The following is a 72,089-nucleotide window of genomic DNA, read 5'->3' on the forward strand; positions in this document are numbered from 1 at the left end:
GATCCCGCTTTTTCTATCTCATCTATCTTTGTTACTGATAAGGATTATGAATTCTCTATCGATCCTGAGTTAATTACTTTGGTTGTGATGGGGATCGTTGCAGAAATTAAAAAAATTCTATGCGTCACCAAGATCAATCTATGGAGTTTACTAGCAACGAGAGGGGAGTGCATCTTCATACCTTTGAAGATCGCGATGCAGAAGCGTTGCAAGAACGCGGTCAGTGGAGTCGTACACGAAGTGATTCAGATCGCGGCCGAATCCGATCTAAGCACCAAACAACGATGCCTCCGCGTTCAACACACGTGCAGCGCGGTGACGTCTCCCGCGCCATGATCCAGCAAGGAGAGAGGAAGAGGTTGGGGAAGACTCCGTCCAGTAGCAGCACGACGGCGTGTGGTGGTGGAGGAGCGTGGCACTCCAGCAGGGCTTCGCCAAGCACTGTGATGGACGAGGAGGGAGAGGGGTAGGGCTGTGCCAAGAGAGAGGGAGACTCGTGTCTCTGGGAGCCCCAAAACCCCCACTATATATATAGGGGGAGGGGAGGGGCTGCGCCCTAGGATTCCCCCCCACGTGTGGCGGCCAGCCCTAGATGCATCTAGGGGGGTGGCCAGAGGGGGAGAGAGGGGGCGCACCCTAGGTGGGCCTTAGGCCCATCTGAGCCTAGGGTTTCCCCCTTCTCCCCTTCCCTGCGTCTCGGGCCTCTTGTGGGAGGCGCACCAGCCCACCTAGGGGCTGATCCCTTCTCACACTTGGCCCATGCAGAGAGCGGTCAAACACAGTGATCGGTCCCGGTCAATGGGTAGAAAAGCCCGCCCTATAATCTGAAGTAGTCTTCGACTAGGTATATAAAATGGATAAAAAGAAAGAAGGGGAGGAGAGGAGATAGATGCATTTCACTAGGCGTATATGATATTGGAAAGAATGGAATCGAGTAAGCTTAGGCCAACCGATAAGTCATCTTTGTGTAACTTCCCATATGCCTACTTCTAAGCTAAAGTAAGGAAATAGGGTGAGATAAGCAAGAATGAGCCGAACGAAGCCTCCGGGGCTGGTGGCCCCTCCCGGTGGACCCCCGAACCCTTCCGGTGGTCCCGGTACGTTACCGATAACGCCCAGAACACTTCCGGTGTCCAAAACGGGACTTCCCATATATGAATCTTTACCTCCGGACCATTCCGGAACTCTTTCTGACGTCCGGATCTCATCCGGGACTCCGAACAACATTCGGTAACCACGTACATCTATTCCCTATAACCCTAGCGTCATCGAACCTTAAGTGTGTAGACCCTACGGGTTCGGGAACTATGCAGACATGACCGAGACATCTCTCCGGCCAATAACCAACAGCGGGATCTGGATACCCATGTTGGCTCCCACATGTTCCACCATGATCTCATCGGATGAACCACGATGTCAAGGATTCAATCAATCCCGTATACGATTCCCTTTGTCTACCGGTATAGCACTTGCCCGAGATTCGATCGTCGGTATACCGATACCTTGTTCAATCTCGTTACGGCAAGTCTCTTTACTCGTTCCATAACACATCATCCCGTGACCAACCCCTTAGTCAGATTGAGCTCATTACGATGATGTCTTACCGAGTGGGCCCAGAGATACCTCTCCATCATACGGAGTGACAAATCCCAGTCTCGATTCGTGCCAACCCAACAGATACTTTTGGGGATACCCGTAGTGTACCTTTATAGCCACCCAGTTACGTTGTGACGTTTGGCACACCCAAAGTACTCCTAAGGTATCCGGGAGTTGCACAATCTCATGGTCTAAGTAAAAAGATACTTGACATTAGAAAAGCTTTAGCAGACGAACTACATGATCTTGTGCTATGCTTAGGATTGGGTCTTGTCCATCACATCATTCTCCTAATGATGTGATCCCGTTATCAATGACATCCAATGTCCATGGTTAGGAAACCGTAACCATCTATTGATCAACGAGCTAGTCAACTAGAGGCTCACTAGGGACATGTTGTGGTCTATGTATTCACACATGTATTACGATTTCCGGATAACACAATTATAGCATGAACAATAGACAATTATCATGAACAAGGGAATATAATAATAACTATTTTATTATTGCCTCTAGGGCATATTTCCAACAGTCTCCCACTTGCACTAGAGTCAATAACCTAGTTACATTGTGATGAATCGAACACCCATAGAGTTCTGGTGTTGATCATGTTTTGCACGTGGAAGAGTTTTAGTCAACGGATCTGCGACATTCAGGTCCGCATGCACTTTACAAATCTCTATGTCTCCATCTTGAACATTTTCACGAATGGAGTTGAAGCGACGCTTGATATGCCTGGTCTTCTTGTGAAACCTGGGCTCCTTGGCAAGGGCAATAGCTGCAGTGTTGTCACAGAAGAGACTCATCGGGCCCGACGCATTGGGAATAACTCCTAGGTCGGTAATGAACTCCTTCATCCAGATTGCTTCATGTGCTGCCTCCGAGGCTTCTATGTACTCCACTTCACATGTAGATCCCGCCACGACGCTTTGCTTGCAACTGCACCAGCTGACTGCCCCACCATTCAAAATATACACGTATCCGGTTTGTGACTTGGAGTCATCCAGATCTGTGTCGAAGCTAGCATCGACGTAACCCTTTACGACGAGCTCTTCGTCACCTCCATAAACGAGAAACATACCCTTAGTCCTTTTCAGGTACTTCAGGATATTCTTGACTACTGTCCAGTGTTCCATGCCGGGATTACTTTGGTACCTTCCTACCAAACTTATGGCAAGGTTTACATCAGGTCTGGTACACAACATGGCATACATAATAGACCCTATGGCCGAGGCATAGGGGATGACACTCATCTTTTCTCTATCTTCTGCCGTGGTCGGGCATCGAGCCGCGCTCAATCTCACACCTTGCAATACAGGCAAGAATCCCTTCTTCGACTGATCCATATTGAACTTCTTCAATATCTTGTCAAGGTATGTGCTTTGTGAAAGACCAGTGAGGCGTCTCGATCTATCTCTATAGATCTTGATGCCTGATATATAAGCAGCTTCTCCAAGGTCCTTCATTGAAAAACACTTATTCAAGTAGGCCTTTATGCTTTCCAAGAGTTCTATATCATTTCCCATCAATAGTATGTCATCCACATACAATATGAGAAATGCTACAGAGCTCCCACTCACTTTCTTGTAAACACAGGCTTCTCCATAAATCCGCGTAAACCCAAATGCTTTGATCATCTCATCAAAACGAATGTTCCAACTACGAGATGCTTGCACCAGCCCATAGATCGAGCATTGGAGCTTGCATACCTTGTCAGCATTCTTAGGATCGACAAAACCTTCCGGCTGCATCATATACAATTCTTCCTTAAGGAAACCATTAAGGAATGCCGTTTTGACGCCCATTTGCCATATCTCATAATCATAGAATGCGGCAATTGCTAACATGATTCGGACAGACTTCAGCTTCGCTACGGGTGTGCAAGTCTCGTCGTAGTCAACCCCTTGAACTTGTCGATAACCCTTAGCGACAAGCCGAGCTTTATAGATGGTTACATTACCATCCGCGTCTGTCTTCTTCTTAAAGATCCATTTATTTTCTATGGCTCGCCGATCATCGGGCAAGTCAGTCAAAGTCCATACTTCGTTTTCATACATGGATCCTATCTCTGATTTCATGGCTTCAAGCCATTTGTCGGAATCCGGGCCCGCCATCGCTTCTTCATAGTTCGAAGGTTCACCATTGTCTAACAACATGATTTCCAGGACAGGGTTGCCGTACCACTCTGGTGTGGAACGTGTCCTTGTGGACCTACGAAGTTCAGTAGTAACTTGATCCGAAGTTCCTTGATCATCATCATTAACTTCCTCTCTAGTCGGTGCAGGCACCACAGAAACATTTTCTTGAGCTGCGCTACTTTCCGGTTCAAGAGGTAGTACTTCATCAAGTTCCACTTTCCTCCCACTTACTTCTTTTGAGAGAAACTCTTTCTCCAGAAAGGATCCATTCTTGGCAACAAAGATCTTGCCTTCGGATCTGAGGTAGAAGGTATACCCAATTGTTTCCTTAGGGTATCCTATGAAGACGCATTTCTCCGACTTGGGTTCGAGCTTTTCAGGTTGAAGTTTCTTGACATAAGCATCGCATCCCCAAAATTTCAGAAACAATAGCTTAGGTTTCTTCCCAAACCATAATTCATACGGTGTCGTCTCAACGGATTTCGACGGAGCCCTATTTAAAGTGAATGCGGCAGTCTCTAAAGCATAACCCCAAAATGATAGCGGTAGGTCGGTAAGAGACATCATGGATCGCACCATATCCAATAAAGTGCGATTTCGACGTTCGGACACACCATTACGCTGAGGTGTTCCAGGCGGCGTGAGTTGTGAAACGATTCCGCATTTCCTTAAGTTCGTGCCAAATTCATGACTCAAATATTCTCCCCCACGATCTGATCGTAAGAACTTTATTTTCCTGTGACGTTGATTCTCAACCTCACTCTGAAATTCCTTGAACTTTTCAAAGGTCTCAGACTTGTGTTTCATTAAGTAGACATACCCATATCTACTTAAGTCATCAGTGAGGGTGAGAACATAGCGATAACCACCGCGAGCCTCAACGCTCATTGGACCGCACACATCAGTATGTATGATTTCCAATAAGTTGGTTGCTTGCTCCATTGTTCCAGAGAACGGAGTCTTGGTCATTTTGCCCATGAGGCATGGTTCGCACGTGTCAAATGATTCATAATCAAGAGACTCCAAAAGTCCACCTGCATGGAGTTTCTTCATGCGTTTGACACCAATGTGACCAAGGCGGCAGTGCCACAAGTATGTGGGACTATCATTATCAACCTTACATCTTTTGGCATTCACACTGTGAATATGTGTAACATCATGTTCGAGATTCAATAAGAATAAACCATTGACCAGCGGGGCATGACCATAAAACATATCTCTCATATAAATAGAACAACCATTATTCTCAGATTTAAATGAGTAGCCATCTCGCATTAAACGAGATCCAGATACAATGTTCATGCTCAAAGCTGGCACTAAATAACAATTATTGAGGTTTAAAACTAACCCCGTAGGTAAATGTAGAGGTAGCGTGCCGACGGCGATCACATCGACCTTGGAACCATTCCCGACGCGCATCGTCACCTCGTCCTTTGCCAGTCTCCGCTTATTCCGCAGCTCCTGTTTTGAGTTACAAATATGAGCAACCGCACCGGTATCAAATACCCAGGAGCTACTACGAGCGCTGCTTAGGTACACATCATTAACATGTGTATCACATATACCTTTGGTATTGCCGGCCTTCTTATCCGCTAAGTACTTGGGGCAGTTACGCTTCCAGTGACTGTTTCCCTTGCAATAAAAGCACTCAGTCTCAGGCTTGGGTCCATGCTTTGGCTTCTTCCCGGCAACTGGCTTACCGGGCGCGGCAACTCCCTTGCCGTCCTTCTTGAAGTTCTTCTTACCCTTGCCTTTCTTGAACTTAGTAGTTTTATTCACCATCAACACTTGATGTTCTTTTTTGATCTCCACCTCCGCTGATTTCAGCATTGAATATACCTCAGGAATGGTCTTTTCCATCCCCTGCATATTGAAGTTCATCACAAATCTCTTGTAGCTAGGTGGGAGCGACTGAAGGATTCTGTCAACGACCGCGTCATCCGGGAGATTGACTCGCAGCTGAGACAAGCGGTTGTGCAACCCAGACATTTTGAGTATGTGCTCGCTGACAGAACTGTTCTCCTCCATCTTACAACTGTAGAACTTGTCGGAGACTTCATATCTCTCGACTCGGGCATGAGCTTGGAAAACCATTTTCAGCTCTTGGAATATCTCATATGCTCTGTGTTGCTCAAAACGCTTTTGGAGCCCCGGTTCTAAGCTGTAAAGCTTGCCGCACTGAACCAGGGAGTAATCATCACTACGCGGCTGCCAGGCGTTCATAACGTCTTGAGTTGCTGGGAAAACAGGTGCGTCACCTAGCGGTGCTTCAAGGACATATGCTTTCTTGGCAGCTATGAGGATGATCCTCAGATTACGGACCCAGTCCGTGTAGTTGCTACCATCGTCTTTCAGCTTGGTTTTCTCTAGGAATGCGTTGAAGTTGAGGGCAACATTAGCGTGGGCCATTTGATCTACAAGACATATTGCAAAGTTTTAGACTATGTTCATGATAATTAAGTTCATCTAATCAAATTATTTAATGAACTCCCACTCAGATTGACATCCGTCTAGTCATCTAAGTGACACATGATCCGAGTCAACTAGGCCGTGTCCGATCATCACGTGAGGCGGACTAGTCATCTCGGTGAACATCTTCATGTTGATCGTATCTTCTATACGACTCATGTTCGACCTTTCGGTCTTCCGTGTTCCGAGGCCATGTCTGTACATGCTAGGCTCGTCAAGTCAACCTAAGTGTATTGCGTGTGTAAATCTGGCTTACACCCGTTGTATTCGAACGTTAGAATCTATCACACCCGATCATCACGTGGTGCTTCAAAACAACGAACCTTCGCAACGGTGCACAGTTAGGGGGAACACTTTCTTGAAATTATTGCGAGGGATCGTCTTATTTAAGCTACCGTTGTTCTAAGCAAATAAGATGTAAAACATGATAAACATCACATGCAATCAAATAGTGACATGATATGGCCAATATCATTTTGCTCCTTTTGATCTCCATCTTCGGGGCGCCATGATCATCATCGTCACCGGCATGACACCATGATCTCCATCATCGTGTCTTCATGAAGTTGTCTCGCCAACTATTACTTCTACTACTATGGCTAACGGTTAGCAATGAAGTAAAGTAATTACATGACGTTTATGTTGACACGCAGGTCATAAATAAATTAAGACAACTCCTATGGCTCCTGCCGGTTGTCATACTCATCAACATGCAAGTCATGATTCCTATTACAAGAACATGATCAATCTCATACATCACATATATCATTCATCACATCCTTTTGGCCATATCACATCACACGGCATATGCTGCAAAAACAAGTTAGACGTCCTCTAATTGTTGTTGCAAATGTTTACGTGGCTGCTATAGGTTTCTTAGCAAGAACGTTTCTTACCTACGCCAAAACCATAACGTGATATGCCAATTTCTATTTACCCTTCATAAGGACCCTTTTCCTCGAATCCGATCCGACTAAAGTGGGAGAGACGGACACCCGCTAGCCACCTTACGCAACTAGTGCATGTCAGTCGGTGGAACCTGTCTCACGTAAGCGTACGTGTAAGGTCGGTCCGGGCCGCTTCATCCCACGATGCCGCCGAATCAAGATAAGACTAGTAACGGCAAGTAAATTGACAAAATCGACGCCCACAACAACTTGTGTTCTACTCGTGCATAGAAACTACGCATAGACCTAGCTCATGATGCCACTATTGGGGATCGTTGCAGAAATTAAAATACGCATCACCAAGATCAATCTATGGAGTTTACTAGCAATGAGAGGGGAGTGCATCTTCATACCTTTGAAGATCGCGATGCGGAAGCGTTGCAAGAACGCAGTTGGTGGAGTCGTACACGAAGCGATTCAGATCGCGGCCGAATCCGATCTAAGCACCGAACAACGGTGCCTCCGCGTTCAACACACGTGCAGCCCGGTGATGTCTCCCGCGCCTTGATCCAGCAAGGAGAGAGGGAGAGGTTGGGGAAGACTCTGTCCAGCAGCAGCACGATGGCGTGGTGGTGGTGGTGGAGGAGCGTGGCACTCCAGTAGGGCTTCGCCAAGCACTGCGAGAGATGAGGAGGGAGAGGGGTAGGGTTGCGCCAAGAGAGAGGGAGACTTGTGTCTCTGGCAGCCCCAAAACCCCCACTATATATAGGGGGAGGGGAGGGGCTGCGCCCCCATCTAGGGTTCCCCCCCAGGGGTGGCGGCCAGCCCTAGATGTATCTAGGGGGCGGCCAGAGGGGGGGCGCACCCTAGGTGGGCCTTAGGCCCATCTGAGCCTAGGGTTTCCCCCTTCTCCCCTTCCCTGCGCCTTGGGCCTCTTGTGGGAGGCGCACCAGCCCACCTAGGGGCTGGTCCCTTCCCACACTTGGCCCATGCAGGCCTCCGGGGCTGGTGGCACCTCCGGGTGGACCCCCGAACCCTTCCGGTGGTCCCGGTACGTTACCGATAACGCCCAGAACACTTCCGGTGTCCAAAATGGGACTTCCCATATATAAATCTTTACCTCCGGACCATTCCGGAACTCCTCGTGACGTCGGGATCTCATCCGGGACTCCGAACAATATTCGGTAACCACGTACATCTATTCCCTATAACCCTAGCATCATCGAACCTTAAGTGTGTAGACCCTACGGGTACGGGAACTATGCAGACATGACCAAGACATCTCTCCGGCCAATAACCAACAGCGGGATCTGGATACCCATGTTGGCTCCCACATGTTCCACGATGATCTCATCGGATGAACCACGATGTCAAGGATTCAATCAATCCCGTATACGATTCCCTTTGTCTACCGGTATAGCACTTGCCCGACATTCGATCGTCAGTATACCGATACCTTGTTCAATCTCGTTACGGCAAGTCTCTTTACTCGTTCCGTAACACATCATCCCGTGACCAACCCCTTAGTCACATTGAGCTCATTACGACGATGTCTTACCGAGTGGGCCCAGAGATACCTCTCCGTCATATGGAGTGACAAATCCCAGTCTCGATTCGTGCCAACCCAACAGATACTTTCGGGGATACCAGTAGTGTACCTTTATAGCCACCCAGTTACGTTGTGACGTTTGGCACACCCAAAGTACTCCTACGGTATCCGGGAGTTGCACAATCTCATGGTATAAGTAAAAAGATACTTGACATTAGAAAAGCTTTAGCAGACGAACTACACGATCTTGTGCTATGCTTAGGATTGGGTCTTGTCCATCACATCATTCTCCTAATGATGTGATCCCGTTATCAATGACATCCAATGTCCATGGTTAGGAAACCGTAACCATCTATTGATCAATGAGCTAGTCAACTAGAGGCTCACTAGGGACATGTTGTGGTCTATGTATTCACACATGTATTACGATTTCCGGATAACACAATTATAGCATGAACAATAGACAATTATCATGAACAAGGAAATATAATAATAACCATTTTATTATTGCCTCTAGGGCATATTTCCAATAGGTTGAATCTGATCCTTTCTATGGATATGAATCTGAAACAGTTGTGGCACATCTTACTAAATTGAATGATATAGCCACCCTATTTGCTCATGAGGAAAAAATTCGCTATTACTATATTCTTAAATTGCTTCCTTTCTCGTTAAAGGGTGATGCTAACTTATGGTTTAATTCTCTTACTCCTGGTTGTGTGCGTAGTCCCCAGGATATGATTTACTACTTCTCTGCAAAATATTGGCCCGCTCATAAGAAACAAGCTGCTTTAATGGAAATATTTAATTTTGTGCAAATTGAAGAAGAGAGTCTCCCACAAGCTTGGGGGAGGCTTCTCCAATTACTTAATGCTTTGCCTCATCCTCCTCTCAAGAAAAATGAAATACTTGTTATCTTTTATAATGGAGTAACCGATGCTTCCAGAGACCACCTGGATAGTTGTGCTGGTTGTGTTTTCAAGGAAAGAACTGTTGAGCAAGCTGAATTGCTATTGAATAATATATTGAGTAATGATAATGATTGGACACTTTCTGAACCAACTCCCAAGACAACTCCGAAGAATAGGGGTATTCTATTTCTCAGTCCTGAAGATATGCAAGAGGCAAATAATTCTATGAAATAAAAAGGTTTTAATGCTGAAGATGTTAAGAATTTACCGCCTATTGAGAAAATACATGGTCTTGATAACCCGACACAGGTAGTAGAGGTAAACTCTCTCCATATATTTGATGAAGGTGATATTCCTCATAATAAGTCAGCTAGTCAATGCTTTGATGAGTTTGATAATTTTATTGTTAAACAAGAAAATTTCAATGCTTATGTTAGTAGACAATTGAAATGTAATGCTTACATGCTTGACCACTTGGGTGATTATATGAGTAGAACTGTTAATGATCTTAAGCTTATTAGGAAACATGCTTCCATGGTTACAACTCAAGTAGAACAAGTACTTAAGGCACAAGATGATTTGCTTAATGAGTTTAATAGTAAGAATAACGATAATGTTGTTAGGGTTATGACTAGAGGTGGTAAAATGACCCAGAAACCTATGTATCCTGAAGGTCATCCTAAGAGAGTTGAGCAAGATTCCCAGAGAACTAATACTGATGCACCTAGTCCTAGTACTAAAAAGAAAAAGAAAACTGATAGGACTTTGCATGCTAGTGAACTTGTTATAGACACACCTGAGAATCCCAATGATGTTTCTATTTTTGATGCTGAGACACAATCTGGTGATGAACATGAACCTAGTGATAATGTTAATAATGATGCTCATGTTGATGCTCAACCTAGTAATGATAATGATGTAGAGATTGAACCTGTTGTTGATCTTGATAACCCACAATCAAAGAATCAACGTTCTGATAAGAGAGACTTTGTTGCTAGGAAACATGGTAAAGAAAGAGAACCATGGGTTCAGAAACCCATGCCCTTTCCTCCTAAGCCATCCAAGAAAAAGGATGATGAGGATTTTGAGCGCTTTGCTGAAATGATTAGACCTATCTTTTTGCGTATGCGTTTGACTGATATGCTTAAAATGCCTCCTTATGCTATGAAAGATATTGTTACTAATAAAAGAAAGATACCGGAAGCTGAAATTTCCATCATGCTTGCTAATTATACTTTTGAGGGTGGAATACCAAAGAAACTTGGGGATCCAGGAGTACCAACTATACCATGCTCCATTAAAAGAAACTATGTTAAAACTACTTTATGTGATCTTGGAGCCGGTGTTAGTGTTATGCCTTTCTCTTTATACCGTAGACTTGAATTGAATAAGTTGACACCTACTGAAATCTCTTTGCAAATGGATGATAAATCAACTGCTATACCCATCGGTATTTGTGAGGATGTGCCTGTTGTGGTTGCAAATGTTACTATCTTAACGAACTTTGTTATTCTTGATATTCCGAGGACGACAGTATGTCGATCATCCTTGGTAGACCCTTTTCGAATACTGCAGGGGCTGTTATTGATTGCAACAAAGGCAATGTCACTTTTCATGTCAATGGTAATGAGCATACGGTACACTTTTCGAAGAAACAACCTCAAGTTCATAGTATCAATTCTATTGGAGAAAATTCAACTATTACTATTGGAGGTTTTGAATTCCCTCTTCCTACTGTCAAAAAGAAATATGATATTCTTATTGTTGGGGAAATGCATATCCCCGTTGAGGTAACATAGTGTTATTCGAGAATTCTCCGGTTTCATGTCATTCGGAAGAAGTTCGTTAATAAGACTTGATCAACCTTATTAATAGGTTCCTTTTGATGAGCATGAGAGGGATAAATTTAGAAGGCACAACTCTCTATACCCACCTTTTACTTTCTGTTATTTAGATTAAATAAGGCAAAAATAGTATTTTATCTCTGTTTTCTGAATTATCCTTGTAATAAAAATGTCCCGAAAATAAAAGTTCTCCAAATGCCGTAAAAATTTAGTATGATTTTTTATAGAATATTTGAGAATTTCTGGCACTTAGAACACTCCAGGGGGGCCTCACCAGCTGGCCACAAGGGTGGAGGGCGTGCCCCTGTCCTTGTGGGCCCCATGTGACCCCCTCCACTTATTCCGGCACCCATCCTCTCCATCTTCCTTTAGAAAAAATCACTCCATAGCTCAAACTTGTGTTCTTGCTCATCTTGCTGCCATTTTTGATCTCCTTGCTCAAAGCTCCATTCATAAAACTGCTTTGGGGGATTGTTTTTCGGTATGTGACTCCTCCAATGGTCCAATTAGTTTTTGTTCTAGTGCTTTATTCATTGCAATTTTTTGCTGTTGTGGTGACCTTGTTCTTGAGCTTGCATGTCAAATTTATATGGTCCAAAGTAGTTTTGATGCATGATATAGCCTCTAGGCACTTGTAGGAGTAGTTGCTATCAATCTTGTTGACTTTGGTTCACTTTTATTTCGAGTCACTAAAAATTTCAGAAATTTTCAGAGAAAGAAAAATGCATCAAGGTGGTTCTTCGAGGAAGCAAGCACCGAGGCGTGTGATACGCGAACCGGACCTTGAACCACCAAGGGAAGCTCAAGTGAAGCCGTATGAATGGCCATCGGATGAATTTATGGTTCATGCAGGTTTCAAGGATGAATTCTACGCGTACGTACAAAATGCCGGTCTTGAAGATTTCTTGTCGGACAAGTGCCTACAATATTATTATCTCGCCGATTCCTTTGTGCGGAGGTTTGAGTTTTCATCTAAGCGTAATACTCATACTATGATGAATCTTATACCATAGACCTAGAAGACTTTTGTGATGCATGCAAAATTCCACAATGGGGCCTTCTTAGTGAGCCTCATAAATCTAAATATAATGATTTCCTTGCTAGCATCACCGTTGGAGAAACAAGAAATATCACACAAGCCTCCATGGGGAGCATTCATTTTCCTGCCATACATTATTCTGCTTTCTTCATAGGCAGATGCATTAATGGTAAGCATGATGACAGCCACCTTTGTGCATTGGATCTTAGTGTCCTCAGGTGTGCAGTGCTGGGTGATCAGCGATATATTTTAGGGGCTATTATTGCTAGGAGGTTACATCATAATGCTAAAGATGGAGATTTATTTGGCGGGATTTATGCAACTCGTTTAGCTAATTATTTGGGGGTACCTATAAGAGGGTATGATATGGAGTTGCCACCTGCTTTTCTAGATTATGAGGCTATGGTACGCTACCAGTTTCTTAAGAGGAACGAACAGTTCCTCTAGTACCGACTAATCTTTGATAGACGGCACGCCGTCCATGTTGCTCTTCTTGCTCCTGCTTTTCTTAACTTTCAGGCAAATGGGTGATATTTTATAACTAGAGAGGAGGCAAACGAGTATGAGCGAACAGCTGAGGCAGCTCGCCTCCAGGAAGCAGCTCGCCAAGCAGTAGCTGCTGCATCTCAGTACAACCCCGACTACAACTTTGGATATCCACCAGGCCAGCCATGGGCTTAGACCAACATAGGCCAAAATCCTAAGCTTGAGGGAGTACGTATTTCTCACTGACATTACATTCATGTTCACACACTCATTCTAGTTTTTGGTGTTCATACTTTTTCATTGTATTTTCCATGTTAGTTTATTTATTTTCCCCGCTTTCTTCTTGTGTGTTCGAAAAACCTTCAGAAAAAAAAAAGTTGTAGTTAGTTTACTTTCTATGCGTGCTTAATTGTAATATTAAAAGAAAACCCAAAAAGATTTCTCGTTCTTCTTTTGCTTGTTGGGAGCTTTCCCTTGTAAATAGTTTTTCTCGTTCTTGTTTTACTTTCCTTAGAAAAACAAAAACTCCAAAAATATTTCAGTGGATTTCTTTGAAATTCTTTTCTTTCTTTGGAGGTCGAGAGGGGAAGACCACGATGAAAACGTTGAGTGGCTCTCATATGCATTATTGTTGATCTAGCAAAGAGCCCATATTGCATTGTCTTCTCCTCTGAATAAATGTTTGCAGATTCCATCTTAGTCCAGTGCACGTGCAGTATTATTATTATCCACACCGTTCAGTCGTGCAAGTGAAAGGCAATAATGACGATATATGATGAAATGATTGAGATGCGGAAAAGCTGGTATGAACTCGACCTGTCTTGTTTTTGTAAATATGATTAGTTCATCATTCCTGATTCAGCCTATTATGAATGAAACATGTTTGCAATCACAATTAGAGATTATAGTTACTCATGCCATGCTTAATTAGCTAGGAGTTTATAGTGGTTTACCTTGTGTGCCAACATGGAAATTAAAATGGTTGTGGTGTAGTATGATAGGATGGTATCCTCCTTTGAATGATTCGAGTGGCTTGACTTGGCACATGTTCATGCATGTAGTTGAAACAAAATCAACATAGCCTCCACGATATTTATGTTCATGGTGATTTATATCCTACTCATGCTTGCACTCCATGTTGGTTAATCTCAATGCATATTTATGACTGTTGTCGCTCTTTAGTTGGTCGCTTCCCAGTCTTCTTCCAGCCTTCACTTGTACTAAGCGGGAATACTGCTTGTGCATCCACTTCCATAAACCCAAAGTTGTTCCATATGAGTCCACCATACCTTCCTATATGTGGTATTTACCTGCTGTTTCAAGTAAATTTGCAAGTGCCAAACTCTAAACCTTCAAATGAAATTCTGTTTTGTATGCCCGAATCGCTCATGTACCAACTAGGGTTGTCCATATCTTCCATGCTAGGTGGGTTATTCTCACGATGAGTGGACTCCGCTCATCATTCATGAGAAAATGGCTGGTAACCGGGATGCCCAGTCCCATGCTCAAATCAAATCAAAATAATTGCAAACAAAACTCCCCCAGGATTGTTGTTAGTTGGACGGTACCTGTTGTTTCGGACCAGCCATGGAGTGTGCTTGTTGGTGGTGGGGGAGTATAAACTTTACCATTCTGTTTGGGAACCGCCTATAATGTATGTAGCATGGAAGATACCGAGATCTCTTGGTTGTTATGTTGACAATGAAAACATACCGCTCAAAATATTATTTATCTCTGTTTTCAAAACTCGAGCTCTGGCATCTATGCAAATCCCTGCTTCCCTCCGTGAAGGGCCTATCTATTTACTTTTATTGCCGAGTCATCATCCTCTTATAAAAAGCACCAGTTAGAGAGCACCGTTGTCATTTTTATGCATTGTTATTAATTTATATTGAGTATGACTGTGACTGGATCTCTTTTACCATGAATTACAATGTCTAGTCAGTCCTTGATTTTCAGGGGTGCTCTGCATTTATGTTTTGCGGTTTCAGAAAGGGCTAGCGAGATACCATCTTGTTATATCATATCATGATTGTTTTGAGAAAGTGTTGTCATCCGAGATTTATTATTATTGCTCGCTAGTTGATTATGCCATTGATATGAGTAAATGTGAGACCTAAATATTATTGTGAATATGGTTAGTTCATAATCTTTGCTCAAAACTTGAATGCTGACTTTACATATTTGCAACAACAAGATCAAACAGAGTTTGTAAAAGTTTTTCTTTATCATTTTCAGTTTGTCAACTGAATTGCTTGAGGACAAGCAATGGGTTAAGCTTGGGGGAGTTGATACGTCTCCATCGTATCCACTTTTCCTAACTCTTTTGCCCTTGTTTTGAACCCTAACTTGCATGATTTGAATGGAACTAACCCGGACTGACGCAGTTTTCAGCAGAATTACCATGGTGTTATTTTTGTGCAGAATAAATAGTTCTCGGAATGACCTAAAACTTCACAGAGATAAGTTTTGGAATTAATAAAAAATATTGGCAAAAGAATCAAGTGAAGGGGGCCCACACCCTGGCCACAAGGGTGGGGGCGCGCCCTCTGACCTTGTGGGCCCCCTGGACCTCCACCGACCTCAACTCCAACTCCATATACACGTGCGGGGAGAAAAAAATCAGAGAGAAGGATTCATCGTGTTTTACGATATGGAGCCGCCGCCAAGCCCTGTTCTTCCTCGGGAGGGCAGATTTGGAGTCCGTTCGGGGCTCCGGAGAGGGGAATCTGTCGCCATCGTCATCATCGACCATCCTCCATCACCAATTTCATGATGCTCACCGCCGTGCGTGAGTAATCCCATCGTAGGCTTGCTGGACGGTGATGCATTGGATGAGATTTACCATGTAATCGAGTTAGTTTTGTAGGGTTTGATCCCTAGTATCCACTATGTTCTAAGATTGATGTTGCTATGACTTTGCTATGCTTAATGCTTGTCACTAGGGCTCGAGTGCCATGATTTCAGATCTGAATAAATATATTTGTGTTCCAGATCATAGCTGCAAGTTGTATGCGCCTGTTATCGTTCTGAACCTGAGACCCCAAGGTGACACTGATTGGGATATCTATGGGGATGACTTTAATTTAAGGAGTTCATGTATTCACTGTGTGTTAATCATTTTTCGGTTCTCTGTTGAAAGTAGTGCCTTAATTATCCTTAGTTTCCATTTTAGGACCCTGCTGACAGCCTGTCACGGAAGGGTAGGACAAAAGATGTCATACAAGTTCATACCGCAAGCCTGCATGACTATATGGAAAGTACATTCCTGCATATGACTGATGAATTGAAGTTATTGTGTATTGCTCTAGCTTGTGATAGTTACATATTGAATCTCATCTGAATATCCATCGCTACTCCATGCCTACATTTTACTGCCATTGTCTCTGCTAAAGTTGCTACTGTTCTACTCGGTACAAACTTGTTACTACTGTCATTGTTATCGTTATTTTATTACTATTGGTATCACTTCTGTCATATTACCGTGCTATCAATAAATTGCTGCAAGAAAGTGATTTCTCAGATCTGTCTAAATTGGCAACTCAACTGCTAAGGCTTACAAATATTCCTTGGCTCACCTTTTATCGAGTTAATAAATTTAGGTGAAATACTACCATCAAAGATTGTTATGATTCTGTATACTTTTGGGTTATCACCCCATTCTCCCTTCGCCAACCGCTTCGGCGAAAAGAAGGGATGATGATCCCGTTGTGTCGATCTGTTGCCCAGTTGGTGGGCCGGGGATACCACTATCCTTCTAACCATCAGGACTTAACCCTGGTGGGCTGAGGATACCACTATCCTCCTAACCATCCAACAACACACCAACAGATTGGTTCGCTTATATAAAAAAAAGCTTACGTACGTAAATCGTGATCATTTCTTTTTGTGAAATGTATGCAGCATCATTTGGAAGGCTAACTAACTATCACGCTAAAAATATCCAAGCCAAGCACTGAAGGAGAAGGGACGCCGAATCGCGGGCGGCAAAATGCGGCAAATTTGACAATTTTGACCTCGGGACGAAATCATTTCACAGAATGAACTGGGTGCGAAACTATTTCACTCCCCTGACCTTTTTGTGTAGCGCCCGCCACGCCGGCGGCACACCCTACTGTGCAACGCCTAGCGCGGCGGCGTTGCACTCCTGTCCACCGTGGTAGCCCCTGGGCCCGCACCCAGCAGTGCAGCGCCTCCGAGCTAGGTGCCACACATGTAAAGTGCAGCGCCTAGCTGCTAGGCGCCACACATGTAATGTGCAGCGCCTAGCGGCTAGGCGCTGCACTGTGACTTATCCAGCCACTTGGCTGGGCCCCCTCCCCCAACCCCCCCCCCCCCACACCACACACTCTCTCACTCTCTCCCCGAGCTTTGCCCCCTCTCCCACTCTCTCCCCCTCTCAAATCCTCTCCCAAATCTTGCAAATTTGAAGAATTTGTCCGTGGATTTCGAAGTCAAACCCTCCCTCAAGGTAATATTCTCCGATCCCCTTGTTTTGATCCAAGTAAAGTTCTCCCATTGCTCATTTGTTGCTAGTTTGGGGAAACCCTAGTTTTGTTTGGATCTAGAGATTTGCATGGAGATGTGAGATGTTTGTTTGCTAATTTCTATGATTAGGCTTTGTTAGTATGCTAGGGTTATTCTTATGGGTGTTCTTATGTTGGTGCTAGGGTTAGGTTTAGGGCTAGGGTTATGGTTATGGTTATGGTTAGGGTTAGTGTTATGGTTAGGGCTAGGGTTGTTGTTTGATATATATTAGGGTTTGTATTCCGTGTTAATCCTTGGATTAGTACTCATGGAAGCAATGTTACCTTGTGTTCTTTGAATGCTTATAGGGATGGGAAGAACATGTGTGTTTGTTCATCATGGGGACAAAGACGCCTTTTTGAAAGGCAATATAGAACCGGACCCGAATGAGCTTGACATGGTGTTTGATAGTAGTCCTAGCTATGCGGAGCTCTTGCAACAAGTTAGAAAAGATTTGAATTGGATGGACCCTAGTGATATCATTGAGTTGGAGGGAAGGCATAATGTTGATTTTGGAATGCACATCCGTTGGAAGACAATGCGTGTCAACTCGGAGCAACGTTGGGTTGCATACAAGGAGACGGTGGCCGAATCACTAGACAAGGCTCTTGAGTTATTTGCAACGAAGAAGGTTGATTCAAGTTTGCATTTGGACTTGAACCGGAACCCCTCTCCTTTGGTTGCTAGTAGCCCCCCACCCTTGAAGCGAGATGAAATTGTTGAACCTCTTTTGCTGCACATGTCTGTAGCTATCCAGAGAGCCACAGAAGGTATGGCAAGTTACAGAGATGTGTGGCGCCTGGCCTGGAGGCGCCGCACTCTACAGTGCAGCGCCTTGCCGCTAGGCGTTGCACTGTATAGTGTGGCGCCTCCGAGCTAGGCGCTGCACAAACACTTAGCGAAATTTTTGCCCCAAACTGGAGGCCTACCTTCTGTTGCTCTCTGGATAGCTACAGACTTGTGCAGCGCCTAGCTAGGAGGCGCCACACTCTACAGTGCAGCGCCTGGGAGCTCGGCGTTGCACTGTAGAGTGTGGCGCCTCCAGGCTAGGCGCTGCACATGTCTGTAGCTATCCGGAGAGCCACAGAAGGTATGGAAGTTACAGAGATGTGTGGCGCCTAGCCTGGAGGCGCCACACTCTATAGTGCAGCGCCTTGCCGCTAGGCGTTGCACTGTATAGTGTGGCGCCTTCGAGCTAGGCGCTGCACAAACACTTAGCGAAATTTTTGCCCCAAACTGGAGGCCTACCTTCTGTTGCTCTCTGGATAGCTACAGACTTGTGCAGCGCCTAGCACGGAGGCGCCACACTATATAGTGCAACGCCTAGCGGCAAGGCGCTGCACTGTAGAGGCGCCACACATACACTTAGTGTTTTTTTGTCATTCATACTGGGTCATTTTCTGCCACAGTTCAACATTTCGTATAATAAACATTAAGGTTCAAAAAGGGTTCACCACAGACATCATTTCTTAGAAAGGATCATCACAATAAGTTCAAGTTTAACATAGAGCTACCACCACTCCAAGTTCAACGACATAACAAATTCCACATTACTAATAGCTACGACCACTCCAAGTTCAACGACATCACAAATTCCACATTACTAATAGCTACGACCACTCCAATTTCAACGACATAACAAATTCCACTCTAAGTTCAACATTATAAATAAAGGACGATGACTAGTGCTTTCCGCGCTTGCTGGCTCCTCCCCCCTCTTGACGCTTATCTTCTTCACCTTCCTAGGAAGAGGAACCCGCTCCGGCTCCGGCTCCGGTTCCTCCACGTCATCTACATAGTCATCCAAAGCCGCCATCCGCGAGGTGCCGACCGTCCTTTTGCCTCTTTGGCCTCTTTGGGTGAAGTCTTCAGGTGTGTAATTGTTGATTCCCTTCCTAGGCTTCAACTCGTATGCAGACCGAGCCTGGTACGTCCCCACGGTCATATCATCAGCAGCCTATGCATCAACAAAAGATATGAAAAGACCGTGTGTGAGGATATAGTTAGCAATGCATCAACAAATGGATATATATCGTCATGACATACCTCTTGGGTGACCACACCCACATCCTCATCCTCGAAAGGTTCACCATGGCCCTGCCCCGAAGCGGGATCTGATGGTGTCGCCGACCTAGACCGTTCTGGTGATACATACTCGGGGTCACGACAACCGAAAAGGTTTGATAGCCGCCTTAACTTTTGGCCCTGGCGCTGCAACATGTACAAGTGAATGAGACATGGAACGTAGCAAGAAATGTTAAGTGCTAGTTTGAAGGAGATGTGAACCTTAATGAATGCTCGAAGTGCACCTTCCCCATCGCTTTTGCCAGCCGGGGTTGTTTCTAGAATAGTCTCGGTCTCATCAGCTGCTTTCTTGATCTGGGCACGCTATGAACAGAAACGGTATCAAAGTGTTAGGCAAGCGAAGATGTGAATAATGCGAATGGAAAAGCAAAAAGGGCTAACCACAAAGTTCATCATTGGAGCTGAAGGGATCACTGAGTTGCCTTTCCTGACTAATGCGTTGTACTGGTGCTGGGCTACCTCATCAAAAACGGTGGGTTCTTCCAGAATCTCCTCAGCATACGCCGGCTTGCATACCTCCATGCGGGTACTTGCAAGAAACCATGTGAGATAGTTGTTGAACGCTATCGGGCAGTGCTCATGAAGCTGGGCCCGTTTTCCAGCCCTTGCTTGCTCCACACTAAGAGCGAACTGCACGACATACTTGCTGTGATGCTTGGCCCAATCCTTGATCTTCCGCTGCTTTTTCCTATCCAACCTGCAAGTTAGAAACAGGATATTAGCATCATCGAAACCGTCGAGAAGCTGCTAAGTGCTCAAGGTTAATTATATCTTACGCGTGTAGCAACTTGTCAGTGTCCTCCCACTCCGGCCGGTGTGGCTGGAACAAACCAAACTAGCGGAACACCCGATGTGGCAGGTGAAGCTCAACCGCCCAGTTGCATATCAGTGGGCACCGCATATGCCAGAGATCCCTATCCCTAGTGCACATCAGATTCAGCCTGAACTCCATAGGGTTACCAAAACTCTCTCCTTTTCCATACGGCTCCCATTCCACCTGCAAAATGGGATTGAATGCAAAATTGATATCGAGTTACGATACAAGCATGATAATCACTTGTGCAATGTCATTTCACCTGCTCAGGCGTGATCGCGTCCAGCTCGCTCTTGTACAACTTGTACATTACCGAGGGATCATCTGTCGTCTCATTTAACACATCCCACTTGTAAGCCCAAGTGGGGAGCTGTAGTGGGTCGTCTTTGTCGTCCCAATCCTCGTACTTCACGGTCTTCGGTCGTCCAAGCGGCAAACGCTCCCAGCTCCATATGGAAAGTGCGAGCAGACAACCACCAATACCTCTAGTGTGCCTACAACAGGCTTCGTCCAACTGCACATAAAAGAGAACATGGTCAAATTTGCCGCAAGAGCGCATTGATAATGTATCAATGAAGTGAAAAGGAAACAACTTCATACCTGTCGATACAAGTAAGCCAGTGTCGCCGAACCCCAACTCCATTTGCTATCAAAGACGGTCAACGCCTTTAGCCACATCCATGGAGCATTCTTGCCTGTGCCATCAGCAAACATAGTCCTGGATATCACGTACCACATGTAGACACGAGCATATGTCTTCACCATGTCCTCATTAGCATCCTCAGGGCAAGTACTGAAGTTCGATGATATCCACGTGAAAGTAGCGCCCGCTGCGACTCTTTCCTTCTTCTTATCTTCTGCTTCTGGTTCCCGAGGCTCCGGAGGAACCATATCGATAAGGGCATGCATCTGCGCGCGCCACCCATCAGAATCGGTGTTCATACATAAAGGATTTCCATCGATAGGAAGACCGGTGATCATAGCAATATCCTGCAGCGTCACGGTCATCTCCCCGGTCCGAAGATGGAAAGTGTGTCTCGGGCCTCCAATGATCAATAAGCACGGTGAGTGCTGCAGCATTGTTGGGTGGCGTCGACCGGCGGACCAACTGAATGAAAGGGAGAAGTCCTGCCTCCCTTACATACGGTGTGTACCGCTCATCATAGCGCATCCATCCAAGGGTGACCCCGTGAGCCCGAAGCTTCAGAGGTGCAAGCTCCTACAAACAAACAAATCATAACATTACATATAGGGCATTTGTGTTTGAAAAAAATACGAATTCATAACACCGGCCACTTTCAGTATTACCTGCTGCTCCACCGACATAGCGTACGACCGGTGTTGTTTGTCCCAATGATCATCGAGAAGCCAAACCATCCTAACAATTTCAACAAAGCATTCTTGTCAACACGATTATCTTTTCAATTCAAAAAACTAAAGTAGGCCTACTACATGCAAGATTCAAAGCATATGTATCCAAAGCATTTTTTCTCAATACGAGTATAATTTCAGTACAAATAAACTAAACTAGGCCTACTTCATACAAATAACTTTTTCATAGAAATAACATGTCAATCTATGTATCCAACCATATCTTTTCAATAAAATAAAATAAACTAGGGTTCCACAAATCAAACAAACAAGGGTTGTAATACATGCAAAATTCTAATACATGCAAGATTCAAATCTAATCAAATCAAACAAGGATTCCCCAAATCTTCGAAATACCATATTTTGTATGGATAGAAAGAAGGGGATCGGAGGAGAGTACCTTCTAGGATGGATTGGTGAAGAAATGCACGGACCAAATCGTCGGATCTGAAGGATTTGGGAGAGGGGATTGAGAAGGGGAGAGGAGGAAGCCGCCGCCGCTGTTCTGTAACTCCTGGAACGAATGGGTGGGGTGGGGGGGGGGAGGGGGAGCAGGCGGCTTGCATCTAAGTCACAGTGCAGCGCCTAAGGACTAGGCGCTGCACATTAAATGTGTGGCGCCTACCTCGTAGGCGCTACACTGCTGGGTCCGGGGCCCAGGGCTGCCACGGTGGACTGGAGTGCAACGCCCTCGAGCTAGGCGCTGCACCGTTGGGTGTGGCGCCGGCGTGGCGGGCGCTGCACAAAAAGTCAGGGGAGTGAAACAGTTTCATGGGCAGTTCATTCTGTGAATTGATTTCGTTTCGAGGTTAAAATTGTCAAATTTGCCGCAAAATGCCATGCACCATTCGTGCAAGATGACAGGCCGCAGACGAAGGGCAGTAGCACAGCGGACGCACGGCAGAAATTGAGATCCAGCTGAAATCACTCTCACTCACCCTCCGGTGCCTCCACGCGAACTCCGCTCGCTTCCACTCACCCGCCACCCGTCGCCGTCCCCCCTCCATATATACCAGCAGGGAGCACTCCGCCTCTATCACTAGTCAGCTGCCTCCGGAGTTCACCTCACCCACCCACCTCACCTCTCCTCTCCTGCCCAACTCCCATCTCATGGCCCTCGTCCGGCAGCGCCGCCAGCTACCCCACCTCACCCTCCCGCTCGACCACTTCGCCCTGCGCGCCCCGCCGCCGCCGCCGCCCCCCGCCGTCGCGCCGTGCGAGGGCCTCGCCCGCCTCTCCGACTACGAGAGGATCTCCCAGCTCGGCCAGGGCAACGGCGGCACCGTCTTCAAGGCGCGCCACCGCCGCACCGCGCAGCAGGTCGCGCTCAAGCTCTTCGCGGCCGGGGACGGGGACCCCTCCGCGGCCCGCGAAGCCGAGATACTCATGCTGGCCTCGGGCGCGCCGCACGTCGTGCGCCTCCACGCCGTCATCCCGTCGCCCGCGGCGGAGCAGCCGGCCGCGCTGGCGCTGGAGCTCGTGTCGGGGGGCTCCCTCGCGGGCCTCCTCCGCGCGCTCGGCCGGCCCATGGGGGAGCGCCCCATCGCCGCCGTGGCGCGGCAGGCGCTGCTGGGGCTCGCGGCCCTGCACGCGCTCCGCGTCGTGCACCGCGACCTCAAGCCGGCCAACCTGCTCGTCGGCGCGGGCGGCGAGGTGAAGATCGCCGACTTCGGCGCCGGCAAGGTCCTGCGGCGGCGGCTGGACCCCTGCGCGTCCTACGTCGGCACGGCCGCCTACATGTCCCCGGAGCGGTTCGACCCGGAGGCCTACTCCGGCGACTACGACCCGTACGCGGCGGACGTGTGGAGCCTCGGGATGGCGATCCTGGAGCTGTACCTGGGCCACTTCCCGCTCCTCCCCGCGGGGCAGCGCCCGGACTGGGCCGCGCTCATGTGCGCCATCTGCTTCGGCGAGGCGCCCGAGGCCCCCGCCGCGGCGTCGGACGAGTTCCGGGACTTCGTGGCCCGCTGCCTGGAGAAGAAGGCCGGGCGGCGCGCGTCCGTGGCGGAGCTGCTCCAGCACCCGTTCATCGCGGAGCGCGACGCCGAGGAGGCGCAGCGCTGCCTCGCCGCGCTGGTGGCGGAGGCGGCGGAGCTGGGCGACCAGTAGCGTAGCCAAACTGCCCGCCGGTTAATTAGTAGGACAGTTTTAGGAGTCCATCGAAGCTGATGTGTACATAATCTGCGCCACGGGGAGGAATAAACCTGTCCCATGTGGCGTTTTCCTTTTCGACTTTTTGCCGTATCCAAGGATTCCTTCGTTTTTTCACGTGAATTGCAAGAGACAGTTTTGAGAATTGATGGTACATTCTTCATCAGAATCAGAAGCATAACATACGGTGTTTGTGGAATGTTCTGATCGATCTGTCATGTTTAAGGAAATTTCTCGAGCTATAATAAACCCGTAAAAGGCTCAGTTCCTATCGGGAACAGCACACACAAGAAACATTCATCGCACAAGAGGAAATCGATATGGGAAACGTTTAAAATCAACCGACTGATTTTGGCTGCCTTAAACCGCTTCGTGACGCGTCCAATTCCGATCGACTCGATCGTGCGGTGCTCATCTCTCGCGGAACTCCCGTCAGCCACTAACCACCAAACCTTATCTCCACTTCCGCGAACGTGAGCCACCCATTCTTCTCCTTCTCTTCAAAACATGATCGACTTTCTTCATCTCTAACCTCTCGTTCTTCTCGTGAAGCTCTGCTACCAAGCTGCTAAAAAATATACGATGCAATGCCGGCGGCCATGTTGAGACACAATACATCGGCGTTGTGATGAAACAGTGGCGACGCTGCAGGGATGCTCCGGCGCTGCGACGCAGCACCCGTCGATGGTTGTCGGAGCTGCGATGCTGCGGCGTTGCGACGCGGCGCTTGTTGTCGGCCGCTGACGGTACAATGCATCCCTCGCCGGTGTTGAGCTGTTGCTATGCGACCCGTGGTTGTTGTCGGTGCTGTGATGCAGCGTTCGACGGTGCTACGACGCGACGGTCGTCGGCTGCCGGTGCTGCAACGCAGCCCTCCCCGGAGCTGCCGGTGCTGTCGGCGGCCCAACGACACTCCACCGCAGCAGCAACGACTCCCCGGTGATGTTGCATTGCAGCTCCAGCGCGGCACCGGACGACCAAGCAATGCTCCATCGCAGCAGCGGCGACCTACGGCGATGTTTCATTGCAGCTCCACCGCGGCACCGGGCGACCAAACAGTGCTCCATCGCAGCACCTGTGACCACCGGCGATGTTTCATTGCAGCTCCACCACGGCAGCGGCTGCGCTGCAAGCGGCCACCGGCAACGTCACTCGCCGGATCTATGATGACTTCTGCTGTTTTTGTTTGTCTTGCAAAAGATGGTGCGGGCCGGCAAGTATACTGTGATGTGAGGGACGAACTGACGGCCTTGATTAAGCGTATCTAGCGGCTGATAAGGCGGCTGATAACTGCAAGTTATCAGCCGGTTGACGGGTAGCAGCGCCCAATCGATATAGCTCTTTCTCTTGGGGAGATGAAATTTAAGATGTTAGTGGATGTTCCTCCTGCTTCTTGTCCGGCAGTTGAGTAGTATAATAACCGCAAACACATCCTATAGACGGTGCGGTGCCACGTCTTCTTCTTTGCTACGGGTACCTGATTTGCCATTTTCAATGACGGTACCTGATGTGGCAGAAAGGCCATTTACTAATTTCTAATCTTGATGAACGATGATCACTGATGACATGGGCTGAGCATACGTACGAGGGTACCAGTGGAATGGGTTAAACAAAGGCCAATGCTGGGGTTTCTGGATTCTTGTGTGCTCCAAGTCTCGCGAATATGCCAATTCAGTTATATATGATATGATATAGAGAACTGTTGAGATGGCCCGAAATCAGTGCAAGCCGATCACAGATTAGTTATCAATCAGTGGCGCAAATTAAACAACACGGGACAGAGTGAAGGTGTACAAAACCCAGCAGTTGTCAGCTAAAAGTATTGGTTGCGCTGATAACGTAGTCCTAACGATCGAACGATAGGGTCTCCAATTAGATGGACAGCACACTGTTTGTTCTTCACGGAGTACTCGCATTTCCGTTAGGCAGCGCGTGCAATGGGCCTCACCCGATCGCCAGCACATTCAAAATGTGCAAACGGCGCGTTCGTTGCCGCTCAGCTCAAGTACTTGGGCATATGCTGCATCCTTGATTTTCTGCAAGTAGTATATGTATAGTACTAGCAGCACACGCGCACGACCAGATAGATTCCAATTCCAAGGCTTATCCCAGACGATGTGGAACCGGCAGGCCTGTATCCATTCCATCCACCTTCCAAGCTTCCACCGCTCACGGCCTCACTCACGGCGCGGCTCATCGCTGTCCGTCGTTCTCGATCTGGACGCGACCACGAACGAGCAGGACGGAGGCCCTGGGCACGTATCCCCGCTGCAGAATCTCTCCTCTCCTCTGAACCAGACGCCACCGCCTGCCGGTCGCCGTTTTGTCAACGTGGATGGATACGTACGATACAGGGAGCAGTACAGACAGGCAGACCGGTCGCATCGGCAAGCAGCAAGGATTTTTATTTGCGATGGCCATCTCGTTTGGCGTGGACCGATGGACGGAATCATCGGAGATGGTTCGCAAGAAGAAAATTTGCGTGCGCCAGCTGTGATCGGAGGATTTTGCGTGTTGCCCGCTGCGCCGATCGAGAGCCATGGAGGGAGCAAGCGGTGCTGCGTTGCCAGGAAGCCGGAGGCTCGCGAGATTGGCGATGTCAGGCGTGGTGCCTTACATGCTTGCCTAAAAAAAGTAGATTAAACATGCATGAGCATTTAGTGGAAAAGTTCTTAGATAGACCAAAAACGAAAACATAAAAATAACAAATGCGCATCCAGGGAATCGAACCCTGGTCAGTACCGTGGGAGGGTACTATGATACCACTACACCAGATGCGCTTTCGTGTTGCTCGGACAACTGAAACGTTACTTATCGGAAGATCGAAAAGACATGAAAGAGCAACCGCCGCTCATCATGCCATGTGTTTATAAGATTTAAAAAAAAACTGTATTTTTGACATGACGACAAGCTCTATATAGATGATTCATGTCTGGGAGCAAATACGGTTCTTATGTTAACGATGCTCGTTGTTTATATCTAACACAATATGCGTGTGCATTACTGCATTGCTCTTTGACTCTTTTGATAACCTCCGGTAGAACAACGCCCAAACACAAAGGCACCAAGGCGAGCTTGACCCAAAATATGATGTCTTTAAATCACGTCAGACAGACTCAGTATTTTGTATACTTACACATCCTTTGTCGAAGGCAGCAGCCTCATACTAATAAGTTCCCTATTTCCCACTCTGTCTTCTTTTTGTGTGCAGTAGCCAAGTGGCGCTTCCTTGCAGACTCGGGTTCGACTCCCGTTGGGAATGGATTTCGTGATCTCACTCGGGTGGGCTCCTTCTATAAAAATATGTCCTAAGTGCTAGTGATCATGCATGAGTCTCATTTTTTATGTGTTTTTTAGTTTTTTTTGCACTCTTTAACTGACCAACTGACTAATTGGGTCTTGACATGTGCATTATCGAGGGATTTGGTTGGGTACGATTTCGGATACGTCTTGCACGATTTTATGGCAATACGGTCGCTGGTTGGTCGCTGTTTATATCCACTCTGTCCTTGACACGTATTCCTCCCTCTCTCTAGATGACTGCCGTAAAGTAAAGTTCTATGGATAGACTTCTACCGTCAACCGTCTACGCACCGTCAAAGGAAAGAAGTGCATCGGTTGGTTTCACATCGTTCAACCGTAGGTCTCGCGCGTGACCGGCCTGGAATTTCCAGCCGGTCGACCTACGCAGAGTACCGCCCCTTGGACGGTGCACAAACCGAATTTTCATTGAAACGTTTCGCCTTTATATTGCAATCATCAAGGACATCATAACAGTACGTAGCTAAATATTTTTTTCTCTCTACTCTAAACATAGTGTATCCATAATCAGACTGTAGGGTGATGTTTTGAATTCCGATTTGCTCGGCAGACCAGACCATAGACCAGCCGCTGGCGTTTTTTTTTTTTTGGTTAGTGGGAAGCACGGTGGCCCAACTAGAATTCTGAGGATTTCGTTTTATCGAGGCCCAAAAATGTCAACCCGTCGGCCTGAGCCCAGGCTCAGCAAGGCAGCAGCCCGCTCCCATCAGTTCCTCTCCTGTCGACAGAGAGGGAGGCGCCGCCATCGCCGCCACACGGGCACACGGCCGCAGCCAGCGCCGCTCCCCTCCCAGGCGTCGCCGGTCGGCCGCCGGCTCCCCTCTGGCCTTTTCCTTCTCCTCGCCGGCTCGCTCCCACGCTCCGCTGTGCTGTCCCCTGTCGGCTGTCGCCGAGACGCCGACGCCAGCTAACCCGCTCCCATCACGGCGCCGGCCGGCGGCACGGTCCCCTCCCCTCGCCGGCTCGCCTCCAACCTGCAGGGCGTCCGCACTCCGCACCATTTCTGCCTCCTCCGCGGCGCCAGACCGGCACTGCCGACCTACCGTAGCAAGTTAGCAAGGTACACTTGACCTTCCTGCAATTCCGCTTAGAAGATCTGGGAACATGAAGATGCATACAGTTCTCCTGCTTATACTGCCATTGATGCCAATTCATGTTCATATCAACCATACAATTGAAATTACATACAAATTGATGTCAATCATGTTCATGTAATATTGCCATTGATGCAAATCATGCAATGATGCTTGCTGCTTATATATAATTGAGTAATTGATGCCATTGCGTCCAAATTTGCACATTTGGAATATATTTCCTCAACTGGGATGTCGTGAGACAATTTTTTTGAAATAACAGACAAACTTTATTCAACCGAGATAACTGATACATCGTTTGTGAGGGATGGTACAATTTCATTCATAGGCTCCTCAAACCAATCAACAGTAGAAGAAAATCTAGCCAACCTAGCAAGTTCGTGCGCAACCTTATTTTCTTCTCTACTATAATATTTGAACCTAGAAATAGGAAAATCACAAGCTATAAAAATAGCAGTCATCAAAAACTTCCGCCGCCGCTCCTGCCGACCGTCCGCCATTATTCATGGTTTCAATGACCTCCAAATTATCTGAATTAATAACGAGGCGATTGCTTCCCGCCTGAATATTTGTGTTAGTGTTATTCTTTTGCTGAATATTGTATGACACTTGGATTAGGTCTCTTGGCCTTGCGTGGAGGGAGGGAGAAGGGATAGAGGAGGAGTCCGGCGCATCTGGATCGGCGACGCCAAGCTTACTTTCTCCGTTCCACGCATCCTTCTCCACCTCCTCCCCGCGACCCCGGCGGTGCTATATCACGTGGTCGTTGCGAGGAGGTGCGCCTCATCCCTCCTTCGTAGCAGCTTCAGCAGGAGGACGAAGATGGTGGCATCAGCGGCGAGGAAGAACGCCGGGGTGCTCGCGCTCTTCGACGTCGATGGCACCCTCACCGCCCCCCGCAAGGAGGTGACGCCGGAGATGCTCGAGTTCATGAAGCGCCTGCGTGAGGTGAGGCCGAATGTGACCTTGCGTCCTCTCATTTCAGTTTCTCTATCCGTAGGATTGTCAGGCGAGATTGCTCATTGTATGTCTGGTTGTGGCTCTTTGGTTTTCTTCTGGGAGCAGAATGTGACCGTCGGTGTGGTGGGGGGATCCGATCTGGTCAAGATCTCCGAGCAGCTCGGCAAATCAGGTACCCGCGCTGCTTGGATTCAGCAGTACAGTCTGCTTGGATTCAGAGTTCCTCGTAACTCCATTGTCTGCTCGTCTTGTCTGTAACTGTAAGCAATTGCAGCAATTTCATTTGATATTTGTTCTCTCTTCTGCAGTTATCACCGACTATGACTACGTCTTCTCCGAGAATGGCCTGGTCGCGCACAAGGACGGCAAGCTCATCGGGACGCAAGTAAGTGCCCACGCCACATAATATGCGCTGTTTTAGCACGAGCGTACCGAGTTTACGGAGATGTTGTATAAAGATCCACAGCTGAATATTGACCGGTGTTCTTCACTCTGCAGAGCTTGAAAACGTATCTTGGAGATGACCAGCTTAAGGTGAGCCTTTGTCGTGTGGCGTTCTTTCTTGTAATGCCCTTGCCGATGAGTTTCGAGGCCTTGGTAGTGATGTTATGTGTTCTTTGCAGGAATTCATTAACTTCACTCTTCATTACATTGCGGATTTGGATATCCCAATTAAAAGGTCTGTGCTGAATCATATTCAAGAATTCCCTCAGGCGCTACCCCTTTACTGACCGAGTAAATGTTTGCTCAGAGGCACATTCATAGAATTCAGGAGTGGAATGATCAATGTGTCGCCTATAGGGAGGAACTGTAGTCAAGAAGAACGTGATGATTTTGAGAAGTATGATAAGGTACAGATTGTCTTATAAGAACAAGTAGTTAGTTATAATCAGAAAGGGAAAATAGCTATTAGAAAAACATGAAACTGAACCGACTCATTTTGTTTAGGTACATAACGTTCGGCCTAAAATGGTGTCAATGCTTCGTGAAAAGTTTGCACACCTGAACCTGACTTTTTCTATTGGAGGGCAGATCAGTTTTGATGTGAGTGTTCTAAACTATTAAATATCTGCTAGAAATAATCAGTTTGATATTTACCACTGCATCACTGAATTCAGGTATTCCCACATGGCTGGGACAAAACCTACTGCTTGAGATATCTCGACGAATTCAAAGAAATTCATTTCTTTGGGGACAAAACCTACAAGGTAAGAGATGTATACTGTTGTTGTGCCGTGCTTCCAATAAAGAAATCTCCTTTTCTTTTTGTGAAGTATCTTTGTGCACACAAGATGATGTTTGATAAAATTTTCAAGCCACTGTTATTCTGTTAACGTCATCCCATTTAATTACTGTACAAACTTAGCTGTACTGTATACCACAAACTGGAACTGACATTCTTTTTTTCCTTTCATTATATTTAATAGGGTGGCAATGATCATGAGATATTTGAATCTGACAGAACAGTTGGTCATACTGGTATGCTGGTTGTATGTTAAAAGCTATTCTTGTAATGGCTATGAAATCAAGGAGACCTTTATATATAGGACAATCCCTGAATGAGCAATTTCGCATGATAAGAAAGATCGTAGCTTAATAGGAGATTTCTCGAATGGCTGGTTAATCCCTCTTGCTTGAGCACAATGCCAAACAGGAGAGGCAGAGAGAACATCTTTGAAAACTGTATATCTCAGATATGAATCTAATGAGCTGAACTGCACAGAGCATGCAAATAGCAAACGAAATTATTAGTTGCTAACTGATTTCATATTTGGCATTGTGCTCAAGAATGAGGGCAGTATCATCAATATCCAACTTCTCTGAATTGTTGATCATCGAGCTGTAGTGGCTGTCAGCAACTACCTTTTCACCATCATATTTAATCATCTGGAGTGGTACCTTTTCAAGTCATATTCGGCCCTGAAGAGTGCACCTCAGGCTTAATGGAGTACCGAACTGAGTAAACAATAGGGCATCAATACTCCTTCATAAACATTGCACAACTCCCATTGTGATTTAGTTGCGAAATATTATTCTGTTATTCCACTTGTTAGTGAGACTAAAGCTGGTGTCTGGCTCAGATTTTTTAGCCGAGTTCAACCCATGATTTATTTTTTGGGATTTGTTGCTGACTGACCATTTACATGTGCAGTCACCAGCCCTGATGACACAGTGCAGCAGTGCAGATCTATCTTCCTGTCAAAGTGATCGCCAGACTATTGTCGAAATTAAATTTGTGTTCTCCACACCCCCTTGAACCCTAAACTTCCTCAGTAGATCTCCCTGTTCACTGTTCAGGAATAATTCCTCAGTAGATCTCCCTTTGAACTCGTTCAATTTTTGCATCCCTCCCCGTCATTGTTGTTGTAAACATAACCGTATTGGTATACATTCACAAACAGCGGATTTTGTATGCGCGCATTTGGCGCAAATGTATCAGGGCATATTTGGCCCGTGAGGGCCTCTGTTGTTTGTTTTTATGGAAGAAAAAGAGTTAGTGGTTTGAAAGGGTAGTTGGTGAGTGAGAGTTTTTGCGTACCTAGCAGATCCACGGAGTTTTGTTAGTGTTTGTTCCGTTTGTTACCTACCACCTCCATACCAAAATATAAGACCTTTTTGTAGTTTAATTTGAACTACAAAAATCTTTTATATTTTGACGCAGAGGTACAGTTGTAGATATCTTATTTTGGTTTTTCTTAAGAAAGCAAATAAACTAAAATTGAAAGAAAAGGTGAAAAAGAGAAAATATTTATATAAAAAAACTTAAAAAAATGACAAAAGAAGAATGAGAAATCCTTTTGGATTTTCTTTTTTATAAAAACAAACCAGCAAATAAAAGAGAGAAAACCGAAAAGAAGCATAAGAAGAAACAAAACCAAAAAGAAACAAAGAGAGAAGTGAGAAATATTTTTTTGGATTTTGCGGTTTTAATAAACACACGAAATAAACAAACAAACAAAAGCAAAACATGGATGTACAAAGATAATGAAGTGCACCGACAAGTGTAATGAATGTGCATGATAACATAAATGAAATTTCGGTGAGAATACGTGCTCCCTCAAATTTAGGCTTTTGCGTCCTTGGCTCACTCCCACTGATAGTGCGGATAATGTGAGAGCCATGCCCCGAAAGTCAGGCTGGTACTCATATCCCTTCATCCGAGACTAATGGAAACTTCGTCTGGCTATCTGTACGTCCAATGGAACAATCCTCCCAAGGCGAGCAGCCTCGCCTTTCTACCAGACAAGTATTAGCTTCTTCAGAAGTGATATAATATCGCTCCTCGCTGTGTTGATCAAATAAAGTAGGGGCAGGCAAGGTGACAATGACAGGATGTTGCATGTCAAACATTAAGGCTTTTCGTTAGGCTCAGCTTCATGATAGATAAATCCATGATGTTTCATAGCTTCAGAATCAAGAAAACTAGTAGGAAGGTCACGTCCTCGTCATATATAATAGGCATATCATAATAGGTGTATCAAAATAAGCAGTCAGACGAGACGCGTAAATGCCCCCATACATATCATCACTAGTTGCAATTTTTCTCAAATGGTGCACAATAATAGCTCCCATATTATAAGTCCTATCACCATAAAGAATGCTACGCAAAATAACTAAATTAGGGCACAAGTAGCGCTAGGGTCTTGCTTAAGAGTCACACACCTTCCTATGAATAAAGCAAAGTAATGAACTGAAGAAAAGTGAATGCTGGAAATTCAACCTTGTGTGACTCCCCTGGTTTCACCATTACAGAGGCTCACAAGAAATTCTTCAAAATCTCCTCAACGAAGATTATCAAGCGTACTCCAATATCTAATTTTACATACCACACAAAATTGTTCCAAGGACATGCTGATAGGCTGACTATATAAAGAAAAGCGACCCGCGACTCAGAACGGCCATGTATTAGTAAGGAGTTGATATTGGGAGCACTTAACTACAAGGAAAGCGGTCAGACCTGCCCTATCCTCAAATTGTTCAAACTCTAGTTTAATACCTGCTCCGTTCATGAATGTCTCACATGGCCACTAACGAGGTCGCACATCAGCCGATCGAGGAACAATGTAACGTGATTCATGGTAAGCGGTTCTCGCGGCACCGTGACTTGAGGAGCCCCTAGAGAAGTATTTCTTCATCCAATCCATTTTTTGACTTTTTTTAATAACTCATAAAAATGAATAAAACTCATTATAATTGATAGTAACTACTCCCACAAGCTTCCAGTGCCTAAACCATGCATCAAAACTACTTAGAACCAAATACATTTGACATGCAAGCTCATATTCAAGGTCACCTACAACATCGAATAAGCAAAGTGTAGATCACTAGAGGAAAGACTTAGACCAATGCATGAGTCACATACCGAGGAGCAATGCTTCCAAAAAGTTTCGAAAACGGAGCACCGAGCAAGGAGATCAAAAATTGTTCGCAAAAAAGGAAGAACACGAGTTGGTAACTTGAAAGAAAATTTTCTAGAGGAGGAAGAAGGCTCGGGGCATGAGCACTATGTGAGTCGGGGGGGGGGGGGGGGGGGGTGGCCGTGCCACCAGCCCATGTGGCTACCTAGTGCACCCCCCCGAGTTGTTTCCAGTGCCAATTTTTTTATTGGGAGTATAAAATTTTCGGGGCATTTCAGGAAAATTTGTTTTTGCACTTTTTTATTATGTAAAAAACTCAGAAACCAAACAGAACCAGTTATTCTAAAACATTTAAACTTTAATAAAATAATTCGAACAGAGGGTAAAAGTTATGCTTACGGATTTCATCGATCATAAGTAATCCATTAACAAGGTTGATCAAGTCTTATCAACGAACTATTTTCGAGCAACATAAAACCGAAGAACTTATGTAAAATACTATGTTACCTCAACTTGAATATGCATGGTTCCAATCATAATAGTTTGATATTTCTTTTTTGAAACCGGAATACGAAATTCAAAGTCTCTAATAGTAATAGTCATAATTTTTTTAATAGAGTTGAGGTTGTTTCCTTTATTTGGTTTTCTCGAGAAATAAACCGTATGCTCATTGCCCTTAACATGAAAAATGACCTTGCTTTTGTTACAATTAATAACAGCCCTTGTAGTGTTAAGAAAAGGTTTACCGAGAATAACAGACATATAATCATCCTAAGGCATATCAAGTATAACAAAGTCTTTTAAGATCATAACGTTAGCAACGACAACAGGACCATCCTCACAAACACCAACATGAATAGCAGTAGTCTGATCAGCCATTGGCAAAGATATTTTTAGTAGGTATCAACTTATTCAAGTCAAGTCTTTTATGAAGAAAGAAGGGCATAACACTAACAGCTCATGCTCCTAAATCACACAAAACAATTTAACATAATTATTTTTAATTGAGAAAGGTATAGTAGTTATCCCTAAATCTCCTAATTTTTCAAGAATTTTTCCTTTGAAGGAATACTTAGTAAGCATAGTAGATATCACAACCTCAGGTGTTTACTTTTAAATTTTTTTTGGACCTGGTTTTCTTCTGTTTTGGTTTTTCTTTTCCTTTCTTTTCTTATTCTTTTTTCTCAAAATTGATGATTTTTTTTTCAAATTGTGACCTCTTTTTGGAAATCGATGAACTTTTTTGGAAAAATTGTGAACATTTTGCAAAATTGGTGAAGTTTTCTTGAAATTTTCAAACTTTTTTTCCAAAAATCTATGAACTCCTTTCGGATTCCTTGAACTTTTTTGTGTTTTTTTTCAAAATGACATTTTTTATATTTTTCATGTTTTTGTGAATTCTTTCTGAAAAGTCAACAGTCATGGTGGGCTCTACTCAACGGTCAACTGGGAAATGTGCTAAACTGAGTGATCTAGAGAAATAAAAAACCAAGCGAACCAACACCTTCTTTTTTGAATAAGCGATCAAGGGAAAACCGGCGCTCGCACAAGTTTATTTTGGGCCTGCCCATGACGGGAGTTGTGTGAGCGTCCGTTTGGATGGGTTCCAAATTGTTGCCGCGCCCTAGGCCCAGCGGGCATCTCCGTTCATTGTGTGGCCAATTTGTTGGCGGCTCCACCAAAAATTTGGCTTGCCGACCGTTGGCGAGATCCAAACGCACTGGCGTGTGTGCTGTGCGTGTCACCCAAAGCACGGGAGCAGCACGCACTCGAGCAAACAAACGTTGAAGCGTGCACGGGTTACCTCCAGCCTCCTTTTTCTTTGTGATTCTAGAAATCACTTCAGTTCAATTGGAGCGACCCACTAGCTGCCTTGTACTACGTTTTTGAGCAAAAGAGGGTCTCCCCTCCGATTTCATTAAGGGAAACCACTCATAAGAGCATCTTCAACAGCCGCGCCAAAAGACGCGCGCGGTAAACCGAGTTTTTAGCGCGCGCGGGACGTTTCGGCGCGCTCCAGCGGTGGCGGGAAAGTCGCGCGCACGGGGAACCGTTTGCGCGCGCGGGGAAAAGGCGGCAGGTCGCGCGCTATTTTTGGCGCACTGCTTCCGGCGCGCCTATAAATTGCGGCGCTCGCCACGCACCTATTCCACACTCTTCTCTTCCTCTTCCGCTGCCATGCGCGCCTCCACCGCTTCCTCGTTTGCTTCCGCTGCCACGCGCGCCACCGCTCCAGCGCCCCGCCATCGACGCGCCACCATGCCGCCGCGCCGCCGAGGGAGTACATAGCAACAAACATGACCTTCCGCTTTCTTCCCTTTTATGGGCATCTCCAAAGCGGATCATCAAAATGGTGAGCCATGTTGGATGGCTAAAAGTGTCCGGACCATCTATGGCGCTCCTCTCATCTAGGAGCAAGAGCCCCGAAAACCCAAAAAACCAACAACAGAATTAGAACATTTACTTAAGATAATTTATTTTATACTCATAAACCGTACTACATTTCTGATACATCTATATCTATACATTTTCTCAGTGGCAGGCAACGCCTGGCCACCCAGTGGCGGCTTTATATTTTCAAGATACTCGTACCTCAAAACAAAGCATCAGAACATTAACTTAAAATCTCCAAAAAACTGAAGTAATACATGTTTCAGGTCTGGCATACATGGTAGTCGAATTAACAAAATGAAGCAGAAACGTACGCACAAAAACCATAAAAATCAATACTGCAGACATTCTTCAACAAAAAGGGACGATATGAACAATCAAGAGAGGTACGATCATGGTAAGTTGGTAACATTAGAATGGTTTTACAGTTTTATCATACAAACCAGTTTATCCGATTCTACCTATTTCATAATATAACAGTAGTTGTATATTCCAACTGTAAATGCCAATGCATGAGAAAGTCAGAAGAGTTAATTCCATATTATAAACATTGATATTATAAATAATATGTTTATGATTATCTTATGGTTTAAATAGAGTCCATTCTGGGGAAGAAAACAGTATGAGCTCAACCTATCACTATCATTATAGATTATCTCTGAATCCTTTCTTTGCAAATCATCCCTATAGAAAGGCAAACTAGGCACTTAGAAAGTAGAGAGCATTTTAATCAGGATGTGTATTTTTACTTTTCTCATATCATCCCTATATTCCTAAGAGTTTTGACAAACAACATCCTATCGACAGGAGTACTTCACTTTTCTCAGGAGCATGTGTAACAAGGAGAGCAAAGATATACAATAGGACGGAGTTATAGAGCACAAGCACCATGCCCAAGCAATCCTAGTAAAGTAACTCGACACAACCAATGATGGTTTCCACCAAATAAAACAAACACATCGTAATTCCTCAAAATCTCGGTGTGCATGCTATCTAACCAGATCATCCATTTAAGTGTATATACCCGGTCAATGCTTATGGATGCATAAATGTGCACATCGTAAGAAAACAATTGCGAGGAAACCCATCAGACAGAGAAATTAGGGCAGTACCTTCCAACATGTACCATAACCCCCCCCCCCCCCCCCCCCCCTCTTGTAGTCTGACTTAACTTGGAAACTTGCTTCTTGGTTCATCTACAAAAACAATATTGTCACTACAGGATCCCTCCTGAAAAGACATGTCAAAAAATCAATTATTAGATATGATCGTTATCAAAATTATTTTGAATTGTACAAAGAACTTAGAAAAGAACATACTTGCTAGCATTATTGCAGGTACTAAAAGAAGGATCATTTTTTTTGCTTCGTCATCCATGTACCCCTTGTCCAATTTAGACATCCAGAAGAGAGCTCTGTGAGAAATAAGGCACTCCAAAAGTATTTTTCTCAAAAGGAAGATAAGATCAATAATTTAAGAACAAGTATTACAGACTGGTGCATGGAACTATCTAAATTCATTAACTCTGCTACACATTAGCTATGTGAGAATCAGCTCCCTAGGAATTTGGAAGTTAGAAAAGAAAATCTTAAATCTTAACTGGACAGCTACAATCAATTTTTTTTTCTTGAAACATCCTTCCCATGTGGTTGGCTATTGTGTTCTTCTACTACGAATGACTTCATCTGGAGACATTTTTTGACGGAAACAGGTAAAAAGAACTCACTTCTTCAAGATGAAATCAACAATGACCGCACAACATCGTCAGCAAGCAGCATACAACAGACATCAATCCTGCAGCGAGCAGCGAACAGAGATTGGCAAGGAGAAAACCATCACAGGTGGAGGCCGCTGCTTGAGGAAGTCCGTCGGCTGGGAGACAACTGGAAGCGGACGGCGGTGGGTCTTGGTACGCTGAAGCTGGTCAGGGGAGACTGTGTTGTGATGGGATGCCGCTGCAGTCTGACCAGGGGGGGGCAGCGAGGCGGGATGGACGCGTGGTCAGGGCCGGCCGTTGCAGCTGGTTAGAATTTTACAGCGGACGGCAGTGTCAGGACGGTAGCGGCGGTGGAAGCCCTTCCTGGATGCGTTCATCGTGGGACGAGAGGCAGAACGAAGGGAGAAAGAAGGGGGGCGCCGGAGTGGTCGCGGGAGAGACAGACCACCGCGCGCGAGAGAGAGGGGGGACAGGAGAGGTCCGGCGACAGCACGCGGGCGTGTTCATAGGCGACGGCGAGCAAGCGCGCAAGCAGGGGTTGCGGCTTCCGCGTTTCGGCGACGGGAAGCGAGCGGCCCCGGCAGCAGGAGTGACCGGGCGACTTGAGCGAGCAGGGCGGAGAAAACAGATTGTGGAGAGAACTAAAACACAAAAAAGGAGAGGGACGAAGGAGCAAGGATTCGGCAGCCGGCCTGCATGGGGATTTGAAACTTGAGCTGAGATTGGCAACACTGGTCTAGTGTAAGGGGAGAGTGGAATTGGGGAAGATTGGCGGCAACGAGACACATGATTGGTCGAGGCCATGTGTGGAGCGATAGGAGGTGAGAAGGTTCGGGAGAGGATGGAGCGACTTTTTTTTCCTTAGGGCGTCATTCGTTTTGGAGGTAGGAATTGAGAGTAGTACATGATTTTTTTTAGCTGGAACACCTTGCATTTCAAATTATGATGTACCAACCAAATCGATGGTCACATCATAGATTACATTCACTGGGAAGTCCGACTGCCAAACATTCTGGCTACCCGGTTCTCCACATGATCCAATAGCCGCCAGCACATGCGCTGGGGTATTACAAGCACGCGGGTAGTACATAATCTTATGTTGAATAAAATCTATCTCTAGGAGGAATTTGATTTCACGGAATAGGACACCAAGGGGACCACGATCTTGCAAAGTAGAGGAGATAGCTTGGTGCAGGTTTTGACAGTCTGTCTCAAAGAAGACACGCCCCATTCCATGCAATTTGGCTAGTTGGACAGCTTTAAGGAGACCTTCCCCTTCGGCCTGAAGGGTTGTGCTCTAATTCACAAGCTTACCAGCAACTGCCATGATCATATCGCCAGTTTCATCCCGCACAACCAGTCCCCAACCTCTTTCTCCCGTATCCGCTCGGAAAGCTGCATCTACATTAGCTTTTAGCACATCCGTAGGAGGAGGAGCCCATCTAGACACCCCCCCATATTTGTACTCTTTTCCTTTGTACCCAGGAATTCCACCCATTCTTTAGTGACGAACCCAATCCGAACTTGCAATGCTTCGACGGACATGCGAGGCTTCTTGTGGTAAACCTTGTTCCGCTCTGACCACCATGACCACAGAAGGCAAATAGTGCGCAGTTTTGTTTCTTCTGGTAGTTTGAAGACGACCTCAAAGATTTCAAGCGGAGACTGATAGTTTAGTAATAGTTGTTGGGTATACTCGAGCTCACAACCTCTCCATACCTTCTTCACATGTTTGCATCATAGAAATAGATGTCCACCATCCTCCGACTGCCGGTGACAGAGCACACATCGTGTGTCAAGCTCAATCCCGAGGCGTTCCACATCACAGAACATGGGATGGCTGTTGTGGGCGAACCGCCATAAGAAATGATGGACACGAGCAGGGCACCTGATCTTCCATAGTTTCTGCCAGAAGCCGACAGTCTCCTGATGGCCAACTAAACCCTCTCCAACCTGCTGAACTCTCTGTTGGATCCTCAGCTGAACATACACTCGATACGCCGATCTTACCGAAAACATTCCCTTTGAATCAAAATGACATGCAATAAAATCATCGTACTGCTCGCAAATAGGAATGCTCATGATGGTCTTGGCATCAGTGGGAGTAAATGTTTGTCGTACAAGCTGGGCGTCCCATTGGTTCGTGGTAGGGTCGATAAGCTCCGACACTTTTGTTAGGAGATGACCTGCGAGTATCGTTAGATGGAAGCCAGGGATCATTCCATATGTTTATCCTATCTCCTGAACCCACCCTCCAAATCATTCCGGCTTTGAGCACTTCAAGCCCTTGCAACAAACTCCTCCAAACATAACTCATGCCCGGTTGTGCTACTACAGTAAGAACATCATCGGCTGGAAAATATCTTGCTTGTAAGACCCTTGAACAGAGAGAGTCAGGGACCTGCATCAAGCACCACACCTGCTTGGCCAGCATTGCCATATTAAAAGAGTGAAGATCGCAAAACCCCAGTCCTCCCTGTTCCTTCGATAAAGTCATTCTCTACCAACTGACCCAATGATGCTTGTTGTCCTCCTCTTGGTTGGACCACCAAAATCTGCATACCATCTGACTTATACTTTCACATAGGGATTTTGTGAGATTGAAACAAGCAATAGCATACGTGGGGACTGCTTGTATAACCGCTTTGATGATGACCTCATTTCCCTCCTTCGATAAAAGTTTAATTTTCCAACCTTTTAGAATCTCCCAAATCCTTTCTCTAAGATACCCAAAACACTTCTTTCCAGATTGGCCAACGTAGTTGGGTAGACCTAAGTACTTCCCATTTAAACTCTCCGCTTGTAGTCCCAGGAGACCCAAACGTTGTTGTTTCTGGTGAATTGGAGTGTTCTTGTTGAAAAGAACCGTCGACTTGTCCCGATTAATCACTTGCCCTAACCCCAATTCGTACAGATGGATACTATCAGGTGTGGCCTCCAATAGCAGCAAAGAATCATCGGCAAACAGTAAATGGCTCACTGATGGTGCCCCTGGTGCAAGTTGTATTCCCTTAATTTGCCCACTGTTTTCCGCATGTTGCAACAAGGCAAACAAACCCTCAACACATAGCAGGAAAATGTAAGGTGAGATGGGATCGCCTTGGCGAAGGCCACGTCCAGGAATCACTTGGTCCATTATGGATCCATTTACTTTGAACAGGAACCGGACAGTCCTGATGCACTTACTAATCAGCCCCACAAACCGCTGTTCAAAACCCAGTTGCATCATCACTTTCTCCAAAAATCCCCACTCCACGCGATCATATGCCTTACTCATGTCCAACTTGAGGGCCGGAAAACTCGTGTTCCCCGACCTCTTTCTCTTTAGAAAATGTGTCATCTCATAGGCTAGGATTGTGCTATCCGAGATGAGTCTTCCCGGTACGAAGGCACTCTGGTTTGGCGATATAATCTCTCCTAGAATGCACTTAAGCCTGTTAGCAATGACCTTTGACACAAGCTTGTACACGACGTTGCATAGGCTAATAGGGGCAAGATCCTTCAAAGTCTCGGGGTTCTTAACCTTTGGCATAAGTATCACAAGAGTATCGTTCCAACCCTCCGGTATACTGCCGCCACACAACACTAGCACCTCTCGTACCACGTCATCACCAACCAGCTGCCAATAATGCTTGTAGAAGATAGCTGGAAGCCCATCCATCCCAGGGGCCTTTAAACCTCCGATCCCATCAAGTGCACCCTTCACCTCCTCAGGTGTAAACTTAGCGGTGAGGAACTCATTCATCTGTGTAGTCACTTTAGGTGATATATGATTTAAGATCGCATTTACATCCGCACCTGCCACGGGGGTAAACAAAGAAGAAAAATAGTCAGTAATAAGCTTCTTCATGCCTTCTTCCTCCTCAATCACCACACCATCCTCCCTTCTCAATTTCTGAATAGTGTTCTTTTTTTCCTCTCCGACGCATAGGCTTGAAAATACCTCGTATTGCGGTCACCATGGACCAACCAATTTGCATGTGCCCGTTGCCTCTAGACTAGATCCTCCTGCTCCTCCAATTTATCTAGCCTAAAACATAGAGTTTGTTCTCTTCTAACTTGTCTCTCTGATATGGGCTGCCTCCGCACTGCCTCCAACTCTCTTTTTATTTTATTTATTCTCTTACTTAGATCACCTAGTACCACATTGCTCCACGTATTCAGGGATTTCACAACGGCCGCCAGTTTCTCATGTACATTCAGCCTCCTCACTCCCTCACATGCTTCCTGTACCACACCATCACACCCATCCTCAATCAACCATTTAGCTTCAAAACACCTCTCACGCCCAGCCTGCCTGTACACCCTCGGGCTTCCATCACACCACAACACCACTGGTCGATGATCGGATTTTTGTGGGTCCCCATTAACGACCTTGTATGCAGGAAAATGAGCACACCATTCCGGTGTTGCAACCACATGATCCAAACGCTCACGAATATAGCCATTAATATTAATTTTTTTATTTCTCCAAGTGAAAACATCTCCCTCAAAATCGAGGTCATGCAAATTACAGTAGTCTAGTGCATCACGAAAATTTTGCATTAACCTATGGGCACGTGGGACACCCCCTTATTTCTCATGACTGAACATGATTTCGTTAATATCACCAAGGCAGACCCATGGAAGCTGAATCTGATGATGCATCTTTCTTAGTAGTCTCCATGTCTCAACCTTCTTTTCAATGTGAGACTCACCATACACTCCAGTCAGCCGCCATTTGAAACCATCATCTTCCTCCACAATTGCATCAATGTGCATTCGTCCCATCCATCGTACTGTGATATTTATTCCTTTCCTCTAGAACAATGCTAAACCACCACTCTTCCCCTCATTATTCCTTGCCTCCATATGATACATGTCTTGCTTATCCCGAAAACTTCCCATCCTCCACTTATCTAACTTTGTCTCTGACAAAAACAAGATATCAGGGGCCTCCCTCTTCTGGAGATCCTAAAGACCACGAAGTGTCGGCCCATTCCCCAAATCCCGACAGTTCAACGCAATTATTTTCATTGATTTTCGCAGGGCTGTCCGGGCAGCCCCGTGTTTATATTTGTTTTCTCCTCAGCCTTACCCACTGATACGTCTCCAACGTATCTATAATTTTTGATTGTTTCATGCTGTTATATTATCAATCTTGGATGTTTTATAATCATTTTATAGTCATTTTATATCATTTTTTGGTACTAGCCCATTGACATAGTGCCAAGTGCCAGTTGTGTTTTCTACATGTTTTTTACATCGCAGGAAATCAATATCAGACGGAGTCCAAATGCAACGAAACTTCACGGAGAATTTTTTTGGACCAGAAAGAACATAATGGGCCCTGGCTGCGCCTGGAGGGTGTCCCGAGGAGGGCACAACCCACCAGGGCATGCCAGGAGGCCCAGGCGTGCCCTGGTGGGTTGTGCCCACCTCGGATGCCCCCCCGGACCGCTTCTTGCTCTATAAATACCCCAATATTCCCAAAACCCTAGGGGAGTCGACGAAATATTCATCCAGCCGCCGCAGACTCCAGAGCCACCAGATCCAATCTAGACACCATCTCGGATGGGGTTCACCACCTCCATTGGTGCCTCTCCGATGATGCGTGAGTAGTTCTTTGTAGACCTTCGGGTCCGTATTTAGTAGCTAGATGGCTTTTTCTCTCTCGTTGAATTCTCAATACAATGGTCTCTTGGAGATCTATATGATGTAACTCTTTTGCGGTGTGTTTGTTGGGATCTGATGAACTTTGAGTTTATGATCAGTTATATCTTTTTATATCCATGAAAGTTATTTGAGTATCTTTGATCTCTTATATGCATGACCTCTTATAGCCTCGTATTTCTTCTCTGATATTTGGGTTTTGTTTGGCCAACTTGATCTATTTATCTTGCAATGGGAAGAGGTGCTTTGTAGTGGGTTCGATCTTACGGTGCTTGATCCTAGTGACAGAAGGGGAACCGACACGTATGTATTGTTGCTTCTAAGGATAAAATGATGGGGGTCTATCTCTACATAGGTAGATCTTGTCTACATCATGTCATCGTTCTTATTGCATTACTCCGTTTTCCATGAACTTAATACACTAGATGCATGCTGGATAGCGGTCGATGTGTGGAGTAATAGTAGTAGATGCAGGCATGAGTCGGTCTACTAATCTTGGACGTGATGCCTATACAATGAGCATTGCCTGGATATCATCATGATTATTTGAAGTTCTATCAATTGCCCAACAGTAATTTGTTTACCCGCCATTTGCTATCTTTCTCGAGAGAAGCCACTAGTGAAACCTACGGCCCTCGGGTCTTCTTTCTCATATATTTGCCTTTGCATTCTACTTTTCGTTTGCATTTATTTTCAGATCTATTAAACCAAAAATATAAAAATACCTTGCTGCGTTTTATTTTATTTGCGATCTATTATTCAATCTACTACAATTTATTTCCCGTACACGCACCGTTTGAGGCTCCGTACCCGAAAGGGATTGACAACCCCTTTAACACGTCGGGTTGCAAGGTGTTGTTATTTGTGTGCAGGGGCTGTTTACGTTGTGTTGCTTGGTTCTCCTACTGGTTCGATAACCTTGGTGTCATATCTGAGGGAAATACCTACCGCCGATGTGCTGCATCATCCCTTCCTCTTTGGGGAAATACCGACGTAGCTTCAAGCGACATCACCCACCTCTCCCTTCTTTTGTTTCTTTGCTCCTTCTATCTCATCCAACTCCATGTCAGCCGCCGCTCGCTTTCTCCCACTCTCTTTATTCTCTTCCGCAACACCCGAAACACCCTTTATCTCCGCTCTTCCCTCCCTGCCTTTCTTCTTATAGAGACCTCCATTCTTACCAGCCTTCTCCTTCTCATTTAAAATCTGTGAGCTCAGATTCTTCTCCTTTGTCTTGTCGACTGTTAGTAGTGCCCCCGCCCAGCCTCCTGCATGCTTGGGTGTTGCATGGCCTTGGCCTTCGTGCCCGCCTTCACGCGCACCTCCACTCCACTGCTAACTGAAAGTGCTAGTTATCGACTAGAGGGGGGGTGAATAGGCGATTTTTATGGAAATCTTCAAAACATGGGAGTTTCGAAGACAGACAATAGAAATAAATCTATTGATATGCAGCGGAAGGTAGACTACACTAGACAAGCCATAGTCAAGCAAGTAAAGAAGTGAAAGCACGAAGGCTATTAGCAGCTAGGTAGTATAGATCAGGATGGAAGATAATATGAAGCCAAACAACAATAGTCATCACATAGTGAAGTCAATCAGATCAAGCAAGCAGGCAATGACTTCATGAAGACAAACTGTAAATAAAGAGAGGGAGAAGATAGAGCCAGTAGCTTGGAGAGGACAGGGATTTGTTGGACCAGTTCCAGTTGCTGTGACAACTGTACGTCTGGTTAGGGAGGCTGAGATTCAACTCAAAAGACCGCGTCTTCACCTTATTCTCCTTGAGCTAAGGACACTTAGTCCTCGCCCAATCACTCTCGTAAGTCTTCAAGGTAGACTTCCAAACCTTCACAGACTTCGTTCACCGGCAATCCACAATGACTCTTGGATGCTCAGAACGCGATGCTTAACCGGCTGGAGGATTCACAGTCCTCAAGTGTAATAAGTCTTCAGATCACGCGGACAGAAAGACTTCAGTGATGCCTAACACTCTTTGGTTCTGGGTGTTTTGGGCTTTGTCCTCGCAAGGATCTCTCTCTCTCAAATGCTTCGGAGGTGGGTTGCTCTCAAACGACAAAAGTCGTGCACAAATGATACGTCTCCAATGTATCTATAATTTTTGATTGTTCCATGCTATATTATATTCTGTTTTAGATGTTTATTGGGCTTTATTATACACTTTTATATTATTTTTGGGACTAACCTATTAACTGGAGGCCCAACCCAAATTGTTGTTTTTTGCCTATTTCAGTGTTTCGAAGGAAAAGGATATCAAACGGAGTCCAAACGGAATGAAACCTTCGGGAACGTGATTTTCGGAACAAACGTGATCCAGAGGACTTGGAGTCTACGTAAAGTAATCAACGAGGAGGGCACGAGGCAGGGGGCGCGCCTACCCCCCAGGCGCGCCCTCCACCCTCGTGGGGCCCTCGTTGCTCCACTGACGTACTTCTTCCTCCTATATATACCCATGTACCCTGGAAACATCATATACGGAGCCAAAACCCTATTTCCACCGCTGCAACCTTCTGTACCCGTGAGATCCCATCTTGGGGCCTTTTCCGGCGCTCCGCCGGAGGGGGCATTGATCACGGAGGGCTTCTACATCAACACCATAGCCTCTCCGATGATGTGTGAGTAGTTTACCTCATACCTTCGGGTCCATAGTTATTAGCTAGATGGCTTCTTCTCTCTCTTTGGATCTCAATACAAAGTTCTCCTCGATCTTCTTGGAGATCTATTCAATGTAATCTTCTTTTCCGGTGTGTTCGTCGAGATCCGATGAATTGTGGGTTTATGATCAAGTTTATCTATGAACAATATTTGAATATCCTCTGAATTCTTTTATGTATGATTGGTTATCTTTGCAAGTCTCTTCGAATTATCAGTTTGGTTTGGCCTACTAGCTTGATCTTTCTTGCAATGGGAGAAGTGCTTTGCTTTGGGTTCTATCTTGCGGTGCTCGATCCCAGTGACAGAAAGGGAAACGACACGTATTGTATTGTTGCCATTGAGGATAAAAAGAGGGGGTTTATATCATATTGCATGAGTTTATCCCTCTACATCATGTCATCTTACTTAAAGCATTACTCTGTTCTTATGAACTTAATACTCTAGATGCATGCTGGATAGCGGTCGATGTGTGGAGTAATAGTAGTAGATGCAGAATGGTTTCGGTCTACTTGTCACGAACGTGATGCCTATATACATGATCATACCTAGATATTCTCATAACTATGCTCAATTCTATCAATTGCTCGACAGTATTTCGTTTACCCACCGTAATACTTATGCTATCTTGAGAGAAGCCACTAGTGAAACCTATGGCCCCCGGGTCTATTTTCCATCATATTAATCTTCCAATACTTAGTTATTTCTGGCACCGTTTATTTTTGCAATCTTTACTTTTACTCTTTATCATAAAAATACCAAAAATATTATCTTATCATATCTATCAGATCTCACTCTCGCAAGTGACCGTGAAGGGATTGACAACCCCTTTATCGCGTTGGTTGCGAGATTCTTATTTGTTTGTGTAGGTGCGTGGGACTCGCGCGTGGTCTCCTACTGGATTGATACCTTGGTTCTCAAAAACTGAGGGAAATACTTACGCTACTTTACTGCATCACCCTTTCCTCTTCAAGGGAAAACCAACACAGTGCTCAAGAGGTAGCAAGAAGGATTTCTGGCGCCGTTGCCGGGGAGTCTACGCACAAGTCAAGACATACCAAGTACCCACCACAAAGACTTATCCCTCGCATTACATTATTTGCCATTTGCCTCTCGTTTTCCTCTCCCCCACTTCACCCTTGCCGTTTTATTCTCCCTCTCTTTTCTGTTCGCCTCTTTTTCGCTTGCTTCTTGTTTGCTCGTGTGTTGGATTGCTTGCTTGTCACGATGGCTCAAGATAATACTAAATTGTGTGACTTTACCAATACCAATAACAATGATTTTCTTAGCACTCCGATTGCTCCTCTTACCGATGCTGAATCTTGTGAAATTAATGCTGCTTTGTTGAATCTTGTTATGAAAGATCAATTCGCCGGCCTTCCTAGTCAAGATGCCGCTACCCATCTAAATAGCTTCGTTGATTTGTGTGATATGCAAAAGAAGAAAGATGTGGACAATGATATTGTTAAATTGAAGCTATTTCCTTTTTCGCTTAGAGATCGTGCTAAAGCTTGGTTTTCATCTTTGCCTAAGAATAGTATTGATTCATGGAATAAGTGCAAAGATGCTTGTATCTCCAAGTATTTTCCTCCCGCTAAAATCATCTCTCTTAGAAATGATATCATGAATTTTAAGCAACTTGATCATGAACATGTCGCACAAGCTTGGGAGAGGATGAAATTAATGATACGTAATTGCCCTACACATGGTTTGAATCTTTGGATGATTATACAAAATTTTTATGCTGGATTGAATTTTGCTTCTAGAAATCTTTTAGATTCAGCCGCGGGAGGCACTTTTATGGAAATCACTTTAGGAGAAGCTACTAAACTCCTAGATAATATTATTGTTAATTATTCTCAATGGCACACCAAAAGATCTACTAATAAAAAAGTGCATGCGATAGAAGAAATTAATGTTTTGTGTGGAAAGATGGATGAACTTATGAAATTATTTGCTACTAAAAGTGTTTCTTCTGATCCTAATGATATGCCTTTGTCTACTTTGATTGATAATAATAATGAATCTATGGATGTGAATTTTGTTGGTAGGAATAATTTTGGTAACAACGCGTATAGAGGAAGCTTTAATCCTAGGCCGTTCCCTAGTAATTCCTCTAATAATTATGGTAATTCCTACAACAATTCTTATGGAAATTTTTATAAGATACCCTCTGAATTTGAGACTAGTGTTAAGGAGTTTATGAATTCGCAAAAGAATTTCAATGCTTTGCTTGAAGAAAAATTGCTTAAAGTTGATGAATTGGCTAGGAACGTTCATAGAATTTCTCTTGATGTTGATTCTTTGAAACTTAGATCTATTCCACCTAAGCATGATATCAATGAGTCTCTCAAAGCCATGAGAATTTCCATTGATAAGTGCAAAAAAAGAACCGCTAGGATGCGTGCTAAGAAAGATTGCTTTGTGAAAGCGTGTTCTTCTAATTTTTTTGAAAATAAAGATGAAGATCTAAAAGTTATTGATGTGTCTCCTATTAAATCTTTGTTTTGCAATATGAATCTTGATAATGATGGGACTGGAGATGAGTTACCTTTACCTAGAAGGCGTCCCAAAAATTCGGAGATTTTAGATCTTGATACGAAATTTGGTAAAAGTGGGATTGAAGAGATCAAAACTTTAGATATTAATGAACCCACTATTTTGGATTTCAAGGAATTTAATTATGATAATTTCTCTTTGATAGATTGTATTTCCTTGTTGCAATCCGTGCTAAATTCTCCTCATGCTTATAGTCAAAATAAAGCTTTTACTAAACATATCGTTGATGCTTTGATGCAATCTTATGAAGAAAAACTTGAGTTGGAAGTTTCTATCCCTAGAAAACTTTATGATGACTGGGAACCTACTACTAAATTGAATTAAAGATCATGAATGCTATGCTTTGTGTGATTTGGGTGCTAGTGTTTCCACGATTCCAAAAACTTTGTGTGATTTGCTAGGATTCCGTGAATTTGATGATTGCTCTTTAAACTTGCACCTTGAGGATTCCACTATTAAGAAACCTATGGGAAGAATTAATTATGTTCTTATTGTTGCAAATAGGAACTATGTGCCAGTAGGTTTTATTGTTCTTGATATAGATTGCAATCCTTCATGTCCTATTATTCTTGGTAGACCTTTCCTTAGAACGATTGGTGCAATTATTGATATGAAGGAAGGGAATATTAGATTCCAATTTCCGTTAAGGAAAGGCATGGAACACTTCCCTAGAAATAATTAAATTACCTTATGAATCTATTATGAGATCCACTTATGGATTGCCCACCAAAGATGGCAATACTTAGATCTATCCTTGCTTTTGTGCCTAGCTAGGGGCGTTAAACGATAGCGCTTGTTGGGAGGCAACCCAATTTTATTTTAGTTTTTTTTTGCTTTTTGCTTTTGTTTAGGAATAAATATTTGATCTAGCCTCTGCTTAGATTTGTTTTTATGTTTTAATTAGTGTTTGTGCCAAGTTAAACCTATAGGATCTTCTTGGATGATAGTTATTTGATCTTGCTGTAATTTCCAGAAACTTTCTGTTCACGAAAATAATTGTTAAAAATCACCAGAATGTGATTAAATATTGATTCCAATTGCGGCTGATCAATGAACAAATTTTCTAGGACGTCCTATTTTGGCTGATTTTTTGGAGTTCCATAAGTTTGTGTTAGTTACAGATTACTACAGACTGTTCTGTATTCGACAGATTCTGTTTTTCGTGTGTTGTTTGCTTATTTTGATGAATCTATTGCTAGTAAAAGAGTTTATAAACCATAGAGAAGTTGGAATACCGTAGGTTTAATGCCAATGTAAATAAAGAATGAGTTCATTACAGTACCTTGAAGTGGTCTTTTGTTTTCTTTCGCTAACGGAGCTCACGAGATTTTCTGCTGAGTTTTGTGTCGTGAAGTTTTCAAGTTTTGGGTGAAAGATTTGATGGATTATGGAACAAGGAGTGGAAAGAGCCTAAGCTTGGGGATGCCCAGGGCACCCCCAAGATAATCTAAGGACACCAAAAAGCCAAAGCTTGGGGATGCCCCGGAAGGCATCCCCTCTTTATTCTACTCCCATCGGTAACTTTACTTGGAGCTATATTTTTATTCACCACATGATATGTGTTTTGCTTGGAGCGTCTTGTATGATTTGAGTCTTTGTTTTTTAGTTTTACCACAATCATCCTTGCTGTACACACCTTTTGAGAGAGACACACATGATTCGGAAATTATTAGAATACTCTATGTGCTTCACTTATATCTTTTGAGTTATATAGTTTTTGCTCTAGTACTTCACTTATATCTTTTAGAGCACAGTGTTGGATTTGTTTTATAGAAACTATTGATCTCTCATGCTTCACTTTGATTATTTTGAGAGTCTTAAATAGCATGGTAATTTGCTTACAAAATCCTAATATGCTAGGTATTCAAGATGAGTAAAAACTTTCTTATGAGTGTGTTGAATACTAAGAGAAGTTTGATGCTTGATGATTGTTTTGAGACATGGAGGTAGTGATATCAAAGTCGTGCTAGTTGAGTAGTTGTGAATTTGAGAAATACTTGTGTTGAAGTTTGCAAGCACTACAAAAAAAAGACACATCCGTGACATTTTGGGCCGAACGAATTTTTTTCCTGTCATACATATGACACTTCTATGACGATAATTGTGACAAAACCCGGTATCATCATAGATGTGGTGGGCTCCTACTTCTATGACAAAAAATCATGACAGAAAATGGGCTTTTCGTCCTGGGCGGGCCGGAGACGCAGCTGCATGACATTCTTTGGGCCGTCCATGACGGAAAAAACCGTGGTAGAAGCGAGGGTGAGGAAAATTTTGGGGAGTTCCCGGTTACGGTGGGAGGTCGGGGGCCGAGCGATGCGCGTTTCTCTCGTACACATACGCGCGTGTGTGCGAGGTGTTGGCTCTAACTGAACCCGAGCGATTGCACTGCAGGCTACGCGTTACTGAACACGAGCGATCGATCGATGGCTATTAACTGAACCCGATCGAGCGATTCCTTCGCTACTGCTGCTAACTGAAGTCGATCGATGCTGTCTCTGGGATGAACAGTGAGCGTTGCGGGGGGGTTTGGATGAACAGTGAGCGGTGGCGTTGTTGGGCCTCCAAGTGCAGAATTGAATGCTGTTGCGGATTGATCGGACTCCTTCATTTTGATTTGATGGTATCCGGAATATGCATCAAGGAAGCGCAGCGAGTCGTGTCCTGCGGTAGTGTCAATGATTTGATCAATGCGAGGGAGGGGGAAGGGATCCTGATGTCTACTACACAACCTTCTTCTTGTAGACGTTGTTGGGCCTCCAAGTGCAGAGGTTTGTAGGACAGTAGCAAATTTACCTCAAGTGGATGACCTAAGGTTTATCAATCTGTGGGAGGCGTAGGATGAAGATGGTCTCTCTCAAGCAACCCTGCAACCAAATAACAAAGAGTCTCTTGTGTCCCCAACACACCCAATACAATGGTAAATTGTATAGGTGCACTAGTTCGGCGAAGAGATGGTGATACAAGTGCAATATGGATGGTAGATTAGGTTTTTGTAATCTGAAAATATAAAAATAGCAAGGTAACAAGTGGTAAAAGTGAGCGTAAACGGTATTGCAATGCTAGGAAACAAGGCATAGGGTTCGTACTTTCACTAGTGCAAGTTCTCTCAACAATAATAACATAATTGGATCATATAACTATCCCTCAATATGCAACAAAGAGTCACTCCAAAGTCACTAATAGCGGAGAACAAACGAAGAGATTATGGTAGGGTACGAAACCACCTCAAAGTTATTCTTTCCGATCAACCCATTGGGCTATTCCTATAAGTGTCACAAATAGCCCTAGAGTTTGTAGTAAAATAACACCTTAAGACACACATCAACCAAAACCCTAATGTCACCTAGATACTACAATGTCACTTCAACTATCCGTGGGTATGATTATACGATATGCATCACACAATCTCAGATTCATCTATTCAACCAACACATAGAACCTCAAAGAGTGCCCCAAAGTTTCTACCGGAGAGTCAAGACGAAAACGTGTGCCAACCCCTATGCATAGGTTCATGGGCGGAACCCGCAAGTTGATCACCAAAACATACATCAAGTGGATCACGTGATATCCCATTGTCACCACAGATAAGCACGGCAAGACATACATCAAGTGTTCTCAAATCCTTAAAGACTCAATCCGATAAGATAACTTCAAAGGGAAAACTCAATCCATTACAAGAGAGTAGAGGGGGAGAAACATCATAAGATCCAACAATAGTAGCAAAGCTCGCGATACATCAAGATCGTATCACCTCAAGAACACGAGAGAGAGAGAGAGATCAAACACATAGCTACTGGTACATACCCTCAGCCCCGAGGGTGGACTACTCCCTCCTCGTCATGGAGAGCGTCGGGGTGATGAAGATGGCCACCGGTGAGGGATACCCTGTCCGGCAGGGTGCCGGAACAGGGTCCCGATTGGTTTTTGGTGGCTACAGAGGCTTGCGGCGGCGGAACTCCCGATCTATTCTGTTCCCCGATGGTTTTAGGGTATATTGGTATATATAGGAGGAAGAAATGCGTCAGGGGAGCCACGAGGGGCCCACGAGGGTGGTGGGCGCGCCCCCCTGCCTCGTGCCTTCCTCGTTGATCCCCTGACGTGCACTCCAAGTCTCCTGGATTGCTTTCTTTCCGAAAATAAATTCTCCGAAGGTTTCATTCTGTTTGGACTCCGTTTGATATTCCTTTTCTTCGAAACACTGAAACAAGAGAAAAACAGGAACTGGCACTGGGCTCTGGGTTAATAGGTTAGTCCCAAAAATAATATAAAAGTGCATAGTAAAGCCCATAAACATCCAAAACAGATAATATAATAGCATGACTACTTCATAAACTATAGATACGTTGGAGACGTATCATATCCTTAGGGCAAGCCTTGTTAAGGTCTTTGAAATCGACGCACAGGAGCCAGGATTTATCCTTCTTTGGTACCATTACCAGGTTTGCCAGCCAAGTCCGGATGTTTAATATCTCTAATGAATCCGGCCTCGATGAGTTTGGCCAGCTCTTCCCCCATAGCTTGTCGTTTAGGTTTGGAAAAGCGCCGCAGTGTTTGTTTGACCGGCTTGTATCCCTTCAGTATGTTGAGGCTGTGTTCAACCAACTCGCGCGGGATTCCTGGCATATCTGAGGGGTGCCAGGCGAATATATCCTTGTTTTTGCGCAAGAATTCTCGTAGTGAGGCGTCGACTGTGGGGCTGAGTTGCGCTCCGATAGATGTTGTCTTCTTCGGGTCTGTTGGATGGACCTGAAATTTGTATTTCTTCTGCTGGCTTGAAGGAAGTGGATTTGGGTTGTTTGTCCAGGATCACATCGTCCCTATCCACAGTGGAGCGTAGTGCGGTTAATTCTTTGGCCGCAAGGGCCTCTGATAATGCCTCGAGGGCCAGGGATGCGGTTTTGTTCTCGGCGCAGAGTGCTATATCCGGATCGCTGACGAGGGTGATTATTCCATTAGGCCCGGGCATTTTTAGCTTCATATACCCATAATGAGGTACAGCTTGAAAGCGCATGAAGGCCTCTCGCCCTAACAGGGCGTGATATCCACTATTGAAAGGGGCCACCTGGAAAGTTATTTCTTCGGACCGATAATTCTCCGGCGTGCCGAACACCACATCAAGTGTAATTTTTCCCGCACACCGCGCTTCCCGACTGGGAATGATACCTCGAAAGGTTGTGCTACTTTTCTCGATGCGGCTCCTGTCTATTTTCATCTTATGGAGCGTGTCCTCGTAAATGAGGTTTAGTCCGCTGCCGCCATCCATGAGGACTTTTATAAGTCGAAAACTGTCCACGATTGGACTGAGGACTAATGCGGCTGGCGCTCGGACTGTTCTGTATGTAGGTTCGTCACTGGTGTTAAAGGTTATGGCCGTGTCGTTCCAGGGGTCAATTGTGGCGACCTGGCAGACTTCGGCGAGATCGCGCAGTGCCCTTTTACGCTTATTGTTTGAAGCGAATGTCTCAAAGACCGTCAATACCCTTGTGTCATCGTTTTCTGGAGGGTGCTGTTCTGGGGTGTCCTTGATAAGGATGTCCTCGCCGCTCTTGGCTACCTGCCGGAGTATCCAACATGCTCTAAGGCTGTGGTTTGCCACGGTGTCTGGCGTTGTATGTATTTTGCATGGGACATTGAGCCATCCCTCCAGAACGGTGCCGTGCAGCGTAATGGGTTTATGTTTTTTAACTGTTGGGCTGGGCATGCCACGGGGGTGCGTCCTCTTTGCTTTTATGAGGAGTTGAGTTGGGATCGACGGTTCCCAGCAAGCTGCCTGAGTTTTCTAGGCGCTTTCCATCGCGCTGTACTTGTGTACAATAGTTGCTAAGTCAGCAAACTTTAGTATGCGGTGGCGATTGATGGCGTTGAGGATACCTTCGTCCGCGCAGTTGTTGCAAAATGCTGCTATCACGTCTTCGTCGCGGCAATCCTTTACCTTATCTTTGACAAGGAGGAATCTGGCCCAGAAGTGATGGACCGTTTCCTGAGACTGTTGTTTGATGCTCATGAGAGCGTCTATGTCCGGGTGGGTGGGTGGAATTAAATCCAAACCCTGACCTTATTTTGGATCCAGAGTTTGAAGATCAACCGAACCTGACAGTTCGGGCTCCGGGATATTGGCTGATTTTTAGGCTCATCGTCCGACTCTATGTTCGGAGGATGAGACACGCCTTTCTTCCAGAGAATATCCGGCCCTTCAAGATCGGAGATCCGAACATAGTTTGTCTTCAATATAGCAGAAGAGTTGTTTCGCTCCTCGACTACCGCTATCTGGTGGGTGATCGGCGGAGTTTTAATTTCTCTCTGGACGGGTTTAAGCCCAACCTGATCGTAGTATGTAGCGACCCCCAAGGCGGTCATGCGATCCAGGAGTTCGTTCAACGATGATAACTCCGTCGGATCCATCTGAGCAGAGTATTCGGGATCAACGCGGAGGCGATTTTCGACGACTTGAGAGGTCATCGTCGGCTTAAGGGCCGAACTGGCGGTCATGACGAAGCCGCCCAGCCGGAGAGTTTGGACTGGGGCCAGGGCTCCTCCGGAGATGATATTATCCTTGACAACAAGGCGAGCCATCAACCCTCTTGGCGACGGCACAGTGGAACTCTCAATGAAAGCACCAATGTCGGTGTCAAAACCGGCGGATCTCGGGTAGGGGGTCCCGAACTGTGCGTCTAGGATCGATGGTAACAGGAGACGGGGGACACGATGTTTACCCAGGTTCGGTCCCTCTCTATGGAGGTAATACCCTACTTCCTGCATGATTGATCTTGATGAATATGAGTGTTACAAGAGTTGATCTACCACGAGATCATAGTGGCTAAACCCTAGAAGTCTAGCCTGTATGACTATGGTAATGTGTCTCTCTATCCGGACTACTCTCTCTGGTTTATATAGACACCGGAGAGGTCTAGGGTTACATGGAGTCGGTTACATAAGAAGGAATCTACATAGTCGGTTGCCAAGCTTGCCTTCCATGCCAAGTAGAGTCCAATCCGGACACGGGTACAATCTTCGGTCTTCATGTCTTCACAGCCCATCAGTCCGGCCCACGGATAACAGGCCGGACGCCCGAGGACCCCTTAGTCCAGGACTCCCTCAGTGTACATCACCTGTCATCCACTCAAGGACCCAAGTCTTTGGATCTCTGTTGTAGGCACGAATGTGAAGAGTGGCATAGAATTGTAGCAGAATCTCCTCATTCCAATGCTCTTTGTCCGTGACAAACTACAGAATTCCAGCATCTCTGAAGCAGTCTAGAGCTTCTTCCAAGCAGGGCAGACCAGCAATGGCTTCACAATCCAGATGCATGTGAGGAAAGATTCACCCTTGATTGTATAAGATGCATGAGTAATAGCTGCGCTGCTGATAGCTCCAGAAGCGATCAGATGAGATTCTTGGCCTTGAGTAAGGGTTCTTTGCACTGTCAAAGAAGGTGTTGTGAGCCCTGAAGCTGTTGACATTGAATGATCCTGGGGAAGTTACAGCACCGGGAAATCTTGGCACTCGGGGCTTTGGCTTCTGGACCTGAGGCCTGCGCTCCACATGGTAGTCAAATTGTGGTCCGGGAGCAGGCAGAGGAACCAGAATAGGCCATCGAACAATGACAAGTTGGCCGCGATCAAATGCCTGCTCAATAGTGTGAGGCCTTGGAGGCGGTACAGGAGCATTGGCATTGACATGGGCTTCATGCTGCACATTGGCTTCAGGTGCAACATTAGCTTCAGGCGCCACATTGGCTTCAGCCATGACTACGTCATTGGCTTCATCAATGTTGTTTGTGGCCGCCTCAGTGTTTTCAACCTCCACTTGAGTAGTAGGAGGGTCGGGCACAGACTCGTTCTCCTCGAGAACATTTTCTTGAGTGATGGAGGGTGTGACAACTCTTTCTTTTTCCTGACGCGGTTCTTGGTTGTCATCGGCTGATGCAGCCGGAATGTCTGCAGCTGCTTTTGCTTCAGACTCAGAGACGTTCGCAGTTGGAGTGGCTTCGGGAAACACTTGACGTGCTACTGAGTTGTGTTGCACTTCTCCTTCTAGAACGCTAGGCATGGCGACCTGTGGCCTAGGGCCTTTGCGAAGCCTGCGGAATGCGGGCGACGCCTTTGGTGATGGGGTGGTTTGCACCATGTAATTGCCATCGTCAAGCACCGGAGTGGTGACTTGAGGTGGGGGAGTACTGGGTGTTTCTTGACTTGAAGTATCTTGTTGGGGGTGATCAGCCCACGATGCATCCTGAGCAATTGGCGTCTGGGGACGACTAATGCTGATGAGTTCGTTGTTCATGAGAACAGGCGATGATACCAGTTGGTGCTCGATCTGAGGAAGGACTTCTTCATCATCTACATTGTCGTGATGACCAATGTCTTCAGCTGTGATGAGGTCGACAGCTGGAATGTCTTCAGCTGCAGGAGCCTTTGTAGTAGCAGGCTCATGAACTACTAGCTGACGCTCTTGGCTTGTGGAAGCAGGACGAGCAACTGAGATGGGCTCGACAACAAGTGGCTCTGTGACAGCAGCACGATTTTTTCGCGAAGACTTTGTCTTCGACTTCTTGGTCGGTGGAGCATCATCAGTGGCATTCTTGTGCTTGCGCTTTCCGGCTTCGGCCTCAGCTGCCCTTGTTTTCTTAAGTTCTGAAGCTGCTGTGGGAACCTTAGGCTTCGAGCCTGTCATGCTGGCAGGGAAGACAATGCAAGGTGCTTCCCGCCCTGATGCTTCAGCTTGGGCCACAGTAGGCTTCTTTTTCTATTTGGCAGCCATCTTGGGGTCGATGCCAGGACGACCAAGAGCCTTGCGCTTTTCTGCCTCATTGTGAGCTTGAACACATTTCGCTGTGAAGTATTTCATGCACTCTCTTGAACCTTTTGCTTCCTCACGTTTCTTATGAAACTCCTCCTTGAGGTCATGCAACATCTGCTTGAAGCTTTGAACATCAGCCACGCTGAGCTTGGCCATGTGCTTCTTGAATTGAGCCTTCTCATAGTCAATCTTGTTCTTCGGCTCGATGATCTTCTGAGCCTGAGCCAGCTCATGAGCAATGGCTCCATGGAAGGTGACGCTGATATCAACTGGCAGCTGAAGATCATCAATGCTGAGGCTAGGGTTGTCAAACCGCTCATCGATGAAGTTATTGAGGATATCCACATCAAAGAGGGGCAGATCATTGAAGATCTCCGCCTCTTGCTTGCTCTTTATCAGCAGCTCAAGAGCATCATCACCAAGATCTTCGTCGCTTGACAGATCAATGGCTTCATCTTCATTTCTCAGAACGGCAACTGGGGTCAGTTCTTGCCCGGAACCCTTGATGGGCTTCTTCTCCTTCTTGGATTTCTCTGTCTTCTTGGAGACACGAGAAAGATCTTTAGATTGCACACTTGCTTCAGGTGGTGCAGATGCCAATGGTTCGCACGCGAAGCTTTTGGTGTGGCAGGGGGCTTTGAAGCCTTTGGTTTCTTCTGCTTTTTCGGCTTCGGCGGAGCAGGCGCTTCATCAGAATCTGCGTCATCAGCAGAGTGCTCCATGGCTGCCCCTTGAACAACAATGTGAGTGAGGAGGCCTTCGAGGTTGTAGAAGGGGCCGATGACATTTGGTTCAGCATCACGGGTGCCATTAGCCCTTGGAGCAGATGGACCAAGGTTGAAGTCAAGTCCAAATGCTTTCTTGTTCTTTGCAGCAGAATCTTTGGCAAACTTATAGTTGCGCTTGAACAGATTGTCATCGCGACACCATAGCAAAGAGGATGGGTTGGCATTCTCAGGCTGTGGTCCTCGGACCATGCAAGGATAGAAGCCTTGAGCAATGGCTTCAGACTTGGACTTGGGTTGAAGATTTTTATAGAGAATATCTCCCCACGGTCGCTTGATGGCATTCTTCTCCGCATACTCAGTAGTGACGAATCTGTACTTGAACCATTCCTCTGCCCAATATCTTCGAATCCATTGGATTCGAGTCTTGCGTTCGCCATAGGTTTCTTCAGGATCTGTCTTGTACATTTCATACAGATCAGGTGGCAAATCTTTGGATGTATTCCCACGGCGCTGTCTGCCGCCCTTTCTAGCTGTCTTCTCAGTGGCCATTAAGTTCAAACTGAATGGCTTCAGAACTGTCAAAGGCTTCCGTCTGCTGGTCAGACAGGAACTGGCTTCAGGAGAATTGATGTAACGCTGTAAGAATTCTGCAAATGAATGCAGACTATGAGAACCAAGGGATTCTCCCACGGACATGTACCTGTGACAGCATTAGAGGTGCGAGGGAAGGGAAGAGGTCATATGCATTCTCAAAAGATTTTGAAGATAAACCAGTTTGAAGACATTGACCTCATAGCGCGAAGACATTCACTTATATGGTGAGAGTTGGTTCCAGATTTGTACGAATCCAAGAATAAGTACAAGTGAGGAATCTAACTAGTTGTGAAGCATAAGTGAATATACTAGGCATGATATGAGATTCAGAACAAGATAGATCCAGATATGGAACTTAAGAAACCACTTTTGGGTAAAGTGGATGGATCAGATGGATCAAAAAGGCAGTAAAAGTAAGATTTAATTACCGCACGAAGAATTGCTAGATGAAGTTGAGAGGGAGGCCGAGCAGTTCAATCTCCCGTGCCCTAACTTGGCGACGGAAGACACCTACGGCGACAGCGGAGAGGACGAGGTCCGCGGCCAGTGTGAGGACGTCGCCGAAGAGGTCGCGACAGCTAAGCGCTTCTTCTCCGGTGTCAACGCGAGCTAGCGGAGGCACTAGGGTTTGTGCGAGGTGGTGAGGTGGAAGAGGAGATTGTGACCGCGGTGAGTTGAGAGTTTATAAGGAAAGGGACAGCACACCCAATTACGTAGGTGCCCCTGGCGGTTCACATCTGAAGGACACGTGGCAAACATGCAACACATTGGAAGTTGTTCCATGTTCCCACGCATGTCTGGACTGTCGGGTGGTCGTTCCGGCTTCTCCGGGTTTCAGGCAGTAAAGATATAGCATTAAAACAGATTCAACTTTTGTCTCTTTATCTTCTGATGACAAGGACGCAGAGAAGACATTCGACAGTTTCAACAGAATGCATATGATTTGGATAGATAGAATTTGAGGTAGAAGCACAGAAGTGCTTAGGGTCCGATCACATTCACTTAGATCAAAAGATTCAAGCATGAATACATAGCTATAAGTGAACGTTGTAGAGGACAGAACACAACTATATGTATATATATCTGAATAAGACCAAATCAACATTGTGAAGATAAACATGAAGTTAAATCAATGTTGAAGACAAACCAAATGCGAAGCCTTTGCAAATGTGACGCCAAATGAAACACTTCAAACAAAGGTTTGGTGGTGGCATTACCCATCGTATAGGAAGTATTAGACCCAGACACGGCACACAATTATCGTGGCGCTCCGAAGTCAAATTCCGCGTTAATGTATTCACACTTAGAGTGTAGGTCTTCATTGATTGAAGATATATGTTACTTCGTGTGTTGCACATCTAAGTCATCAACATGCATAAGTGTTAGGATGTGTGTCCAATTACAGGACATTTGAGGATTCTAAGATATTTAGCTCACATCGCAACTTGCAAAACCTTTTCTCATCCAAGGGCTTTGTGAAGATATCTGCCAATTTCTCTTCAGCGTTGACGTGAATGATATCAATATCTTCCTTCATGACGTGATCTCTGAGAAAGTGATGACGAATTTCAATGTGCTTTGTCTTCGAGTGCTGAACTAGGTTGTTGGCAATATTGATGGCACTTTCATTGTCGCAGTAGAGAGGCACTTGCTTCAGATGGATGCCATAGTCCTTGAGAGTTTGCTTCATCCATAGAAGCTGAGCACAGCAAGATCCAGCAGCAATGTATTCAGATTCAGCAGTAGAGAGAGATACACAGTTCTGCTTCTTTGAAGACCAACAGACAAGTGATCGTCCCAGAAAGTGACATGTGCCTGATGTAGACTTGCGATCAACCTTGTCACCAGCATAATCAGCATTAGAGAATCCAACTAGATCAAACTCTGAGCTCTTTGGATACCATAATCCTAGCGTTGGGGTGTAAGCCAAATATCGAAGAATTCGCTTCACAGCTAAGTGATGCGATTCCTTTGGTGCCGCTTGGAATCGGGCACACATGCAAACACTGAGCATTATATCTGGCCTAGATGCACATAAATAAAGTAAAGAACCAATCATGGAGCGGTATACCTTTTGATCGAATTCTTTACCATTTGCGTCGGGACTCAGATGACTTTTGGTTGGCATTGGCGTCGTGTATCCTTTGCAATCTTGCATTCCAAACTTCTTCAGGCAATCTTTGAGATATTTCTCTTGAGATATGAAGATGTTGTTGCTCTGCTGACGGATTTGAAGACCAAGGAAGAACTTCAGCTCACCCATCATGGACATCTGATATTGCTCTTGCATCATGTGTCCAAACTCATCACTGTATCTCTTGTCAGTGCAGCCGAAGATAATGTCATCCACATAGATTTTGCACACAAACAGTTCTCCATCATATGTCTTCGTGAAGAGTGTAGGATCTAGAGAACCAGGTTTGAAGCCTTTGCTCTTTTGGAAGTCTTTGAGTGTGTCATACCAAGCACGAGGGGCTTGTTTGAGGCCATACAATGCCTTGTCGAGCTTGTATACCATATCAGGATGTTTTGGATCTTCAAAGCCAGGTGGTTGTGCAACATACACTTCTTCTTCAATCTTGCCATTGAGAAAGGCACTCTTTACATCCATTTGATACAAAATGATGTTGTGATGGTTGGCATAGGCTAGTAGTATGCGAATGGCTTCAAGCCTAGCCACAGGAGCAAATGTTTCATCGAAGTCAATCCCTTCAACTTGAGTGTATCCTTGAGCAACGAGACGAGCCTTGTTTCTGATAACTTGACCATGTTCATCTTGTTTGTTGCGATAGATCCATTTGGTGCCTATGATATTGTGCTTGCGAGGGTCAGGACGCTTGACCAATTCCCACACATTGTTCAGCTCGAGCTGTTGAAGCTCTTCTTGCATAGCTTGAATCCATTCAGGTTCCATGAAGGCTTCAATAACTTTCTTGGGTTCAGATATTGTGACAAATGCAAAGTGCCCACAGAAATTTGTTAGCTGTGTTGCCCTTGAACGAGTCAATGGACCAGGTGCATAGATGCTATCAATTATCTTATCAATCTGTACTTCATTTGCAGCACGAGGATGAACTGGACGAAGATTTTGCTCTTGCTGATCATTGTCTTCATCTTGAGCATTGGCTTCAGGCTGAGCAGAGTCTTCGGGTTGATTAGGTGCAGAAATGATAAGTTCCTCTTCAGCCTGTGCCTCCGAAGGTATGATTTCTCCAATTCCCATAAGCTTAATCGATTCACTAGGAGGGACTTCATCTAGCACATTTGGCAGGTGCTCTCTTTGCGAGCCGTTAGTCTCATCGAACCGCACATCCATAGTTTCAACCACTTTATAGTGAAAGAGGTTGAAGACTCTGTAGGAGTGCAAGTCCTTTCCATAACCAAGCATAAAACCTTCATGTGCTTTCGGTGCAAATTTTGAAGTGTGATGTGGATCCTTGATCCAACACCTAGCACCAAATACTCTGAAGTAGCTTACGTTTGGCTTCATACCAGTCAGGAGCTCATACGATGTCTTCTTCAGAAGCTTGTGAAGATAAACACGGTTGATGATGTGGCATGCAGTATGTCGGGGATATACCCCGCGGTATGACCCGGCCGGACATGGCGCTTCACCGTGACCCGCCAGAGGACTGGCGACTCACGGGTCTGGCGGCTCACTGTCAGACGACTCACGAGCCTGACGACTCACGGATGACCTCGACGGCGGGTCAGATAGAAGACTAGGCCCAAGGCCCAGATGGCCGGCTCATGTGATGGCGGGCCGGCTTAAGAAGAAAGGGATGACGAATATTTCCTTTACGCGGAAGCAAGACCCGGACTTGTATTCAACTTGTAAGAAAAGATAGACTAGTCCTAGTCCTATTAGGACTCCACATGTAACCCGCCCCTCTAACTTATATAAGGAGGGGCAGGGCTCCCCACGAGGGACGGGTAACAAGAAATAATCTCTAAGGCTAAACACCGAGAGCCGGTACCCGGCGACTCTCTCATAAGCATAATGAGACCTAGCCACAAACAACATCTAGGGTTATTACCGGATGATGTTTCCCGGGGCCTGAAGTTGTCTAAACCCTTGTCTTGTGCGTTGATCCGCCCTGCGTCTCTCATCCCAATCAACCCCTCTCAAGCTACTACATAGATGCGTTGGCCTCACGACTAAGTCCTTACACCTAGGACATCTGATGTGTTAATTCCACGACAGTTGGCGCCCACCGTGGGGCCCGCGCACGGTGGTGTTGAGTTCTTGGAGGGATCTTTCACAAGGATCGAGAAGTTTGCGATGAAAAATAGCCTGTTTGGAAGGACCCGTGTAAGTTGTTGCGTGCATTGTTTTTATATCTTTTCGATCACAAAACAACCAAAGGAAATCCACAGTTATTGGAAGCGATCCACTGTTATGCTCGCACAAACGATGTATACTAGCACATCGACTAGTGCACATCACGTCAAGAGAGAAATGACATAATTGGTGGCGATCAGGAAAGTGAATCGGAGAGCCATCACGTCAAGGCGTGTACTAATCCCAACACAGAGATCAAGGACTACTACAGATACAGGATCAGATCAACGTGGGTCTCCAGACCAGCGACGACCCGGACAAGGATTGATCAAACCAACCACGATGTGGAGGAAGACCCGGATTGGACTCGGATTCTGACATCTCCATGGTCTCCGTCTCTGCTGCAGCTGCGCCTCGACCCGCTCGGTTCGTCCGAGCCGTCAACCCGCCGGTGCGCGCTAGCGGTTGGACTCCAGCGCTGGCTCGCCCGCGGCCCCCGGCTCGTCTCTGCTTCTGCTGCTCAAAGCCGTTGCGCTGCCGCGTTGCCGAGTCGCCGTCACCATCACGTATTCTTTGGCTTGAGCCGCCCGGCTTCATTTTTTCAACCGCTTGAGCCGTCACCTCTGCCACTGGAGAGCCTCCCCGCGTTGATCCGTAGTCGGAGAGCCGCCGTCACACGATGAGCCGCCGCCTGCCCCCAGGTCGACTCGCGTCCGTTTCAAGCTGTTTCAAGTCGCCGCTTCCGCCGTCTCAAACGCGCTGCTGCTGCAGTTTCTGAGCCACCGCCATGGTGATGCCTCCGTTTTGCTGTTGTGTTGAGCCGCCTCTGCCGTGTTGAGCCGCCTGGGCTATATTGAGATGTCGGTCTGCCTGAGCCGCCTCTGCTGTGTTGAACGGATCATCCGTCATCCGAACAATCAGGTGATATCCATCCAAGTTTGTTTTATTAGCACATGTTGTTTTGTCAAAGAACAAGCTTATCTCTGCCTTGATCTGCAATATTGTTTATGCAGGGCAATTATTTATGACAAAAAGTGATATTATACTGCGGAGATGGAGGCACGCCAACATCTTTTGGCACAGGTGGTCTTCGTTATTCAACGGACCCCCGCACCAGCTTACAACACCTTAGCCGTCTCTCGCGACCGCGCCGGCTTACCACGCCGTGGCCGTTTCTTGCGACCGCGCCGGTTTACAACGAGGAGGACAATTTGCCCGTTTGCTCCGGCTTACAACGCCACGGACGACTTGCCCATCCGCCCTCGCGGCCGGTTCACGTGTCTGCGCCAGCTTACAACGCCGTGGCCGACTCGCTGTCCGCGCCGGCTTACAAAAGTCACGGCCGACTCACCCGTCCACACCGGTTTACCACGCCGTGGCCGGTTCACCCGTGAGCGACTTCAACTTCACCTAGCGATCATCAATTTCATGGCGGATTATTTCCGGCCTGGCACATCAGGTGATATCCATCTAAAATATATTTTATTGGTATATATTATTTTGTCAAAGAGCAGTTGATCTTTGTCTTGGTCTGCAATATTGTTGATGCAGGACAATTGATCACTACATCAAAACGACGTGGTTAACTCGCCCGACCGCGCCAGTTTACAACACCGCGGCCGGTTCATCTGTCTGAGCCGCCTCTGATGCTGAGGTCGTCTTTTCCGTCCGCCTCTCGCGGCCTGGTCTACATCAACACACCGAGCCGCACCTATCTGCATGAGCTGTGTATTGAGTATGAGCACGTCACTACTTGGGAAGCCCGGTTTTCTTCCAACAAATTGGAGGCAAATTATCATATGTTATCAGCCGCCGTCTGCACCTGGTTGGCTCAATGGACATGCGCACAAGTCGCCATCACTATAGTTTGGTTAAACTTCAAACAACCAGTTGGAAGGAACCATTGGCCGAGTTGCTGACACGGCTCATACGGGATCATTTATAACCCGCCGCAGTCACCTCAACCTTCTGTGGATACACATCGTGTTATCAACACCAATGATATACAAGTTATGCCGGTTTTTATCACGGTTAAATATGGAGAATCTCAAGCCAACTCCTCGAGTCATCTTGAGACTCGGGGGCTACAGTGACATGACTCGGGAACCCCGGGTCGTTGGAGGGAATGATAACCCGGTTCCGGAGGCTGCTACCATATTGATGAAACTTTAAAGGCCGTCAGAAAATTGCCGGTTCAAATAAAGATTCCGGTTTAAAATCCGGTTCAAGAGATATCTTTCTCCCGCAAAGTTTTGAAGCTCTCAAATCCGGTTCAAACGTTCGGCTCAAGGTAAATTTGTATCTTATAAAGCTTTGAAGCTCTTAATATCCGGTTTTACAAATTTCCGGTTCAAAAAGAGGTTGTCTCTCGCAAAGTTTGAGTTCTCAGGAAAAATTAAAGGGACCAAAGAGAGTCTGTTACAAAGCACAACTCAAATATAGGTACCCTGCTTTAATGACCATCGGGAGCTGATCGTATTCGAATTTAGCTTAACCCTTTTGGTGTGACCCTGATCGTATTCGAATCGGAGTCGTTAAATATTCTCATGATCACTAGGGGGCTTCCTGTTCAAACATAGGTCGTATTCGAACCAAAGAGAACATAGCTGTCGATACCCTTTTGATCGGCACACTGCCGAGCTCATTGGGGAGTTTCTTGGTCATATTTGAACCATAGCTCAACCCCCTTTGGGAACCGACGTGGATCGTATTCGAATCAGCGTCATTAAACAACTCTCAAGGTCATTTGGGGGCTTCCTGTTCAAACATAGGTCGTATTCGAACCAAAGAGAACATAGCTGTCGGTACCCTCTTGATCGGCAACTCCAAAGCCACTGGGGGCTATATGATCATATTCAAATCTTAGCTTAACCCCTTTGGGACGGTTTTCTGATCGTATTCGAATCAGAAGCCTCAAGATTTTTTGAAGATTCTTTTTGCCAATAATTTTTGGGATTTTATTTGAAGCTCTTTTGAACACATCTAAAGTGTATATGAGTGGTTTCTATTTAAACCCGGCTTGATTTTTGATGATAAGTCGCCGGCTTATGACAATCATCATCTATGTGGAAGCATTGGCTTCTAAGGATTGGGTTATCACACTTACTGCACAGGTATCATAAGCCGGCGGTACAGTTCAATATCACAGGTCATATAAACCGACAAATGCAAATTCAATATCACAAGTATGATATTATTGTTATGTTTCAAAGTTATGATTCATAACAGGCTTATCTGTGACTCCTTTTTTACACATCCGTGGTCATATGTAAGATATTATGACCCGCCCTGCGGTAAACCGCCAAGGTGTCTTGTGATCTACTTGTGTGCAGGATAAGACTACATTTGGGTAGTTACCCGCCCTGGCTTTTGACGTTAAGTCGTCAGGGCATATGTTGTTTAAACTCTATGCAGGATTTGCAGAACTATGACTTATATAAATGCTTCAGTCCAAGCTCATCACTGAAATTGGTGTCTCAAAAGGGTTATCAATTATTGGTTTTCTCAAGGGCTATAGGCCACCGGGTTACAAAAATTCCAGCTTACAATGAAGGTGCATTAAGTCGTCATTGGCCAAGAGCCGCCAGGTATTTAAACTCCGGGTTTACTTGTCAACCGATGAGGTATTCAAATCTTTAATAGCCAAAACTGGCTGAATTTTCATGATGATATTGAATGATTGAGGTTTTCATACCGGATTATATTATTCAAATCTTGAATAGCCAACATGGCTGGATTTCTATTGTGATTATCAATAACCAGTGTTATGATTGAGGTTTTCAAAGTCGCTTTAGCGCAACGGCTATTATTTTTATCAATGGGCATGATTTATTTTTGAATGGAGGAAATAGTCCTGAGTCGCTGCAGGCTTACGACCCGGCACTTGGGGGCTACATTATTCAAATTGATATTACATCAAATATGCAAGTCCCATGTCACTGCCAGCATGCACCATGGCACTTGGGGGCTAATGCAAAGTCATTTTTTGCTCACCTCATTGAAGACCCGACTCATCACATCGTAATGAGCCGGCCCTTGGGGACTACCAATTGCTCCTGTCAAACAATTCAAGACAATTCTAGGATGACCCGCCTACACTACTATGACTATAGCCGACTCATGGGGGCTACACAACTGGATTTTATTTATACCCATGGTGATAAGTCCCGGCTTATTCATGCTGATTAAACCGGCCCTTGGGGGCTACAGGTAATATGGACATAAGGGAGAAATATCTTCAAATTCTCAGTTTTGAGTAAATCAGATTGACCTGGTGTCTGCAAAAATCATAAACTGGCGTCGGCGACAATTATGACTTGGCATCATCTATTTATAACCCGGCAATTTTGGTCTTCATAAACCGGCAAGTTTTATATCTTTAAGCCGGCTGAATATAAGTTGCATATTTGAAGACCAATATTTTTGTCAAGTCAGATCATTGAAAGCCGACTCAAGTGGATTGTCTCTTACAATATTTCTCAACAAAAGACCAATGTCAGCAAATTGATTCTGAAGCTAGCCTGTTAACCCGGATTTTTTCAAAGGAGGTATCTGGATTTTTTGCATTGGCAAAATTTGAACATATCTGCTAAAGAGATTTGCTATGAGATTATGGATACATATGAAGGAGGAAGATGACAAGGACTTAAGGATGATCAAGTGCCGGCTTACAAAGAATATTTAACCCGGAACACAACCTGTCAAATTTGTTCTTGTGTTTATATTGCAGATTAGTTTAACATGGATGAATCCAAATTAAACTGGGGGCTAATGTCGGGGATATACCCCGCGGTATGACCCGGTCGGAAGTATGACCCGGCCGGACTTGGCGCTTCACCGTGACCCGCCAGAGGACTGGCGACTCACGGGTCTGGCGGCTCACTGTCAGATGACTCACGAGCTTGACGACTCACGGATGACCCCGACGGCGGGTCCGATAGAAGACTAGGCCCAAGGCCCAGATGGCCGGCTCATGTGATGGCGGTCCGGCTTAAGAAGAAAGGGATGACGAATATTTCCTTTACGCGGAAGCAAGACCCGGACTTGTATTCAACTTGTAAGAAAAGATAGACTAGTCCTAGTCCTATTAGGACTCCACATGTAACCCGCCCCTCTAACTTATATAAGGAGGGGCAGGGCTCCCCAAGAGGGACGGGTAACAAGAAATAATCTCTAAGGCTAAACACCGAGAGCCGGTACCCGGCGACTCTCTCATAAGCATAATGAGACCTAGCCACAAACAACATGTAGGGTTATTACCGGATGATGTTTCCCAGGGCCCGAAGCTGTCTAAACCCTTGTCTTGTCCGTTGATCCGCCCTGCGTCTCTCATCCCAATCAACCCCTCTCAAGCTACTACACAGATGTGTTGGCCTCACGACTAAGTCCTTACACCTAGGACATCTGACGTGTTAATTCCATGACACAGTATCAGTAGCTTCAGGCCAGAACTTCCTTGGAGTCTTGTACTCATCAAGCATCTTTCGAGCCATCTCAATGAGTGTTTTGTTCTTGCGCTCCATGTTGGGGATATAACTACTGGAGTCATCCACCCAGGAGGGGCCGGGTTATGTCATGACGATCATCCCATGAAGCCCAATATCAAGCTTGAGGATGGCGGTTCAATAATGGGCCTAAGGCCTAGAGGCAGCTTAAGGCCCGTAGTGACAAACCGCCGTTAAGGCATGACTTGTAGTGTAAGGCAGGAATAGTTAAGAGTCCGAGCCGGACACTGTTTATAAGCCGGCCGAGACTCTGAGAGCCGCTGGGCGTTAACCTCTCTATATAAAGGGACGTCCCGGCGGCGGTTCAGGACAAGTAAGATCAGATCGATAGCCAGGCATAGCGGTTTAGCTCCCTGGTCATCGAAACCCTAAGTAATCCAACCTCAACTGGAGTAGGCTTTTACCTTCACCGTAAGGGGCCGAACCAGTATAATCCTCGTGTCCTTTGTCCCGTTTAACCCCTTTAAGCTTCCTAGTTGCAATGGCTCCACGACTAAGTCCTTGCACGAGGACATCTGCCGTGACAATTCCACGACAGTTGGCGCCCACCGTGGGGCCAGCGCACGGTGGATTTGAGTTCTTGAAGGGCAGCTTCGAAGGGCTCAAGGGATACGCTGTGGGCCAGATGACCAAGAGTCATCGCGGCAAGCTCTACATCGATGACGCAGGCTGGGGCCCCGACGCCGGCTCAATCGAGTACGGGTACCGGGTCCCCTTCGGCGGAATCCACGTTTTCATTGGCAAGATTGGCGAGCCGGGCCCTGAGCCGGACCTCTGCACCGACCTCGTCGAGACGGCTCAGCGTGCGAGACCCGCCCGGACTCTGCCTGCCTTGAAGCGTGCTTTCGTGGGATGCGTCCATGGAGGACTCTCTGAAGGATCTGGATCTGGCGATGAGACGGCCGCCTGCTCTGACGGCGGGTCGTCCACAGATGAGACCAACTTGTTATATCAACTTCAAGATGGCAGGCTCAGGGGTTGTTCCGATGGCGACAGTATTCCGGACCCCTTTGAGCCGCCAAGCCGGGTTGGAATATTCATGGCCGGCACACAACCTGTTCAAAACCCCGCCGCTGGGGCAGGAAGCCCTGTGCACTCGCTGGCTCAGGTGCTAATGGATCTCACAGATAAGATGACGGCCCTGTTAACTGCCACGGTCGTCCCGGCGGATCAAGCTCAACATGATGCAGAAGTGGCACAACTAAAATTGGACATAGCGCAGGCCAAGGAAGACCTGGCAGCGGAAGGAGTTAGGATGGCTGCAGAGCGGGCGTCTCTGGATGCCCAGGCTCAGTTTATTCAGGCGCAGTCTTTCCGGCTCACGATGGATCAGAACGCATCCAATGAGGTCATGAGAAGGAGGTATCAGAAGGCTCAATCTCGGCTCCCTCCGGTTTATGATCCTCGCAACCTCTTCAACACACCCGGTGCAGGGCCTAGCAACCCGCCAGAGATAAATCAGATCACAGCACCCGGGGTGGGAACGCTGGTTCAGCCACCAGTGATGGGGCCTCCCCGTGTGAATACTGCACCGCCTCCATATGTGCCAACACCACCGGGTCATTATTCTAACCCGTTGGAAAACATGATCGCTGCAGCAGCGCGACTGGCGGCTCTTCCGGTTGAGGGTGACTCCCCAACGGCGGTCGAAACCCGCAGGGTCAGTGAACTTCTTTAGACGGCTTTGGCGCAGCAGGAGGCATATTCATATAGCCGGGACAGGATTCATTCGACCCCTCGACGGGCAATTCGTCAAAACCGGAGTCCAAGTTATAGCAGACACATGGCGTCGGCGACCGGCTCAAGCAACGTCCGGCGCCATGACTTTCCTGGGGGGGCATGGCCTGGCACAATGGAGCCTTTAATGCGGTAGATCAAGACAGAGCGCGTTAGGAAGTTGAGCAGGCGGCTCAGATGACGGCTTACCAGCCTTTTCCGGTTTACCCGACGGCTTCTATTGAGGCAGGCATGGCTACAAGAGCCGGAGGCGTCCCTTGCCTGGTGCCGGCTCTCCGTAACGAACGTCTGCCCAAGGATTTCAAAGGACCTAGGAAGGTACCTAATTACACGGCTGATTTACAGCCCGGAGCATGGGTTGAGAGCTACGAGATGGCTATGGAGTTGCTGGAGGTCAGCGAAGCGGCAATGGCCAAATACTTCACCATGATGTTGGATGGGACTGCCCGCACTTGGTTGAAGGGACTGCCGCCAAATTCCATCGGGTCATGGGCAGAGCTAAAAGCCCGGTTCATCCAAAACTTCAAAGATACATGTAGGCAATCAATGTCGATTATGGATTTGACTAACTGCAAACAGCAAGAAGGCGAGTCTACAACCCATTGGGTACGCCGGGTCAAAGAGATAATACATTCGTCTGATAAGATGGATGCCGGCTCTGCGGTCTTGACGTTGGAGCAAAATTGTCGTTTTGCGCCTCTGAAGATGAAGCTTGGGCGGCTCAAGCGCGATTGCAACGATATGGGTACGCTGATGGCGGCTCTGGTCAAGTACGCCGACTCTGATAGTACCAAGGATCCCGCGTCTGATGAGGAAAAGACAGGGAAGGGAAAGAAGAATGGCAACGGCAAGGGTCCTCAGCATAACCCGGCGAACCAGGGAAGTAATAAACGTAAGGCTGATGGTAGTATGGAATTTGTGGCCAACACCAATGCGCAAGGTAACAACCACCGACGTAAGGGGAGACCACCTCCCCGATCCGCCGGATCAGGCCCGACGCTTGAGCAATTGTTGAATGAGCCCTGTCCAAGGCACGATTCTAGGGAGAAGCCAGCCACTCATCTATGGAAAGACTGTGCAATCATGAAAGCTTTCAAAAATTCCAACACTTTCAATGGCAACAATGGGCAGGGCGGCGGCTCCGGCGGCGGCGGCTTTCATGGCCCGGGCGACGGTTCAAATTCCAATTTTCAGAATTTTCAAAGTAATCAAGGGGGTTCAACCAGCAATCTGGCCAGGGTAATCAGCAACAGCAGGGGGGATATCAGACCAATCCAAAGCAGCTCAACAGTGGACAGTATCATGTGTTTACTACCAGTTTGTGCAAGCGAGACCAGAAGCTTCATAAAAGGGCTGTGAACGCTGTTGAGCCGGCGGTTCCACGTTACTTGCGATGGTCTGAGCAACCTATTGTATGGAGTAGGGAGGATCACCCTCCCCGGGTTGATAATCCGGGTCACCTGGCTTTGGTGGTGGCTTCTCAGGTTGGTGGGTATAAATTCACTAAGGTGCTCATGGACGGGGGCAGCAGCATCAACATCCTCTATTATGAGACCTTCCGTCGTATGGGATTAACCGATAAAAACCTCAGCCAGTCCAATACTGTTTTCCACGGCCTGGTGCCTGGTAAGTCGGTGTATCTAGTTGGTAAGATCGAGCTGGAAGTAGCCTTTGGAGATGAGTACAACTCCAGGGCGGAAAAACTGACTTTTGAGGTGGTCAAGATCAGAAGCCCGTACCATGCTCTATTTGGGCGGCCGGCTTACGCCAAGTTCATGGCACGGCCGTGTTACGTATATTTGCAGCTCAAGATGCCGGGTCACAACGGGACCATTACGGTTCATGGCAGCCGA

At 46.0% G+C, this 72,089-nt stretch overlaps 2 protein-coding genes, 2 long non-coding RNA genes and 1 other non-coding gene across 6 annotated transcripts; 2 read left to right on the plus strand and 3 right to left on the minus strand.

Moving 5' to 3' along the window:
* Positions 1-19,503: 19,503 nt before the first annotated feature.
* LOC120963477 (uncharacterized) lies at positions 19,504-20,066 on the minus strand. The gene is made up of 3 exons (XR_012182864.1): positions 19,913-20,066; positions 19,733-19,834; positions 19,504-19,657 (listed from the first exon to the last, which is right to left on the minus strand). It is a non-coding gene; the product is annotated as an uncharacterized lncRNA (long non-coding RNA).
* A 539-nt stretch (positions 20,067-20,605) lies between these two features.
* Positions 20,606-22,203, minus strand: LOC141021538 (uncharacterized). The gene is made up of 4 exons (XR_012182865.1): positions 22,117-22,203; positions 21,654-21,723; positions 20,946-21,564; positions 20,606-20,859 (listed from the first exon to the last, which is right to left on the minus strand). It is a non-coding gene; the product is annotated as an uncharacterized lncRNA (long non-coding RNA).
* Positions 22,204-22,657: 454 nt separating this feature from the next.
* LOC109733284 (mitogen-activated protein kinase kinase 9) lies at positions 22,658-24,012 on the plus strand. The gene has a single exon (XM_020292477.4). It carries the CDS (start codon positions 22,827-22,829, stop codon positions 23,823-23,825), a length of 999 nt encoding a protein of 332 aa, XP_020148066.1. The 5' UTR covers positions 22,658-22,826; the 3' UTR covers positions 23,826-24,012.
* Positions 24,013-26,576: 2,564 nt separating this feature from the next.
* Positions 26,577-26,647, minus strand: TRNAG-CCC (transfer RNA glycine (anticodon CCC)). The gene has a single exon. It is a non-coding gene; the product is annotated as a tRNA-Gly (tRNA).
* A 1,207-nt stretch (positions 26,648-27,854) lies between these two features.
* Positions 27,855-31,750, plus strand: LOC109733285 (phosphomannomutase). 2 transcript variants are annotated; one of them, XM_020292478.4, is made up of 11 exons: positions 27,860-28,248; positions 28,901-29,230; positions 29,348-29,414; positions 29,551-29,627; positions 29,741-29,776; positions 29,866-29,921; positions 29,994-30,093; positions 30,191-30,286; positions 30,361-30,450; positions 30,670-30,721; positions 31,395-31,750. In XM_020292478.4, exons 2-11 carry the CDS (start codon positions 29,105-29,107, stop codon positions 31,448-31,450), a joined length of 756 nt encoding a protein of 251 aa, XP_020148067.1. In that variant the 5' UTR covers positions 27,860-28,248; positions 28,901-29,104; the 3' UTR covers positions 31,451-31,750. The 2 variants fall into 2 exon arrangements, with proteins under 2 accessions (XP_020148068.1, XP_020148067.1); XM_020292479.4 differs by lacking the exon at positions 30,670-30,721 and having other exon boundaries at positions 27,855-28,248.
* The last annotated feature ends 40,339 nt before the right edge of the window (positions 31,751-72,089 follow it).

Source organism: Aegilops tauschii, chromosome 4 (genome assembly GCF_002575655.3).
Source record: "Aegilops tauschii subsp. strangulata cultivar AL8/78 chromosome 4, Aet v6.0, whole genome shotgun sequence".
In the NCBI taxonomy this organism is placed as follows: Eukaryota; Viridiplantae; Streptophyta; class Magnoliopsida; order Poales; family Poaceae; genus Aegilops; species Aegilops tauschii.

Bases quoted from the DNA above. Each gene is read 5' to 3' on its own strand.
- LOC109733285 (XM_020292478.4), top strand. From the start codon at position 29,105: ATGGTGGCATCAGCGGCGAGGAAGAACGCCGGGGTGCTCGCGCTCTTC. The intron at 29,415-29,550 runs GTACCCGCGCTG...TCTCTTCTGCAG, and splicing joins CGAGCAGCTCGGCAAATCAG to TTATCACCGACTATGACTAC. The intron at 30,094-30,190 runs GTACAGATTGTC...CATTTTGTTTAG, and splicing joins ATTTTGAGAAGTATGATAAG to GTACATAACGTTCGGCCTAA.
- LOC109733284 (XM_020292477.4), top strand. From the start codon at position 22,827: ATGGCCCTCGTCCGGCAGCGCCGCCAGCTACCCCACCTCACCCTCCCG.